The sequence below is a fragment of the Lepisma saccharinum genome, chromosome 9 (assembly GCF_977018435.1).
Source record: "Lepisma saccharinum chromosome 9, izLepSacc3.1, whole genome shotgun sequence".
Lineage (NCBI taxonomy): Eukaryota > Metazoa > Arthropoda > Insecta > Zygentoma > Lepismatidae > Lepisma > Lepisma saccharinum.
The window spans coordinates 83,598,020-83,670,108 of NC_139237.1; the positions used below are offsets into that span (position 1 = coordinate 83,598,020).

The 72,089-nt window shown below is 38.0% G+C and overlaps 4 protein-coding genes across 5 annotated transcripts; 2 read left to right on the top strand and 2 right to left on the bottom strand.

Moving 5' to 3' along the window:
* Nucleotides 1–14,126: 14,126 nt before the first annotated feature.
* LOC145992502 (ubiquitin-conjugating enzyme E2 J2-like) lies at nt 14,127–27,601 on the bottom strand. Its single transcript, XM_083128883.1, has 2 exons — nt 27,592–27,601; nt 14,127–14,760 (listed from the first exon to the last, which is right to left on the bottom strand). Exon 2 carries the CDS (start codon nt 14,748–14,750, stop codon nt 14,127–14,129), a length of 624 nt encoding a protein of 207 aa, XP_082985009.1. The 5' UTR covers nt 14,751–14,760; nt 27,592–27,601.
* Nucleotides 27,602–29,926: 2,325 nt separating this feature from the next.
* LOC145992779 (C3 and PZP-like alpha-2-macroglobulin domain-containing protein 8) lies at nt 29,927–37,016 on the top strand. Its single transcript, XM_083129175.1, has 3 exons — nt 29,927–30,033; nt 33,810–34,184; nt 36,698–37,016. Exons 2-3 carry the CDS (start codon nt 33,821–33,823, stop codon nt 36,757–36,759), a joined length of 426 nt encoding a protein of 141 aa, XP_082985301.1. The 5' UTR covers nt 29,927–30,033; nt 33,810–33,820; the 3' UTR covers nt 36,760–37,016.
* Nucleotides 37,017–38,924: 1,908 nt separating this feature from the next.
* Nucleotides 38,925–50,106, bottom strand: LOC145992780 (uncharacterized). 2 transcript variants are annotated; one of them, XM_083129177.1, is made up of 5 exons: nt 50,023–50,106; nt 46,726–46,794; nt 44,063–44,515; nt 40,719–41,157; nt 38,925–38,985 (listed from the first exon to the last, which is right to left on the bottom strand). In XM_083129177.1, coding segments are annotated over exons 1-4 (960 nt in total). In that variant the 5' UTR covers nt 50,024–50,106; the 3' UTR covers nt 38,925–38,985; nt 40,719–40,720. The 2 variants fall into 2 exon arrangements, with proteins under 2 accessions (XP_082985303.1, XP_082985302.1); XM_083129176.1 differs by having other exon boundaries at nt 40,700–41,157; nt 50,023–50,105.
* Nucleotides 50,107–56,201: 6,095 nt separating this feature from the next.
* On the top strand, nt 56,202–67,723 carry LOC145992198 (uncharacterized). The gene is made up of 5 exons (XM_083128523.1): nt 56,202–56,278; nt 60,726–60,806; nt 62,174–62,608; nt 65,623–66,087; nt 67,509–67,723. Coding segments are annotated over exons 1-4 (981 nt in total). The 5' UTR covers nt 56,202–56,277; the 3' UTR covers nt 66,087; nt 67,509–67,723.
* The last annotated feature ends 4,366 nt before the right edge of the window (nt 67,724–72,089 follow it).

Sequence of the window (72,089 nt, forward strand, 5' to 3'; positions counted from 1 at the left end):
ATGAACCTTCGGGTTTAAGAAGGCTAGAGAGTTATATATACGCACAGTATTAATTGTAAATTGATATAGTAGCTAGATAGAGATTATAAAACTAAGAATAAATATTTAATATGTCGCACAAATAGGTCCACAATAAACTATGTAATCAATATCCACCATCATCCGCTTGTTTTACCCTTATCTAAAGGAAAACACAAGACTGTATAAATACATTCTTGTAACCAGATTTTTTTTTTTCATTTTATCGAACGTTGCAGAGTAAGCATAATTCGAGTAATGTCTCACAAAATTTTGTACATCTATCTATGCCGATGTCATCAGTTTGGCTTAATTTTCATTTACATGAGATATTAGTGTCTACTACATTGGATCGTACAAACGAATATTTCTTGCCCGTAGCATTTCAATATTGAACAGTGTGAGAAGATGAGAATACTGCTTTATGACTGAAAATACATAGGCCTACTGTAAAAGTACTTTTGACATATATTTGAACAAATCATGTCTACTTAGCGTGATGCTTGAACACGAATGATAATATTTGTACTTGAACCGGTCACACGAACCTTTTGTACGTACAAGCAACAAAAACTTTCACACACACATAAAAAACAAATTGTTCTTCCAAATGCAAGTTTCAAGTTGCAGAAGTCTCACAATTATCATATTTCCAAAGAACAACATTTTTATGTCTCCATATCTCTGTTGATAAACCGTTCATTAGTATGATTGATTCAATTAGTTCGTAAAACTATGTTCAATGAATATAATACAATATCTAGTTAACACGGTATCATAAGAAAATGCTCAGCACATAATATTTAACAAACAACTTTAACGATTCATTGTAATCTGAAATTTACATGTAAATTCGCAGTTTAATGTTAGTTTACTTACCTTGCAACAAGCAAAAGAATATTTTTGCTCCTGTTTTCAATAATTGCACAGCACATTGAGAACAAATGTCGTACAGATCAAGGGTACAGATAATCTCAATCTGGCGTGTCCGTGTTGCCAGGTCAAGTCTTGAATCTAAAGCATTTCTGCCTTTGTGATTTTCACCGTTGATATCCTGTTACTCTACATTTAAAAAATGTGCATTTAATAATCTTAATCTGAATTGTCTAAATTCTATATTAACCATTTGCACATATTAATTTTCACAGTATGGTTTATAACTTCATTTATGTAATTCATTTTTCAGTTAATAAAATTGGCGTGCTAGAAATTGTATGATTTTTAAGCGTGATTAACTTACCCTGTAGTGTGACGCATAAAAATTGCCAGGGAAATTGTTCACAGTATTCTATAAATTCGCTTACTCGGTTTTACGTATTCACTTCTGAGGGCCTTCTAATCAAGGGATCCTGGGTTCGATACCCTGTGGAGGCATATGAGAGTAGTTCAGATCCCACTGTAGGTCCAGTCCCGATTAGCTCATATGTGCATAAAGTGGACTTAGCAGAACACATCAAACATACTCATTCGCTTTTGATTCCCAGAGGTTCCGGGTTCGATCCCAGATGGGAGATGTAATATTTCGATGTTGACTGAAAATCGTAAGGACAAATGGGAAATATTTGAAAGCAAATTTTTCGGACTTTGATCTCGAAATCTACAACAAAAGCGGTGTCGATGTGCTGACTACGCGTCAACCAATGCGAAAGCAGCTTGGCATGGCAGTCTTTCCCGTCAAAGGACTCTTTCGCCACGAAGTTTATTATTATTGATATTTAGATGTTCAAGAATTGAAACATTCCAAATTGCAACAATTTTTCCCACTAGCAAGAAGAAGTAAAAATCACATTGATAGCCGCCGTAATGGGTGGATAAAGAAGAACCCGAAAGGCCATTCCTCCCTTTACCAACACAACTGAGATTAAAAATGAATTGTCAATTAACTTACGAGTAAATGGCGCTCCTCCCGGAGGCGTCTACATTTTAGCCAGTTGTATAAAACTAACAATGAACTTCGCGACGAGGGAGTTGCAATGGCGTATTCTCCATATTACCGCGCTTACCCCCGGTAAACGAACGTTTTAAATATATTTTTATACATTTAGCTGTAACATGTTGGTAATTGCTCATTACCAAACTCTTAAAGAAGCTTCCGAACTAGAATTTAAGTAAATTATCAGGGTGTCTACAAGTCATGAAAGTCAAGGAAAAGTAGAAATCAACAAGTAGGTCGCCGGCCTACGTGGCGGAGTGGTTAGCACATCGCGCTACGGTGCCAGTGATCCCGGGTTCGAATCCTGACCTGGACATGGATGTTTATGAGTGTCCATTCATCAATTTAATCATATCACCACTCATCCCCATCTTCGTAAATTAGCCAAAAAGTGGCAATAGAAGCGAAGTAAAATAAAGCAAATCAATCAACAAGTAAGTCAAGAAGTCAATAAAATGTCAAGAAATTATAGTACTTGTGGTCAAGAATTCTTGTTATCACAACGACAGATTGATTGATTTAGTTTATTTTACTTCACTTTTCTGACCCTTTGGCTAATCGCGGCAAAGATGAGAATGAATGGTGGTATCACGGATATTTAGGGACAACACAAGCTCCACATAAGATTATACTGGCTGTGAGTCTAGACGACAGAACCTCGCTACTCTGCCAAATGCAGTCCAGGAATCCAGGATGCATTAATAGATAAAGCAAGTCTAATTCTCTTGTTAAATACAGCTTTAGTTTCATCTTAACTGGCCTCTTGGTATATATTTTTGTAATAAATATTTTTATTTAATCTCTTAATTGCTAATTCAAACTTTACCTAAGAAAGGGTCGAATAAATAAAGGTTAAGAAAAATGAAAATAAAAAAAGTCATGAAAAAGTCAAGAATTTTCGATTTGTTATTTTGGTAGACACCCTGATTATGTAAAGAACATACAACTGGTTTATGTACGCCAATGATCATTCTCCATCGCACCCTTCTGACGACCGGGTTTCCTGTTTAAAAAAGGTGATAAAATGAACTGCAATAATTACCGTGGAATTTCTCTACTCTCAACAACATATAAAATATTAACTAACATTCTTTTAACAAAACTAACCCCATATGCTAATGAAATTATAGGTGACTATCAATGTGGATTTAAACGTAACAGATCAATTTTTTCACATCGGACAGACACTTGAAAAAAAGTGGGAATATAATCAAAATGTCCATCAGCTATTCATTGATTTCAAAAAAGCATATGATTCGGTCAAAAGAGATAAATTATATAATATATTAGTAGAGTTTGGAATACATAAGAAGCTTGTTAGTATGATAAAAATATGCACCAGTGAAACAGAAAGTAAAATTCGTGTGGGTATTAATATGTCTGACAAATTTACAATTCATGATGGGTTAAAACAAGGAGATGCATTATCTCCATTGCTCTTTAGTTTTGCCTTAGAATATGCTGTAAGGAAGGTAAGAGAAACTAAAGAAGGACTAAAATTAAATTGTGTGACTCAGTTGTTAGCATATGCAGATGATGTAGACTTACTGGGGGATGATGTGAATACAATTAAGAATAATGCTAAAATATTTTTCAAAACTGCTAAAGAGATAGGTTTGGAAGTTAACAAAGAGAAAACTAAATATATGCTTACAGGCCGAAACCAAGTGTTAGGTAATAATCAAAATCTAATTATTGATAACATCTCGTTTGAAACAGTTTCCAAATTCAAATACTTAGGAGTAATATTAACAAATGAAAATTATATTAAAGAGGAAATAAAAAGTAGGCTTAATTCAGGAAATGCATGTTTCTTCTCTCTTCATAAAACTTTTGTCTTCTCGTTTAATATCTAAGAAACTAAAAGTTAAAATATACAAAACAGTAATTTTGCCTGTAGTATTACATGGGCGTGAAACGTTGTCCCTTCCATTGAAAGAGGAACATAAATTTAGAATATTTGAAAATAAGATCCTTAGGAAAATCTTTGGACCTAAAAGGGACGAGGAGACAGGTGAGTGGAGATGGTTACATAATTTAGAACTACATAATTTGTATTCATGTCCAGATATTATTAGAATGATTAAATCAAGAAGACTTAGGTGGGCAGGCCATGTTGTACGAATGGAAGAGGAAAGAGGAGTTTACAGGATTCTTGTTGGGAAACCTGATGGTAAGAGACCTGTAGAAAAACCAAGACGAATATGGAGGGACAACGTTGAGATAGACCTAAAGGAAATCGGTAGGGATGGAAAAGAGTATATAGATCTTGCTCAAGATAGGGACAGATGGAAGGCTGTTGTGTTGCTGCAGCCATGAACCTTCGGGTTTAGGAAGGCTAGAGGGTTAGTTATTATTATTATTATTATTATTATTATTATTATTATTATTATTATTATTATTATTATATACGACGGTATGCGCCATATACCCTTAACATTACTCAATAGCGAATTCCTTCAGCTTCAATGCATACCCTCAACTTTCTATTACTGTCTTGTTTCATATTTTTTAATTTTAAGAATACATCCGTTAAACCACTTTTATGACAAATAGGGGTGTATCATCATCATGAATATTCTACCATCAATGACATGTTTTCTACCCAGCCTCAGTGGCGTAGTGGTTAGCATAGCGCGCTATACAATGCCAAGAGTCCCGGGTTCTCTGTAAATGTCCCTTCATCAATTTCATCGTACAATCAGTCATCCTCATCTTCGCGATTAGCCAAAAGTGACAGGGAAGTTAAATTATTTCAGCCATATATTTAATCCATAGTAATTGAAACTATGGTCCCTACCTAAAGTTTCACGAAACTTTGCGTATACCCGTGAAAATTTCGGGACTACAGTTCGTACCTTGTTGGTACCTTGTCACGTAACACTATATTAAGGCTTGAAACAAATAGTAAAGTAAAAACTGTCAATTTGTACGGTTAAAAGATGTTATGACAATAATCTCGCTCTGTCTTTGAGTTATTAAGATTCAACTCGAAAAAGAAAAAAAAATTCTACCAAAGTGTTAATTCCAAGTTGTTCACAATGGTCTGAAACTGCTTTCATACTTTCTAACAATACATTTCCTAACTCTATAGAATTGAAACCACGTTGCATTATTGGTAATATATCCAATTCAAATAATATTGTTAGTTTATTACGTGGTAACGTACTATTTGTTTATGCAACATACAATTATCTTTGTTGTCCTATAAGAAAATTATATATATTTGAGGGAACACCTTACCTGACACTCGTCTTGGGGGTGGAATCCCAGTAGAATGAGATTACTTTCGTAACATCTCTGGCTGTCTTGCATTGGTAGCTTTGGAGCGAGTCATAACTCCCGGAGCAGTCAATCAACAAACGAGCTGCTGGCGTCACCTCTACCCAGCACCTATCGCTATCCCTGTTGTTCGCGCTCTGGGCTGTTGGTAGGCTCACTAACTGGACTCGCGCGGTCAGCTGGAGTTGTTATGAAAATAATCTGACTCCACTTAATTTGTCACATGGACTGAATGTAAAGGTATACGTTAGGATGAAATAGAATAGTTGCAGGTACGTAGAGTACCATAATCAGAATCTGGATATCACTACTTTATTTGTAGTGCTGAGCAATGAATATAGTTGAGATTATGGTAATACGTGATAAACCCTTAACACACCTAGTTTTATTACCGTTTTCACACTTTTTTTAAATAGGTAAATCGATCTAACTAATGTTGAACAGGTTAATGCAGTTCACTAAATGCCATATTTACAGCTTACACCGAACAATTATACTATATTTTTGGTGTATAACAAGATTTTTGTGCTTAAATTGAGATACAAAATTTGAGACTGTGTTGCCCCATTCATTTTACAGTGTAGCCAAATTGAGAAAATATGAGAGAGATGAACATTGATCGTGGTAGAGAAAGTGTGTTCTAGTGTTTGCATATTCTCTTTAGCTTGAAACAATCCGAATCAATGTGCAACGAATTTCAAGTCATTATTGTTTTAATACTAGTCTCTAAAAGGCGCTAGAATTGAGCAAGTATTCATTCATGACAGTTAACTGATTCATGTAATTATGCAAGGGAAAAGTGTATTTCTTCGCCTTTTAAAATAAACAAAAGATGGCCATACAAACTCCATTCTGAAATACGACTCTCTTTCGGTTGTAATCATAATACTTTCTCATTAGTATACTTACCCAGCGTCGAATAACATGGGTACCTGGGGGAAACCCTGGGGGGTAAAGGCGGTTAGGGGCGTGATGCTGATCACATCACCCCCACTCACGACCGGATCAAGAAAGTGTGGGGCGTTACCCCCACACCCCCTATACGCCTTCATGGCGTGGTGCTAAGCACAGGGGAACACTTTACTTTAAAAACTAAATTACCTAAGCGATGTTGCGTTGCGATTACGAAAAGTTACGACAGTTTTACCGAAAAAGAACATTGTACAGAAGAAACAACGGTGAGTGATATTTAATATTTTGTTCATCTTCTGCTTCGATTGAGATTATAGTTGCAGTATCAATTATATCTTGTCATTCATTGAACTGATATAATCTAATAATCACATCTGCGCGTGGCTTTCGTAAACGAAGTTTGAAAAACGATATATGCGCAATTCTGAGATTATCATATAATGAAATATGAAATATGTGTGGCGTTTGTGAAGTAATCACGGCATAAAGCTTAAGAACCTGATATTATAGATTCTAGAACTATAGTTCGTGACAGTAGTGCTTATGTCGAAAGTAATGGACGTCCTAATAAAATTATCTAAAACGATGGTTTTCCCGAAAAAAGAAAAATGACCCCAATTTGGAATTGATTGAGTGATTTGGTTGATTTTACTTTGCTTTTCGCCACTTTTGGCTAATGGTGAAGATGAGGATGAGTGAAGATATGGTGAAATTGATGAAAGGACTAAAAAAAGTACAACCATGCCAGGCAGCCGGGACTCGAACTTGTGCTTCCTGGCGACGTAGCGTGCCGTGCTAACCACTCCGCCACGGTGGTTGGTGGAATGAAGTGACACAAAAACACCCATGTTCGACTCATAATAATAATTACTATTTTTATGTCGATACATCTTAATCTCGGTTGTGCAACTCTTTAAGCTCATTTATCGGAAATAAACCTATAGTTTAAAATGGGAAGCAAACTGCTTGGTTCTTCCACCAGAAATCGAACATAGGACACCCTGATTAGAAATAGACAACATGCGAAATAGGAAACCATGGACTATGGCGGGAAACATTGTTCTACAACAATATGATCCTCAAGAATACCACAACAATATCAAGCTATATCTCATTGTTCTAAGAAATTGTAAAAAAACATTCGACAGGATTTGTCGCTTAGAAACATTTTGTTTATTAAGTTTGTTTAGCAGGTGGACTTATACAAAACAACTGATACAGGGGTCTTCGCGCAAGTTGTGTAATATGCCACAAGTACACACACACACAAAGCTCGTTCGGAAAGGTTCGTTCCCCAAAGGATCACTTCCACCAGAGAATTCCATTTGTTCATGGTCAGTGTTATTTTAATTGTTCGGCATATTCTTCTTGATTTCAATGCTCAGAAAAACTTTTCACCTTTCCAACTGTTTAACATCCATGTTGGGAGATGGTGATAGTGTTTTAGGTAATGTTTTAGCTTCTTGAGAAGCACTGGACCTTTACAATGTCTCTGAGAACATTCTTAATATGAACAAGAAACTTGTCTGGAAAGGCATGGGTGCACAAGACTTTATTTTGCAAGCATTGACTGTAGCATTGTATCTTGTCCATAGGAAGCGCGCATGCTTGCGTTAAGGTATTTTTAAGTGTTTTTTTTCCAACGATAAATAACTTCTTTCGAATACAAACAGTGCTCGTTACTATAAGGAAGGTTCAAATTATTTGTGACATTGATTACCAAAAAAAATCATAAAACAATCGGAACAGTTACATAAAATTTCGGCATGGAGCTGACCTTAGGTGGGTGGTGTGGGAATCAGAATTAAAAATAAAATAAAATATTGGTCGGACATCTTGGAAGTTTCTTGGAAGGGGAATTAACAGTCGATGCAGCAGTACCTTCAACATGCCAATAACTTTTCTTCGGGCTGGGCGGGAGGGAGAGGTGGCGTGGGGGGAGCACTTGTGTTTAGAGATTTACCCCCTCCTAGAAGAATTTCTTCCACGATGGAGGGGGTAGCCAGAGGTGGGCGGAGCGGGATTTCTTCTCGCGAGTGAAATCTGAGTCAGGGATGGGCGGGTGAGGAGCGGCTGGGTCGGAGAGGGTGGCGTGTTGAGTTGCCGCTGCGACTGTTGGTACCCCTGGCTAGGAACCTTCAGGTTGCTAGATGCGGTGGGTGGAGGGATGATACTAGATACTAGATTTCGGGTGGAGGTATTTGACACCCTTTAGGGACCAGGAACGTAGCTAGAGTTGACGAGCTGTATCTTTGCGGGTGAACCCTGCCTAAACCCGGCTGCGCAGTAGCAAGGGGGAGGAGCTAGCGGCTGCGCGTCATTATTCTTGCGTTCTGTGTTTGTTAGCGACCACCCAAAGGGCGAGTAGGTGGCAACTACATAAACGTATCTCTCTCACACTCTGCGCGGAGTAGCCAAGGCCACCCGCAAAGATACAGCTCGTCAACTCTACAGGTTGATTAGTTTGAGGGGGAGGGTTCGATGCATGTTCCTGCTCCTTTCCGGGACACTGTCGCTTTGTCGAGTAGCTCCATTATCTCCGCGTTAGATACATTTTTAATTTAGCGGGGGCGTGTTTTTAATTGTTTGAAGGGCGCGCGTCTTCATAATCTAACGTTAGATGCTTTAAGGGAGTACACGAGCAGTTTTAATTAGAGGTCAACTAAGGTATAATAAATTCAAGCTCCTAGCCCCGCGATAGGTTAAGTTTGAAGCAGTTTTATGTTTTAATCCACGCGAGAACGGCACTCAGCATCTCCCATGCCAGTCTTGCCTCAACCACGAAGCTCTTCATTTCACAGACAGTCAGAAAATCGACAGTATTGCAGCGGAACTATATTCTGCGTGCACGTATGGGTCTACATATGCGAAAAGTTGCTGCACACTTAACCTGTCGCGGGACTTAGTGTGTTAGTAAATGCTAATGAAACGGTTCAGTATAATATGTTAATCAGGTAAATTGTAACCTAGTGCCATCTGTTAGCCTCTTTGTAATTCAATGATAGAGGATTGTAATTTAGTGTCACTTTTGGTGATCTTTTGTAATTTAGCGTTCTAAAGGAAAAAGTATAGAACGTGAACTTCGCGCCATCTTGTTCAATGGATAATTTGTAATATTTAATTAAGGTAATTTATTGTTTAGTCACGCTATGTCATGTAATAGTTTGAAGTCATTAAAGCATTCTATTTAAATTATACAGTTCTGTTGATAATTTCTGAGCCTTACCTTTTGTATTTGGTGCCCTACACCCAGCAAGCCCCTAGTGTATCATGTTTTCCGACTAAAAATGAGTTAGCAGTATGGATAAACTAATGCATCGCTCCCTGGTGTAGCGTGTACGCAATTGGGAGGAAAGTTGAATCTTACAGTTTTTGGCGCCATAACGCGGATTGTTTACATAGTGTACAGTAAGTCAGTAAGGCTCGTTGTACAGAGCATTCCCTGACATTCGCTACGAGACTCGGCGGCAAGTGACCCGGCATCAGCGCTTGTCTTTCCCGGTGAACGGGTCCGCGACAGTCGCTTATATTAAACCTCGTAAAAAAGTTTAGAGTAACAGCAGTTCTGAGTAAAAGTGGAAAGAAAAATGGGGGAATAAAGAATACAAAGACAATCCGCACACCATCCGTGAGTTAAACGAGAGTATTGTACGAAATATCTGCAGAATTACAGTAGACGAACTTGCACGTGTAAATGCCAATTTCCTTGGGAGATGCCAGGAATGTGTTGCAACAGAGGGACATAATTTTCAACACCTTCTGTAGTCAAGGTTAGTACACAATATGAAAACTGTAATTTTAATAACTGACTCTGGCGACTGTCGCGGAGCCGTTCACCGGGAAAGACAAGCCCTGATGCCGGGCAGCTTGCAGCCAAGTCTCGTAGCGAATGTATAAATTGTTTGGTTCTCAAATGTGAGCACCGAGAGAACTGTGCATTAAAAAATTATGTAAGGCACGATACGAAATTAAATAAGGCTCGAGATGGAACTGAGAACTGTTAATTTGTATAAAGATATATATATAAACTATTTAATCTTTTAGTTGTAACAAAGGGGCTTATCTAAAGTGATAACAAATCTGAATATGTTTCCCCCGCTTTTATTTTTTTTTGTATGTCTTCTTTTCTTTTCCCCATTGTTGAAATATTAACTGGTGTTGTAATTTCATTGTCGCTAGTGAGCTTGTGTTTCTAAGATAATGATAAGAATGAAACCAGAGCTCATTTGTAGTAGAAGCCCTGGAAAGGAAGAGTCGTATGGAGAAGGATGTCCCAACCCAGTGTACCGGCCGATGTGGAGCTTCACAACCAACATCTGGTCTCCCCGATGAGCATAAAGTGGACTTAAAACACCAAATCAAACAATAAGAAATTAGAGTTCAACTAAGGTGTAATAAAATTCAAGCTCCTACTGTGTTAGTAAATGCTAATGAAACGGTTCAGTATAATATGTTAATCAGATAAATTGTAACCTAGTGCTATCTGTTGGCCTCTTTGTAATTCAATGATAGAGGATTCTAATTTAGTGTCACTTTTGGTGATTTTTTGTAATTTAACGTTATAAAGGAAAAGGTATAGAACGTGAACTTCGCGCCATCTTTTGGGCAGCTAGTAAATTAAGAACAGTATTGTTCAATGGATAATTTGTAATATTTAATTAAGGTACCGTAATGTGGGGCTATTCTGAACAAGTGGGGTTATTCTGAACAGTGTGTTCTAAAATGTTTTCCTGTTTTATACTTACTGAACTAATCTTGAAAACCACAAGTTAACTTGTTACGTTTCCACGACTACGGGGTGTGAGTGACTCGACACTGTATCTGCAAGCATACACACGCAGTCGCAGGAAAGAAGTTGTTCAGACTTGTTGCCTTCTAACATTTTATGTCTTTACAATAAAAGTTTTCATTGACAAATACCCTGTTCTATTTTTTTCAAAAGTTCCTCAAAAAACACTGTGGTTTCCCCCTTTAGCCTTCTCCAACTGCCAAACGTGAAGGCAAACATGCACAAGTTACAGACATATCAGCATGTTCAGAAAAGCCCCATCAATAAGATGGAATGTTCCAAATAGTCCCTAGGTGAAGTACAACAGAGCATACATACAAATGTGTTTGTGTTCAGAATAGCTCCCAAATGAGTGTAATTCTGAACAGAGGTTTGAGAATTTTTTGTGGACCAACAAACGCACGAGCCTTAACAACTTATTGTACGTCGAAGGTGGAATAATGAGCTACAGAACTAACTAACTAACTAACTCTCTAGCCTTCTTAAACCCGATGGTTCATGACTGCAGCAACACAGGCCTTCCATCTGTCCCTACCTTGAGCAAGATCTATATACTCTTTTCCATCCCTACCGATTTCCTTTAGGTCTATCTCAACGTTGTCCCTCCATCTTCGTCTTGGCCTTCTTACAGGTCTCTTACCATCAGGTTTCCCAACAAGAATCCTGTAAACTCCTCTTTTCTCTCCCATTCGTGCCACATGGCCTGCCTACCTAAGTCTTCTTGATTTAATTATTCTAATAATATCTGGACATGAATACAAAATATGTAGTTCTAAATTATGTAACCTTCTCCACTCACCTGCCTCCTCATCCCTTTTAGGTCTAAATATTTTCCTAACTAACTCTCTAGCCTTATAGAACCCGAAGTTTCAATACTGCAGCAACACAGGCATTCCATCTGTTCCTATCTTGAGCAAGATCATTACCAGCTACAGAACTATTTTTTTTAACTTTCCACTGCTATCAGGTACCACTACAATTCAACGACATTTACTGCAATGCGTTCACAATAGTCCCACATTACAGTAATTTATTGTTCTGTCACGCTATATCATGTAATGGTTTCTTTCTTTCTATCTCGTGCCATACCTTTGAAGCTATCAGCAAAATAATGGTCTATCAATGGGAAACCCAGTATCCGGAATCATCTCCAGCATTTTCCTTCATTACATAGAATCTCCAATTGTTAATGCGATAGGTGCGGATATCAAACTCTACATCAGATATGTAGATGATGTGCTAATTATTGCTAAAAATGAGAACACCATCATGGACGTATTTAAATCGTTAAATGAATCACATCGTCGCATAAAATTCACTTCCGAACCCATGAATAACAATGTAATTTCTTTTCTTGATCTGCAAATTAAGACAACTGACTCAACAATTCAAACATCAGTCCATAGAAAAAAATTAGCGGGGGAAAAATACATCCATGCCAAATCAGAACATTCGCGTATAACAATGGATAACATATTTTTAAATTTTTTCCTGAGAGCACAAAGACTATGTTCTAATAATGAGGATATCAAAAATGAAGAAGAAAGGCTCTTTAATATAGCAAAAGAAAATGGCTTTCACACTAACAGAATAAACCAAATCAAAAAACAAGTTGCAAGAAAACTAAAGGAAAAGAGAAATACAGACAAAGATGAAAAATCTGTTGAAAAGAAATTTGTGTGCATTCCATTCCACAAGGGATTCTCACATAAAATTGCAAAAAATTTTAAAAGTTTTAATTTCAAAATTGTTTTTAAAGCACCAAGAAGTTTGGAATTTACATTTAATGAATTCAAAATGAGAAACTCGCTACCAGATGTGGAAACCACAGGAATATATAATATAAGTTGTTCATGTTCAAAAGATTATGTGGGACAAACAGCAAGGAAAATGGCAATAAGATGGCACGAACATGATTTGGACATTATAAATCTAAACCCAAGAACAGGTTTGTCAACTCATATCATCGAAGAGAAGCATTTGATTAAAAAGAGAAGGGTTTTAAAAAGATTAACGGGAAACACAGAGTTGAATGTCTGGGAAGCCTCGTTCATTGCAGAAGAACACTGGAATAAATTAAATAATGAAAATGGTAACATAGATCCAGTGTGGAGTTTTCTTTTTCACAAATGGAGTAAGCCACCATCTTTAAAATTTAATGTAACAGAAAACATCAAGAGACTTTGTGAAAACAATGATGAATTTGAATTACCTGATGATATTTGGGATTCATAATTTAAAAAATTCTAAAATAAAAATAAAATAGACTGCTTTTTTCACAGTTAAGTTGCTATATTACAACAATGTAACATTGACAACATCCATTATATAACAGATTCTTTTTGTTTAAAAATTACTAACCATTGTTATAACTGTATCTTTAGTCAAAATGAAAATAAATGTCTGATGAAAGGAGCGTGTGTTCTCCTGAAACGTCACAAAGAAAAAACTGTTTTCTTATGCTTGTAATAACCGTAAACTACAGGAAAATAATCATTTACTTTCTGTTACTCCAAACTACATCTTATTATTTATACTAATTAGAAAAATTTCCAGAAATAAATTTCCACAAGGAAAATAAGTGAAATGCGAAGCATTTCCTTTCTGTTACTCCAAACTACATCTTATTATTTATACTAATTACAACAACTTCTAGAAATAAATTTCCACAAAGGAAATAAGTGAAATGCCAAGCATTTCCTTTCTGTTACTCCAAACTACATCTTATTATTTATACTAATTTGAACAACTTCCAGAAATAAATTTCCACAAGGAAAATAAGTGAAATGCCAAGCATTTCCTTTCTGTTACTCCAAACTACATCTTATTATTTATACTAATTAGAACAACTTCCAGAAATAAATTTCCACAAGGAAAATAAGTGAAATGCCAAGCATTTCCTTTCTGTTACTCCAAACTACATCTTATTATTTATACTAATTAGAACAAATTCCAGAAATAAATTTCCACAAGGAAAATAAGTGAAATGCCAAGCATTTCCTTTCTGTTACTCCAAACTACATCTTATTATTTATACTAATTAGAACAACTTCCAGAAATAAATTTCCACAAGGAAAATAAGTGAAATACCAAGCATTTTCTTTCTGTTAGTCCAAACTCCATCTTATTATTTATACTAAGTAGAACAACATTGGGTATATATACAAGGGAACCAGAAATATATTTCTGCAGTTAGATTGTTTGGTTTCGTCTTCGTCTTCTGTGAAGCAAAAATCTATTAATGTTGAATTTTTCTTTGTTTGGAGGAGCTTGTGGAGCGTGTTCTTCTTGGTTGGGTTCGTCTACTGGCTCTTCATTTTGAATCTTTTCCTGAACGACTGGCGTTTTCCCAAACAGCTGTACAAATATTTTGTTCATCATGTTTGTGTTGAAGCTTTGTTTCGCAAGTTGCCTTTTCTGTTCGTCTGAAGTTATTATTGCCTCTGCTGTGGAAGTATCTTCAAAAAATAGAAAATTGAAGAATGTAGTTAAAACTAACCTTGTATTGTATTTTTTTGCTCCTTTTTTCTCCCCTTCTTGCTGAAAGTGGAGACAGATACGCGAGTTTTCTTTAAATCTGCCCTGGGGTGTGACCATGCTTATTTCAGGCTGCTTCTCTGGATAATAAAATCCAAAATCTATTTTGGCCAAATATAGACCACCTTCGAAAGGCGTACCTGCGGGACCTACCATGAGAATATACCATGTCGTCTTGGATTTTGGGTCCTTAGCAACATGAATGCCTTCTAAGGGTTCCATCTCTAGCTCGTCATAATCCTCCTTCAGCCTTTGCACCGTTGGGTAGTCGTCACCCATTGTGAAGAATCTAAGAAGAACATAGCACTATTAAAAATGGTCTTGGCATGTCTTCTAATTAGCATTGTTGCAGCACGCAAGAAGTATGACCATTTCCGAATTCTTAAGGATTTTGGAAAGTGGAGCGAGAATGAGCAGATACTAAAACTTTTCATCTACTCAAATTCATTCGTTTCTAGTCAGAAATTTGAATAACTCGGCAACCGTTGGTGATAGAAATGTCCGGTTACGTTTATTTGGAAGAGGGAATCATAGAATTTTATGATAAGTAAAAGAAAATTGCAGTACTCGCCTCAGTATATCTCAATGTGAGCTCCTTTGTTGGCTTGACAAACATCAAGTCGGTACTCAACCTCAATCCATACATTGCGCAACGTTTGACGTGTCACAGACGTACATGCATTGATAATTTTTTCTCATAGATCGTCCAACCTTTGCACAGGTGTTCGGTAGACAATAGTCTTGACATTTCTCCACAGAAAAAAGCCCAAAGGAGCCAAGTCGGGCGATCTTGGAGGCCATTTAAGAGGACCCCCCTTTCAATCCAATTGTCAGGGAAATGGTTATGAAGGAAGTTCTTGACAACGGGCATAATGCGGTGTGTGTGTGTGGGGGGGGGGTGACGTCTTGCTGGAACATGTACCCATGAAGCCCTTTCAAAGAAGAAAGGCCCAATTACAGAATCTCTTGTCAAAGCACACCACTCATTTAACTTTGGGCTGTCGCGTTCATGTTCAATAACTGCATGTGGATTTTGGGTATATCAAGATTATTGTCTACTGAACACCTGTACAAGGGTTGGACGATCTATGAGAAAGAATTATCAATGCATGTGCGTCTGTGACACGTCAAACGTTGCGTAACGTATGGATTGAGGTTGAGTACCGACTTGATTTTTGTCGAGCCACCAAAGGAGATCACATTGAGATCTACTGAGGCGAGTACTGCAATTTTCTTTTGCTCATCATAAAATTCTATGATTCCCTCTTCCAAATAAACGTAACCGGACATTTCTATCACCAACGGTTGCCGAGTTATTCAAATTTATTACTGGTATATTTTCAACTGTATACAGGGTGATTGGTAATTCGACCTATTCCTGGAAAGGGGCAATACTAGAGCACATTTGCAACAAATTTGACCCTATGCACCGGGGGTCGGAAATCAATGGGTTTCTAGTTATTGTAGTTTGTAGATTTTCGTGATATATTCCGACTTGCGACCAAAAAACTACAAATTGTGAAAAAACTACTGCACCCTGGGCACTGAATCGACATGTTGCTAACAACTGACGAATGAGTGACTACTGGGAAAAAAATTCGTGCCCAAAATCCCATACCCACAGAAAGGAACAGTCATTGGAGCACACGTCATGAAGAAATTTGGAAATTATCGTTTAAATCGAAGAGGATTACTCAAAAAATGGTAATACATTTAGCGTAAAAATGACGGAAAAACTTCCTCGTTTCATAAGCTCTCCAAAAAGATACAAATGTTGTCAACTGGCACACGGGTTGGGGGAAAAATCTGAATAAAAAGCGGAGAAGGCGCGTTGTAGACCTCCATCATCTGACAAGAATTATGTGGACGGACGAATCCAAATTCGACCACGATGGTATTACGAATTTTCATATTGCGCATTTTTGGTCCCCTAAGGGTCATAACCCCAGAAAATCTAAAGAAAAGGCTCACCAGAGAAAATTCTCGCTAAATGGGAATCATCCACAATCATGTGATCGGGCCATTCTATCTGCCACAAAACCTAAACGGCATTACCTACAAAAACCAAGGGAAGAATTGACGACGCTGCTGGAGGATGTGCCGCTCGCCACAAAAAGGAGTATGATTTAACAACACGATGTCTGCCCAGCCCACTATTTCCGGGGTGTGCGACAGTGGCTGAACGACAATTATCCCATGCGATGAATTGGTCGAGGCGGCCCGACCCCCTGCCAGCGAGGAGTCCGGATTTGAGGTCATGCGACTTTCAGTGGATTCCCAAGAAGAGTTGAGAGAGAGAATTGTGACAGCCGCCCAATACATGAGAGATTGAGTGTCAACGCGAGTGACTGTGTCTGAAGTACGCCGCAGGCTGCGTGCTTGCATGCGTAACTGGGGAGGCAATTTGAACAATATTTGTAGTTTTCGTAACAGTTAATTCTGACAACCTGGAATCATGAGAATGGTAAATAATATTATTATTTCACTCATTTTCGTTCCTTTATTTCTCACAACCGACAACTTCTTTTCACTTTACAAAGAGGTCTGCAACGCGCCTTCTCCGCTTTTTATTCAGATTTTTCCACCAACCCGTGTGCCAGTTGACAACATTTGTATCTTTTTGGAGAGCTTATGAAACGAGGAAGTTTTTTCCGTAATTTTTACACTAAGTGTATTACCATTTTTTTGAGTAATCCTCTTCGATTTAAACGATAATTTCCAAATTTCTTCATGACGTGTGCTCCAATGACTGTGGGTATGGGAATTTTGGGCATGAATTTTTTTCCCAGTAGTCACTCATTCGTCAGCTGTTAGCAACATGTCGATTCAGTGCCCAGGGTGCAGTAGTTTTTTCACAATTAGTAGGTTTTTGGTCGCAAGTCTAAATATGTCACGAAAATCTACAAAGTGCAATAACTCGAAACCCATTGATTTCCGACCCCCGGTGCATAGGATCAAATTTGTTGCAAATGTGCTCTAGTATTACCCCTTTCCAGGAATAGGTCGAATTACCAATCATCCTGTATATTTAGTCATTTGAATGAAAATATGGAATTAAATATGGACTTACGATTGTGAAATGGTAATTTTCATGAAGGAAGTGGTTCAGCTAGCTAAATAAAATGCATATTATTAAATAAGCTTATGTGACATTAATTGTAATTGAAAATTAAAATACGATTTTTTTTAAAAAAAAAATCTGTTATCAAGTCAATGCAGTACCACACTTTCTATAAAGTGCTGAAAAGTGAATCTTTAAACATGAATATCCCTAATGACAGATTTATATTGACTGAAACTGAGTTTAATATTGCATGAAGTAATGTGAGTGTATTTAATTGATTAATTTATTTGATTTCATCGCGAAATCTTGACTCCGTATTGTTGACAACAATGTTAAAATAGATGCATTGTATATTGTAACGATTTAAATGAACAGGGAGTACAAATCGAACAGAATACAGATGAACCGAAGGCATTTAAAACAAGATGGGAAAATGTAGTAATACGTAGCATTAGTATGGGATATATGTCATGTCGGAAAATGTTCGAAAGTATGAAGATTATATATGTAAAAATAACAAAAATCTGTGCTGAAAGCTAATGCATGTAAATAATATGAAAAATAGAAATAGCATTTTTGTAGCTCACATACCACATATCGTGAAAAAATAATACAAAATGATAATAGCTTCACATGAAATTATTTAGGTTAAATATAAATTCATTCCATGCTTATTGCATATATTTCCTGCTTGTTATTATTATTGCTTATGGCTCCTCTGAGCTATGTGTGTTGCCTAACTGTATGGCGATGCAATGGCAACTTGACAATAGCAGTTCTGCTATCGCCGCAACTCGGATTTTGATCACTTGTAACATAGAAGCTGTATGCTAGATATTACAAGGATTTTCTGCAGTATGAATCCTCTCCCACTGCTTATTTAAAAATTATTTTCATAGTTAGTATATTTCATGCAATATATACCAGGACTAAATTAATGGCTAGTTAGAGTGCACGGTTTCCCAGAATGCCAATTTCAGGCGCACGCGGGGTGGGAGAAAGAACGGATGAAACATTATCACATGGTCAAGATTCGCAGTTTTATGCTAACCAATGGGAATCATGTGCAACGCTTAATGCATTTGGTAGTAGCAGTTCTGTGGGTGAAATGAAAAAAGTTGATATTTTAATAACCGGTGGTCCTATAGTCCGTAAGGGCCTTGGCCTATCTCCCAACTGCCAGTCTCCCTCCCACAATCCTACCTAGATGTGCAGAGATCTTCAACCAGTAATGGGGTGACGTGTGGTCAGCAGGCCGAACCCCCAGCCCAGACCTGCATCTCGCTTCGATAGATATGAAGTGTTTATCTTTCTGTTTAAAGTATTCTACTATTTATTATTAAGATTTCGAAATTAAATAGATATAAGTTGTTGGCCTTCTATTTCTTGGTTCACACTTGTCAATCAGCAATGTAAATAAATTCAGATAAATTAAAATCATCCTCCAAACCTTTAGTATAGAAAAGAGCTAAGTTTTTATTATATTATTGCCATATTAATTACATTATTATTATTTACTGAATTCGGTGTCATGCTTCTCGCTCCACCTAGGAACAGGTTATAACAATGCAATTTAAACCAGTAAAATAATACTTTTTATTCCTAAAGACACAACTTTTTTTTTTTTTACTATGGACAATGATATTGTTTGATGAAAATTATAACCATTATTTGTTACAGTTTACCAAAAAATTAGATCTTTGGATACAGAAAGCAACAGTGGTCGAAGAGAGGGGGTTACGCCCCAAGCTAGCAAAATTTTTCCAAAACATCCCCCCAGTTTTCTCATTGTCACTATGTTTAAACCATGGGATTATCCCCCCTGCTAAACCTAAGGCTAGGCCGAACATCCCTCCAACTAATATTTTTCACCTTCAGGTATTACATAGAGATGGATAATAATAATTAATATAAAAAACGTTATACGTCTCCTTTGTCAAGTAATGGGCAAGATATTTTTCTTACAAACTTACGCCCCCTCCTTTAGTTCAATTTTGAATTCCATGTTCCTTTGATGAATCAGTCTTAGTTCTAATGCACCTAAAATAATAACTAAACGCAAGGCCACGAAACTAGGCGGCTGGACAGAATTGCGCTGTTGCCACACATGGTAAAAGCAAAGCGAGTGCGGGACAAAAGTCGCTGGTTCCCGCGCACTGTGTGACAACGTCAACCGCGCTCCGTTTCCTAGTTCAAGCGTCAGACCGACCTCTCTCCGGGGCACTTTTGTCTCATCCCTGACCTTTCGAGCAAATACTGTCAGTTCGTATCACGTAGATTACAACATCGCTAACTTCCGCCACCCTTCAAATTTCATTGATTGATTGATTGATTTGGCGTTTTGAGTCCACTTTATGCACAGTAAGGCTAATCGGGAATTGACCTACAGTTTAAAGTGGAATCCGAACCACTATGTGCCTCCACGGGGTATTGAGCCCGGGACCCCTTGATTACAAGACGACGACGCTACCACTGCGCCATCTGGGAGGCCCCCCTTCTAATTTCATGGCTGTACTTTTAATCAATATATTGTCACTGAAATGAAATGACATGTATGAAATAAATGCCATTTCGCCTTTTCTCCGCATCTGGACATAATGCATGCCACTGGTTCACACCATAAGAATCACAGAACTCAACTCGTCTTGTCGCAGGACACTTGTTACCAACATAAGAAAAAACAGTGAATACTGAACTTATTTTAATTAATTTTTAAATTATAACTAATATCAAAGCTGAAATCACTCTTGGAAATATTGATGGCTTAGAAATGAATATTTCACTGTGTTCTTCATTTCATCAAATTCTATCTCATCATTTATCCTCACCGTCGCGAATAACGTAAAGATATGGAAAAGTGACGTAAATATAGCAAGAATGCAGCACAAGCAGAACACATTTTTCTAGTCGGGTAGATAAGATGTAGATTAGTCAGTCTGGAAGTGTTATGCAAAATTAATATTAATAAAAGGAAACTTAAAGCAAAATTAATGCTGGATTTTCAAACAAACAAAACAAGATAAAAACAAACTTGATGCGATTGATATACGTAGTACGTTATCACAGGGTGACCAGGCATTACATTTTTTCATGACAGCCTTTTTTAAGTCTCGTGTCCTAATGTCTGTCCAAAAAGCCCTTTCTTTCAAGAATGTCCAGCGAAATGCCTGATAAATATGCTGATGATCAAACTGACTTTTTTCTTTTTAAATAGCTACACGTTCGACAGGGCTTCTATAGAAATATCAATTAATTAAATTCTACTAAGATAAAGTTAGCCTTTAAATTGATGGAAATTATTAAAATATTTTCAAGAAAGAAACATCCCTTTGAAAACTTTTATTCAGAGAGTACAGTGCAGACTGCAAAGCGAGACCATTCATTGTCATCTATTGAGGCGGCAGGGATGTGGCACACTGCTATTCCTGCTACAATTGCAATTGTAGAGAGTGGGCGTGCCTTCCAGGCACAAATTGTAGCTACCAACTGAACGCCTATTTTTTAATAATGATCACTCTAAAAGAAATGTTAGAATTTTGAAGGTGCAAGCTAAAACTTAAAGAAAGAAATATACAAAAGAAAAAAAACATGTTGATCATTGAAAGCAAGTAGCAAGTTATAAACATAGCCTCCTCATCACACGGAATTATACACTATATCTAATACATGCTCAATGAGCCATACTAATTTCCATTGTTTTCTTCTTCCTAAATATGTACTCAACTTTGAGCTTCTTTTTGTAAACCTCTCATACATTTACAATCACTAGAAGTTATTCTTCCGTTTTTGTACTTCTCTATTTTCTTTCTTGAATTTTTATCCCTCCCACATCTCTTCTAAAAATACACTCATGGATGTGAAATTATGTGCCTGTCAGCAATTGTAGTGTTGCCACATCATTACCTCCTCACAACGGTTGTACAGTTCATCCAACGGTGAAAGTTATAGGCGAATTGTCCACTCCCATTTTCAGTCACTTCTTATATTCAATGTGATGATTTTGTATTGAAATATAACTTTAACTTGGTTTATTTTACTTCGCTTTCCAGCCACTTTTGGCTATGGGCGTCGCCAGAAAGTTTTGTAGGGGGAGGGGTAGACACTTGATACAACTTGAAATAATAAGGTAGGTTCCCCGTGCAATTTGCACCATGCCGTGAGGTGCACATGGGAGGATGTGGGGCTAGGGGCCTACATATTCTATCGATCTGTCATTTTGGAGGCAAGCGATCAGCATCTTTAACCCCCACCCATGCCCACTTAATTGAGGCTGGGTGAGCCCCAGAGCAGATTTATGAGGGGATAAGGCAAGAAAAATTCCTAACTTAAATCACCCATTCCGGGAATCGAACCCCGATCTCCCGTCTGGTAGGCAGTCAGAAAAAATAATAATAATTATTATTATTATCATGGTTATAGTTATTAGTATACAATAATAACTAATATAAACTAAAGAAATAAACTAATTTTATTTCATTTTTTGTTATTACTACTACTCTGATTACGTATTATTATATCCTTGGGGAGGCTCTTCCACTAGATCCACAACTGTTTTTCATTATTTTTTTTACAGTTCATGCAGTTAATGTACAGAAATACATAGTTGTTGTATTTTATTACTAACTTTCATACACAAAAGTTACTGGAATTTTTTTTGGAATTTTGAAAACTAAGAACCAATTATTCTTTGAATACATGATAGAATATGAAAAAATAACGTATTTCCTGTATTTTACAGATTTTTTCGATTTAAGGCAGTGTTTACTTTCGTTCCAATCACTAACTGAACTTCACTTCTGTTATTAACATTAACAATAAAAATAACACAAGCTTTTTGCTGTTTTAAACTTGAAGATGTCAACTTCCAGGGAGCTAGACGGACCGGCTCGACACCCTACCGACGCCCATGCTTTCGGCTAATGACGAAGATGAGGATGAATGATGAAATTGTTGAAGGGACACTCACAAAGAACACCCATGTCCAGGCCGGAATTCGAACCTAGGACCCCTGGCGTCGTAACACGCTGCGCTAACCACTCCGCCACAGAGGTTGGCTTATAACTCCATTAAGCCTTGTTTCCATGATTATGAAAAACTAAATATGCTGACCAAGGCAGTAATTTATTTTATTAAAAACATAAACTAACGTAACGTTTCAACCTTCTAGCAAGGTCTTCTTCAGACTCTGTATCAAGTACAAAAGTAACCAGATACAACAAGAAGGGTAATATATATACACAAACATTACTCCCTCCAGACTATTTAGAAAGTTGTTTGGAACTTTCTAGCAGATGACTTTCACTTTCCAACTTTACTTTCACCTAAAAGGCTAAACACAATTACTTCCATATAGAATGTGGTTGGACTTTTTAATCTCACGCTCTTTTCCCTTCATTTTTCTTCCTTCTCCTCTCCTCTTTTTCTCTTGTCCTTTCCACTCTTTCCAACATCTTCTTCCATTCTTTGTTTAACTTCAGTCCCCCATTCCAGTTCATTGTGTCTTCTTCGCCTTTCTTCTCTATTTCCTTGGCTTCCTTCCATTTTCTCACTAGCATTCTCTTCTCCCTTCCTATTTGCTTAGCCTCATCCCACTCTATGTCATGTCCTGTTTCTCTCGTGAGAAACGTGTTTCTTTCTTAGAAAAGAAATTAAAGAAAGTTATTGACGTGTTAGTAACACAGCAAGAAAGCAGAGCAGTTAAGAACAGTGAACAAGTAGTAGACCTCATAAAAGGACTTAAGTTAAATGAGATGAAGACGACAATGTTTAGCTTAGACGTGAAAAGTATGTTCCCGAGCATCAAGAGGGGACACGTTTTGGACATTATTAAAAAGAGAATGGGACAAGAAATTATAGGAGAATGGGATAGTGAAAGGGTAGTGAAGGCGCTGGAAACCATTTGGAATAACGGTTACAGTATAATGGGAGATAAAATAATGTTAATGAGTGAAGGACTAAATATAGGTTCCAGTCTAAGCCCAGCATTGCTGAATTGGTTATGAATGAATGGGAAAAGAAAGTGATAGAAAAGGGAGGTGACAAAATGATTCTGTTTTGCAGATATGTGGACGACTGTTTTGGCATATGGAAGGGAACGAAGAGGCAGCTTGACATTTTTGCCAAAGAAATTCAAGATGAAGAAAGAGGGATATTATTGGAACTTGAAATAGAAGAAGAAGACAAGTTAAGCTATCTAGATATATTGATGAAAAGGAAAAGAGGACAAGAAATTGAAACCGCTTGGCATCAGAAGAAGTGTGCAGCAGGGGTATTCTGCCACAAAAGAAGTGATGTAAGTGAGGTGACAAAAAAAAATTTTATAAAGAATATGGAGGACAGAATCAAGAAAATATGCATGAAAGAATGTGAAAAAGAAGGCAAAATAAATAGCCTATGGAAACAGCTGGAAAAGAATGGCTATGAGAAGCAGGATAGACTGGACATAAACAGAAGAAGTAAGAAAACGGGCAGGGGAGTATTGGCAGAGAAAGAAAAAGAGGAGAGAAGGTTTGGAATAAGGAGTATGGGGAAGACCACAGAAAAGATATGCAAAGTGCTTAGGAAAGCAGGAATTAAAACTTACAGGAAGGGAGGGAGAAGCATCTTAGGAATAGCGAGGAATGCTAACAAGAAAAAGGAAAACAGAGAAGAGGAAGAAGAAGGGATTATCTACGAAGTAAAATGTAAAGAATGTCAGAGTGTGTACATAGGAGAAACGAAAAAAAGGCTGAAAGACAGGTTGAAACAACATAGGGATGATGTACGACTTAAGAGAGAGAGAAATGCAATATTTAAACACACGAGAGAAACAGGACATGACATAGAGTGGGATGAGGCTAAGCAAATAGGAAGGGAGAAGAGAATGCTAGTGAGAAAATGGAAGGAAGCCAAGGAAATAGAGAAGAAAGGCGAAGAAGACACAATGAACTGGAATGGGGGACTGAAGTTAAACAAAGAATGGAAGAAGATGTTGGAAAGAGTGGAAAGGACAAGAGAAAAAGAGGAGAGGAGAAGGAAGAAAAATGAAGGGAAAAGAGCGTGAGATTAAAAAGTCCAACCACATTCTATATGGAAGTAATTGTGTTTAGCCTTTTAGGTGAAAGTAAAGTTGGAAAGTGAAAGTCATCTGCTAGAAAGTTCCAAACAACTTTCTAAATAGTCTGGAGGGAGTAATGTTTGTGTATATATGTTACCCTTCTTGTTGTATCTGGTTACTTTTGTACTTGATACAGAGTCTGAAGAAGACCTTGCTAGAAGGTTGAAACGTTACGTTAGTTTATGTTTTTAATAAAATAAATTACTGCCTTGGTCAGCATATTTAGTTTTTCAGAGGTTGGCTGTATCGAAACAAACACGTCAGGAAGTAGAGGACAACATCTGCTTCCAGATACAGAATTTCATTTCTTAAAACAACACAGTGTTTAGAATGCAGATAATAATATGCCTGCTATTGTTTTTGTAGTTTGTTGTATTAGGCAACAATGCACGACGAAAGTTAACATATCTCATAAGGAAATTAGTATTCTTGACCCTAAGCTCGGTTACGCTTTGCAGGGAACATGATATACGGCTCCTTTATTTAGACTATATCTATTAATAGGCGAAGTATTTGAGTATTGTTAGAGGGAGATTATTTCCATAACATCTTTGGCTGTTATGCATTTGAAGATTCGAAACGAGTCACAACTCTCGAAGCAGCCAATCAACGAAGCGAGCCACTGACGTCATCTCAACCGAGAACCTATCGCTAAGCCCCCTGCTCAGGTTCTACACGTCTACTAGGCTCGCTAGACAGACTCGCCTAGTCCGTTGGAGATGTTCCGAAAGTAATTGGACTCTACCTCCTTTAACAAGCAAATACGACTTTAACCGTGATAACATAGCACTTCTCCCGTACCAATCCACAAAGATGCCAGAAAGGAACAAAGATTAGACATTCAATAGAACGACAATAGACAATATTTTTTTTAAAAAAATGGACTATTACAGTTAAATAGGTTGCCATTCACAAAATATTATCGTTTCATTCCTTCTTATCTGTTTGCATATTTATTTTTTCTATATATTTTTTTTAAGTTTTTGTTTTTTTAAGTCCACTTCATGAACAGGACTTAATCGGGACTGAACTTACAGTTTAAAATTGGATCCGAACCACTATGTACGTACTTCCACCTATTATGATTGAACCCGGCACCTCTTGATTACAAGGCTACGACGTTACCGCTACGCCAAGTGGGAGTTCCCTTATTTTTCTATTGTTGTTATTTTGCTAAACAAATTACAATCCTGGCAAATACTAAAAAAATATTCACTTTATATGAAAAATAAAATGGATGGTTCGCTTATGGCAAAAATTGACAACACGCAACATCAATGTGGTTTCATTTTTTTTTTCTAAGCACAAGATATAAGTATTTTTGAAATATCCATTGTCAATAAAACATGCATATGCATAAAAGCCTCAGTTCTATAGTACCGTGTGAACGCATTGCAGTAAATGTCGTTGAATTGTAGTGGTACCTGATAGCAGTGTAAAGTTAAAAAAAAGTAGTTCTGTAGTTCATGATGCCACCTTCGACGTACAATAAGTTGTTAGGCTCGTGTGTTGTTTGTTGGTCCAGAAAAAATTCTCGAACCTCTGTTCAGAATTACACTCATTTGGGGGTTATTCTGAACACAAGCACATTTTGTATGTATGCTCTGTTGTGCTTCACCTAGGGACTATTCGGAACATTCCATCTTACTGATGGGGCTTTTCTGAACATGCTGATATGTCTCTGGAAAACATGAAAGCAACTGTTCCTAGGCTTGTATTTTTTTTTATTAGTTCCGTTTTGCGACCACATGGGAATTATTGCACTCAGAGTGAATGAACCATTATGATCCCAAAATAATATAGCACTCTTTTTCCAGGTGGTTTTCAAGATTAGTTCAGTAAGTATAAAACAGGAAAACATTTTAGAACACACTGTTCAGAACAACCCCACTTGTTCAGAATAGCCCCACATTACGGTACTTCATGTTGGCTGCCATTTCATTCTTTCAATTTCTATTCAGAACACACAGGCTCTATTTCTTAATTCATAACTCTTATTGGGTAGTGATTATAAATAACTAGATCGAGACTATGCCATTACGAACAGATATTCAATATTTTGCACATGCAATGCCACAATAATCCAGATATCATTGTCTATAGTCATTCATTTGTTTTAACTTTATATGAAAGACGACACTATTAAATAGTAAACTATCACATATCTTTAACTCGTATTTATCGAATGTTATGTTCAGAGTAAGAATAATTCAAATGTCTCTTTATTTGACTATAATTTATATCCATAACATTGTAACCAATATTGTTTAGTTTCAATATCACACAATAGTGTCATAATTTGGCCATTAACGAGTGTTTCTTGCACGTAGCATTTCATTACTATAGTTGGATATTACATAACAGTCTAAAAGGATGAAAATACTGCTTAACGATTGCAAATATGTACTCTAAATTTACTTTCGAGCGAGTTCTCTGAAATGAACAAAATTACCAGAAGTGAATTCGAATTTGAACAACATATGACTGCACAGCACTGTGCTTAACCACGAGACTTAATTTTTATAGTGACACACATCAATATTTAATTAATTGAATCGATCACACAAATTTGTAACCAACAAAAAGTGTGACAGGAAAAAAAAAACTCAACGGTCGGCCATATTGCTTTCCTTTACACGTTGTTCTTCCAAACGGAAGTTTGACAACTAAAGCACAACGAACCATATTTTTAAAGCTAAGAACAACGTTTTAAATGCCTATCTGTTTGCAAACCGTTGTTAAGAATGTTGCTCGTATTATCGATTTCGTCAGTTTGTAAAAATACTTACTATGAATATTAATATCATGTTCACGTATCATGGTAAACAAAATTCTCAACACGTGATATTTAACACACAACTTCAATTATTCATTGCAACTCTGAAACACGATTTGGAATTTTGTTGCAAAACATGAACTAATTTACATTTAAATTCGCAGTTTAGTATTCGTGTACTTACTGTGAAACTTTCGTCGGTTGTTACGGTTGTTCAATGCCATATTCACTCACTCTGTTTTACACATTCGTTTTTGTTCCGAGAGGTTCCGGGTTCGATCTTCGGTGGGAGGTGTGATATTTCGATTGTTGACCCAAAATCGAGAGAACAATTGGGAGCTACTTGAAAGCAAATTTCGCTGACTTTGGCCTCATCCAAAGAAAAAGCCACTTGGTAGTCTTTGCTAGGTCTGAGCCGTCGGCGATACCGATGTATCAGTGTCGGTAAGTATCGGTTGAAAAGTTTCCGCCGATAACATTGTTTTTGAGTGGCTAGGATCCCGGTCAAGAGCTATCGGTTCAAAGTGGTATAGGCTCAGCCATTCCATTCTTAAATGCACCAATAATTCCCACTAGCCTCAAGAAGTAAAATACACATTGATACAAATGGAATAATGGTCACTGTAATGGGCGGATAAAGGGGAACCAGAGGGCGCTGCCCCCTCCACAAAGACGGCTGAAAGTAAAAATAAATTTTCAATTAACTTACGAGTAAATGCACTCCTCCCGGAAGCATCTAAATGCATAAAACTAACAACACTAACTTCGAGTTGAGGGATTTGCAGTGCATGTTACCGCGTTTACCATCGCTAAACGAACATTTTAAATATATTTTTATCTTTAATATATGTGTTATTTCACATTGTATATTTTGCAATTAATAAAACAAGCTTCTGGATCAGAATTTAAGTATATTATGTAAAGATCTTAAAGATTGGTTTATGTACACCACTGATCGTTCTCCATTGCACTCTCCTGACATCCGGGTTTCCTTGCATATTGTACGCTGGTTGGACGTGGGAAGAGAAGCGAGTGTCTAATTAGAAACACGCGATCTGCTGGTTCCACCGCTGCAAAGAGCGTTGGCGGGAGAGACTACTGCTTGTTACTGCCTGCTTTCTGTGCCGCACTTGGCAGAGGCAGTGTTACTACATGAAGGGAATTTCGTTTGCTGCAGGGAAATCTAGGTCCAATTTTAGTTAAAAAAGGAATTGCCGGTAAAATGTGAATTTGTCTGACTTCTGCATGTCTGATTTAGTTCTGCTTATATAATTAATCAAGATTGAGTGTATAATAAATATATGTAATAAATAAGAATTGTTGTGGTAAACAACGCCACATTTTCAGCATACGACACTGGGGAGTTGTCAGAAAGGAGAAAAGAAAGTTGTCGCCTTCCAGCGATACAAGCTTGTTTATCAGACTGATGACAGTTAGACTTGCAAATTAGATGCCATCGGGCCTCCTCGATGTTGTAACGTTGTCGCCTTGTAATCAAGGGTCCCGGGTTCAATACCTGGTGCAGGCATAAGGCACAGTGGTTCGGATCCCACTTTAAACTGTAGGTCCAGTCCCGATTAGCATTTCTGTGCATAAAGGGAACTGAAAATAACAATTCAGTCAAGTTGTTATCGAGACCATTCACAGTATATTTTACAGCAAAAAATGGTATTATTTGCAAAACGGATTAATAATATCCAAATATTTAGAATAAAAAATTATAGCATTCTTGAGACAAACCTGCAGCATATGTTTCAGCGAAAAAGGTAGGCTCGACCAGGACTCGAACCCGAGTCTCTGGCATACAATGAGTGCCATTGCTATACTAACGGAGTTCAGGGTTGATTTTGCCTCATTTTCGTTCTTGCTGCTTTACTAGTATGGAATTAATGGCCTATCAGTGCTACCACAACGGGATCTGACGTCGACGGTGCTTACTAGCGGATTAAAAATTAAAAATTATGGATACTCGAATTTGAACTCCAATTAAGAATTATCTAAATCCAAAAACGAGTTACATCAAAATTTAGCTCACTTATTTCTACAGTTATCTATGGGAACCAATTTTTTTTTCCAGTATTCGTTCTGTTTTTAATTGTCGTGAGATGTAAGGCGTGACCTGAGAACAATTTTGCAGGCCAACGAGGCTCTGGCGTCCGGACCTGCAGTCAGTATGATCCTCTGTAGGGTCGTGTGCTGTCCCTGTGTTTCGTATTTGTATGTGCTGAGTGCCCCTTTGTAGCCTCAGATTTTAACCTAAGTAAGGGGATATTAGTCCTCCCAGACACTTTTTGATTTTAACCACGGTAAAGCTTGTCTCATTATAATATGATGAGGCAATAACGCATGTTCTGGCGGACCCAAATGTTTTCAATCAATCCATTATACAGGTAAATAACAGTGATATGGGAATATGATTAATTATATCTGGTTTGACTTATCCTTAGTCACCTTATCTCTAGTTACTTTCAATATTTGTCACACCTAAGTTGGGTAATCTTTACGGCGCTTATCAATATAGCAAGTATAAAGTTTGTGTGCCATTTCCCTGCTTGTTGAGATAGATGCTTGAAGCTCTTGCCACATAGTCATTAGTATCGTCAAGACTTTTGGTGGAGTGCGAGAAGTAAGTTTGAATGTACAACAGAATGCATAAGTATTGGAAGTCAAATTGTCTGAAATTTTTTTCACTCATTTTTCACATACTTCGTGCTTTAAGGAATTTACTGATAGTGGTGCAGAAATTGCCAGCATATTTCGTTGCCACTTTGATTTTAAAAAATCGAACCTTGAACATGATGGTAGACAATTTGCCTTGTAACACTTGTGCACCCCACTCTACAATTGGTAACACAGCTAAATGTAAACAGAGAATTATATGTGTATACATATATATTTTTACTTCTGCAAAATATTATAGTACATGAAATGTATGGATGTATTTTGATGCACTAGCTAGCAACCAAGGACAAAATGTCCATTCATAAATGAGTGAGTTGTTTGTGGAGAGATGCAGGCTCCAGAAGTCTGCAGTATTTGTTATTTTAGTTTTACAGCCATTGATGCAAATCTTGGTATACCAGATGCTTCAATTTAGTCGGGACAGACCAGTGGCGTGCCCAGGATTTTCGAAAGGGAGGGGTTATGTGCACATTTTTTAAGTAGTCAGTCCTCATTTTGCCATATTTTCTGCCTTTGACGTTGTTTTCTTTAAATACTGGACCAAAAGGCGGGGTTATAACCCCCACCAACCTCCCCCCCCTTGGGCACGCCACTGGGACAGACCATTCATTTTAATTCCTGTCCCGACCTATTTAGAACCGCAGTCATGATGCAAAAATGTTCCGTTTGCTAATGCACACTCAGACATACTCATCGTATTAGAAATCCAGGAGCGTATATTCTGGGCTAGTTAGACTATCTAGAGACAGAGACTGAAATACATATAGAAAAACTGCTTAGAAATTGTAAATAAAAAAATTCAATTTCAATAACGAGGCCATTGTGATTCTGAAGTCAGCAATCGAATTTCTTAAGGGTTGGCAACCTGATTTCGTAGGAAATGGCAACCTAATTTCTTTGGAGTTGGTAACCTGATTTCTTAGGAGTTGGCAACCTGACTGACTATGTTTTTGTTGAAAGATTATGTTCAGCATAGAAGATGATCCTCACAGACAAAATTGCGTAGTTTGACTGTGGATAACATGAAAATAGATTGTTGCCTAACGATATGGCGAAGAGTTGATTTTAATAGCAAATTTCCAATGGTAAGTTCTGCTATCGCCGTAGGGTTAGGCAACACGCATAACGTCATGCAAGATAGTGCATATATCAGGATATAGGTGCCCCATTTTCATTACCGCTGTCCATACCTAATCAGTATTTTTCAGGAATTTTGAACTATTTTCAGAACCCTTTTGAACCTACTTCAGGATTTTCCGAGCCTAACTTAAGATTTTTAGGACCTATTTTAGGACTTTTAGAACCTATAGCCTATTTTTAGAACCTAAAAATCGAGGTCTCCTTTTCACTACAGTTATGTTTGTTTTACAATGGCAGTGTAATGTCTCTCTCTTTAATTTAAGTGCATCTGCGCGCGTTTGTCTAATTTCATAGATCAAATCAGTGTAATCCCTGTGTGTGTTTAATAAGATTGTGAGACCATTGATATGCCAGCCGAAAAGTTCGTTAGAACAAATAATTTTTATGTATGACACTTATTTCGCAGCTACAGGTAGAGAAACAGTTAGGCAACTTATTCTGAGATTAAGAGAAACAGATCTTTCAAGAATTGCAGAAGAGAAACTTTTGCATGTCAATCAAAATTTCATCATAACATGCCGGGAATGTGTGAATGCAGTTGGCTACCACTTATAACACGGGTTAATACTCGTTATGCAATATAAATATAATTGTCTGCATGCTAAAGATATGTCCATAAAAATAAGCGGCACGTTACTGGTAGAAAATGCCGGCATCCGCACCATGCCTCGCCGTCTGCGGTCACGCGCTATCTCGGCCCAGAGCCAAAACGAACGCACTGTACACGTGGTACAATTCGGATCAAGGAATTTAGAGGGCGTACTATACCTGTACTCTATCCTCTACCCTCCTAATTCTGCATCAATGAGAACAATAACTCTACCTGAATATTTTTTTTGTAAAACCTGTCCACAGGTTAGCACAACAGTAACACTACCTACTTATTTCGTAACATTTGGCGACTGACTACTATTTGCAAGAGCGATGCACCATGTTGCACAATATTGGCGATTACATGCGAACGAGTGATACTATCATCAATAAGGGGAATCCAGAAGGTCCGATCTCCCGAAAGACTTACCAAGTACAAAGATTAAATAATGAAAATATACATTTTAGCATTTGTTGATTTAATTTGGTGTTTTAAGTCAACTTTGTGCACAGTAAGGCTAATCGGGACTGGACCTACAGTGAGATCCCAACCACTATGTGCCGCCACCTGGTATCGAACCCGGGACCCCTTGATTACAAGGCAACGACGCTACCACTGCGCTATATATATAGCATTTAAAGACTAAAATTGGTAAACGCTGTAAGTGCCACAAGAATTCAAACACCGTTTTCGACGTTAAACTGTGAAATGTGCCATGCTTGATAATGTGGTAAACGTGAAATGTGGCTGGTAGCCCTCTAAGTAGTTCAAAGGACTTGTAAAAAGGCACTAGTGTGAACGTTCGTACGGGCTGATGTGCTGAACGAAATGATTTCCTAACACTTTTGCTTTTGGCACTTACAACGTTTACCACTTTTAGTCCTCATTTGTTGTATAATCAGGTGTCATTCACTTTTGGTGGAAGGCAATGATTATTTTGGGATCATACGGCTTTGAATGACAGTACCAGAGAAGATTTTTGCAATATTCACAAAGGATTAACTAGGAACTTTACGTTTCGTCAACTGTATCAAACATCTTTTTTTGTTACTCACTCAGTCAGTTAAATATTCAATATTTTACCTTCATCTTAATTTCCTTGCTGAACAATTGAGGGGTCTAGTGAGAGAGGGAGCTATGCCACAAATCTTGAAAATTTTATTTTTTGCCATTTTCAGTCTTCTCCTACCATCTGTCATCTATCATGTGAACTACAACCATGTGGCATAGCTCCCGCTTGTTCTGCAGCAGATTTTCTGAGGTCTTGAATACGTCCTCATCAGCATTTTGAGTGAGAGAAGGAGCTATGCCACTTACTGATGGTGTCTGCAATAGGAGTGGCAGAGGTTGTGTTGCAGTAACCGGTGCAAGATTTAATAACAGCCCTCAAGTTAAAAGATCTCATGGCAATAATGCCTTATATTCCTCCAGTTTTTCGTGGTGTTTACCAAAAACTAAAATCCACAGAAACGATGGACAGTGAAGATCCTCCAGAAGACATATGAAGTTGTCTTTATGTAGATAATATGTAACCCTGTGAACATGATTTACACTCAGGCAAGAGTATTTAAGCCTTGTTCAAAGTATTTGATGTGCTAGATTGATTTTTCCACATGGGTATACTACAACAATATACCACACATGTTCATAATAAATGGTATTGAAATTTATATTTTTCCTTTTGAATAATTTACCTAACAATATGTTCAGAAAAAAATTACCCTTTGTTATACAAATTATGACTCAACGCAATGCGCGATGTTAACTACGCGTTGATAATTGATTATGTCCTGTTATATTTCTATTCTTATACCGTCTTACCTAATCATGCACTAATACTACAATATTAATTTACATATTATTATGAATAGATACACAAATTATATATTGCATTAATTTCAAGTTTTATATTATTATTATTTCTGAGACATTTGTTTCGGACGCCCCTCCGAAATATGTTTCTAGATGCGTGCCTATTGTCTTTACAGTATATTCAAGCATGTATTTTGAATTCGAAGTGAAGTCAGCCAAGGATGCTATTCTGTTGCTGGCGCCGGACACGAAAACAACAACAAAAGCAATAGAAATAGTAATCGGAGGAGGGACTAACACCTTTTCCGCCATTCGGGATGGGAAGCTGGGAACTCACCTTAACGATGAGAGAACGAAGAACAGGCTCTCGGCCAACGACTTCAGGTCGTTCTGGATAAGGTACAGCTGCGACGTGCTGGAAGTTGGACAGAGGAACGAGACAAAACCGTTCCTTCAATACAAGCCTCTGAGGGCCCAGGTTCATGCTATAGGATTTGCTTCCTGGGGTGAGAACGCAGCACAGTGGAGATTCAAGGATGAATTTGGACTTGGTAAGTATATGTCAATATATATTGATGATACCTGAAAGAGCCGCATACTTATTTATTTGAATACTCGCCTCAACAGAGGTTAAACCTCCAATTACAGAAGGCCGATAAACATGACTGCGTTCCGAAAGTCTTAAAGAAACGTACGAATTCAACGAAGATAACTGGGCCCCTGAACCTGTTGAAACCAGTTATTTTACGGAGTTATGGGACGCTCTAGGCGAAAGCGCAGGCGCATCGTTTTGTTTAAAGAAAGTTTCCACATGGCGTCCAGTGGAAGGCATGTCCTTCTGGCAGAAATAAACTCTACTTCCGATACTGCTACTCATTTTAATCACATTGCAAGAACAGTCAAGGCCCATTCATCTTGTGCATGTTGCTTCATATCGCTCTCTGTCAAAATTATAATACATTTTCTAGTGCAGTTTGAAGCCATCATGCACGTGCGTTGTCTGCAAGCAGCAGACGATTATCACCGAACAAACCAGCCTCCTCGCTGTGCGTTTCGTGCGAGAACGAAGTTCACGCATCGCACGAAAACCAACCTTTGGAACGACATAATGAAACGCACGAAAGCACTTACGGGACGGCCAGTTACCATATCTCGTTTAACGCGTTAGTCATTGACAGTAAGTGTTCGCAAAATACGCGTAACATTTAATTTAACGTTCGCGACATCGTCAAATCATCGCCCTTCATAACCATCTTAGGCTTGGGAAGTAGGAAAAAATCAGCAGGCGATAAGCCCGAAGAATATGGAGGGTGATTGATCACTGTCACTGAATGCTTAGCAAGGTATTGTTGTACGTACAGACAATGCGGTATGAGGCCGAGCATTATCGTATAACAGAAACCATTGGTCAGAATCACAGAGGTCCTTCCTAACCAGCTATCATCCTGTTTCTGAGTCGACCACGCACTTCCTTGTAATACCACTGATTGATTGTTTGGTTTTCAGGAACAAATTCATGGTGGATCAGTCCTTGGGAATAAGAAAATACGATCAGCAGCACCATTGTCTTCGATTTCGCCATCCGTGCTTTTTTTCTTTACGGGCGAAATCTGTCCTTTCCACTGCATACTCTCTCTCTTTGATAATGCTGCATCACCATACGCTGCCCGTATCATCTGTAAAGTTTCGGTAACCGATTTACCCAATTTGAAACAAAACTTTATGCTGTAACGTTGTTCCATCTTGGTGCGCGTATTTTGTACGCCGCCTGCACACGACCTGCATCTGACGCACGCTTCCCTCGATACCGACTGCCTGTAACAGGTTGAAACATGCACTGACGGGAAGTTTAGATATAGCTCTTTGCAGTGTTGCCAGAATTCAGTACCTTTTTATTTGGTTTGGTTCTCTTTTTTTGACAGTTCGGTTTCTTTATGGGCGGACCTTGTATATTGGTTTAGGCACAAAGAACATAAACAGAACCAATACAATTAGCACACATACAAACATTCATACAGGTAATCAATTACTGTACATTGTCACTAATAATCAAATTAGCCCATCGCAATTGTTCACTTGTCTTTCACCATACAAGAACAAAGAGTCGTGCAATAGTTACACCTAGTGAATACATAAAATATATAATATACTAGTAAATAAAATAGCGATACCAAAATGAGTACAATGTATTTGTTGTTATAATTCTGATTCAATCATTTTTAAAGTTTGAATGGCAATGTGTAATCTAAGGTCTCGTTAGATTTCTCGTTGTATATAATCTCGTTATATAGTTATTGATTTTTTAACATTGCTTCATTAGCAATTTCAAAAGGAATAAACTTCTGTTCGATCGAAGAAAATAAATTATCCGAGTTCGAATTAAAAACAGTCCACTGTATAACTAATTTAACTTACCTGATTACATGTATTAATTAAGTAGGTTAATGAACCATTGTGGTTCTTTTGAAACGATTGTAATTTTGTACAGGAAGGCTCGAATATCGGCCATTGGTATTAGTAACTTATGATCCGTATGCCATTTTATTCGTATCAATTCAAATTTCATGTCGGTCCATCCCTACATTATACAGGTAATAGTTTATTCTCCTGACTTGTATTATGTATTCGGTCGTAAATAATTAATAAAATTAAGTGTAAGAATCTGTGGAGTTCAGCACCAAATAAATTAGTATTAATTTTGTTCATATTCACATTGATTTATTTCTTCATCAGGACTAAACACGACTTATAATGAACATACGTAAAAGAAGAAACAAAGATTGTTAAATTATTTAAAATATTGAAGCAGCAACAAATTATAAATACAGATGAAACGCAGTCTGATTCAATAAAAGAGCAAATTTCACAAACGTTTGCGCCGAAGAACATTGTATAAGGCATCAAAAGATATGTTCAAACCATATATTAATGATACTAACTTATTAAGACATTCTTGCAATATTACAACTGCATAGTGTACATTCTGAAGAATGGTATGTAGAAAGGTGTTCCAATTTTTTGTTGTGGAAGGTGTTAAATCAAAATTTATTGTTGTTGTTTGCAGTTCACGAGTTCTCCACAACTGGATATAAATATGAGCGCTTCACTCACGCTCCTCACGTATGAATATTTCTACTTGTGACTCCGAGGTACAGTGATTACAAATACTAATTAAGAAGGATTTAAATTTTTGATTGCAGAATGTCAATTGTTAATTAGGCCTACATATATTTTTATAGTACGTTAATAGAAGCAGAGTAATGTTCAGTTTGATTGTCATCAGCAAATCTTTATATACCTGTAGAATGTACTAATACTTTATAGGCGTATCTTGGAAATACATTTGAAGTTGTATGAATTCAAATACATGAAAGTTTTCACAAGTTTATGTTCAATTATTTTATTTTTGTTTCGTTTAAAACTTTAAAGTATATTATGCTGATATTGCTCAGGTAAAGTTCCGCTTGCTTATAGCACCGTAACATGAAGGCACATTAGGGGATGTGGGAGAAAGGCCCCACACATTCTCGAATAAATATAATAAAACAACAAAAATAGCAATAGTTTTGCCAACTATTATCTTTATTGTCTGCTGTACAAGTTTGCTGTGGTAAATTCAAGTAGGGTTTACGATAATTGTGATATGTTCCATGGGATACTAATATTACCCATAGGGTAACTAATTCATCAAATAAATAAAAACAAATAAATAGACTTCTATTTATTTGTTATTATTAAGGCTAGGATATTGATGACCTTAAAATTGTCAAAAAATGACCTTTAAAAATGTATTTATAACCTAATACATGCAACAAAATGCCCTATAAACTTAGAAAAATGACCTAAAAATTCTGAAAGATTTATAAAACAAATTTATAAACTACCAAGAGAAATTCAAATTACAAATTAACGTTACAGTATCTATCACATGTTCATTGCGTATGGTGGTATAAGTAAGAAAGTTCACTTTTTGTCATCTTTTACACTTTAAGTACTGAGTTGCGGTACACAACGGAAAACATATGCAAATTTTCAAAAGTGAATGATTGTTGGTTGTCGGACAAGAGAACCTTGTACATAGAAAAACTTCTCTCGACTTCCACCGACACAACAGGAGCAGAATTTCTTTGTCTTTTCAAACACAGTCGTTCGGAACTGCGCTGAAGGCAGGCAATGAGACGAGAGTCGGGAACATCTCTCCTTCAAAGGGTTACATTTGCATGTAAAATGCCCCTTCTTTCACCACAATGTAGAAAAAGGCAAAATATGACTTTTTAAAGGGCGAAAAATGACTTAAATAATTTAAAAAGTTTAAAAAATGACCTTTACTCCAAAAAGGTCAAAAAATGCAAAAAAATGCCCTAACAAAGATATCCCAATATATTCACCTACGTGTAAAACACGTTCCTATCTACTTATGCAATGTTTCTGCCTTACCAAAAAAAAAAAAGATACATTTGCATCAAAATCCTAGCCTTAGTTATTATATATTGTAAACAAATGTGTAGATACCGTAAAATAGCATTACACTAATACCTGATACTTACAGATACATTATATCGATTGTTGGCCAACAGAAATAATTTGAGATGGTTAGATAAATATCTATACTCTGTCTCTGGAATCTGTGCAGCATCGCCCCGCATAACGGCGAAAAAGGGGAGTAAGTGAGTGCGGGCGGAGCAAATCAGTCGCGTTCCCCCCTCCATTCATTCCCTTTCCCCTCTCACATGTTCTCGACTAACATCTTGTACTTGATTTCGTTCGCTTGCTCCTCAGACTGCTGGGACAGAGTATAGGCAAGCAAATCGGAAATCAGTGTTCTTTGGTGTCCGTTCGGATATGGTGGCACATTCCAAAAACACATTTCCTGTAATTCTTTTGAAATTAAGAATACTTATCAATCGAACCTTCGCCTCCCTTGTTGGACGGGCACCATATAGGTTCAGTGCTCGACGATATTATTAATTTGTGCAATAATTTCGGAACTGTTATCCTGTTAAGAAGTTACTATCTTGTTTATACATACACACACACACACATATATATATATATATATATATATATATATATATATATATAATATTATATTGTGTACGATCGTTACAAATACGACAATTTTAATTTTATATGCATTTATTTTAAATATTATTTTTACATTTTGTTCTTAAAATAAACATATAAATTACAAATGTTGAGAAGAGCTTTAGAATTTACGGATGCTGCAAATTCACGTATGGTATGCTCCCTTTTATAGTTGATGGGTGACGACTGGTGTACTTAGTTGTGGGGATGAAATCCAAGAGAGTAATTCTATTCTTCTTCGTGACGAGGTTGTCCAAAGCGTGACTTCTGCAAAGTTTCCAAAATTGAAAAATCAGTCTAATGGAAAATAAACTCATCAGCGTCGTGACAACATCTCTAATTTTCCCACTCATATGTTTTTAGCTGGATTCAGGCCATAAACCAGTGGCTCCCAAAGTGTGCGCCGCGCAGAGGCGTCTCCTAAGCGCATGCGTCAATTGTGGGAAAAAGGACAGCTTGCTCTGCGACGACATTAATGAGCCTTTCTACATTCTAATTTCTTCATATAGGAGAAGTATTTATTTTACACGAGAGCGCTCAACTAAGATTATATTACATTTCATGGATCTGAAGTGGCGCATGCGTCAATTGTGGGAAAAGAATTAATACTTTATTTCACTTCAGATCCAAGAAATGACATATAACCTTAGTTGAGCGCTCTCGTGTAAAATAAATACTTCTCCTATATGAAGAAATTAGAATGTAGAAATGCTCATTAATGTTGTCGCAGAGAAACTGTAATTTTTCCCACAATTGACGCATGCGTTCAGGAGACGCCTCTGGCGCCGCGGCGCCCTGACTTACAGGGGTGCCGCGAAATCTTCTAATATTTTCAGAAAAATGATATACGTAATTGTTCCAAATGTTAATTTAATACTTTTTACCCACAAAATGTTTCTGAATTTGAAATATGTGTTTATTTTTTAACTTAAAGGCATGCAAGCTAATCACACTAACTGAGCGTTGCAAGTATTAGATAGGCCTACATTCTGACTTGGGGGCCGCGGAAATGTCTTGAAACACTAAGGGCGTCGTGAAACAAAAAACGTTTGGGAAGCCCTGCCATAAAGTGTTAAATTTTATTTGTCTTTATCTTGGAAGTCCACAGTCATTTAAGAGTTTGATACTCACAAAGTGGCAGTCAAAATTACAATTACTTAAATCAAGGGAACCAGGGTTCGAGGCACATAGTGGTTCTGATCCCACTTTAAACTGTAGGTCCAGTCCCGATTAGCCTTACTGTGCATAAAGTGGACTTGAAACACCAACTCAACCAACCAGCAATTACTTAAATTACTTATTTAGGTAATTTGCTGACTGTAGATTATTATGTTTACTCTGATTTTATAAGTTACTGTTAATGCAAAACTATTATTTGATTCATTTTATTTCGATTTCCTGTAAATCTTGAATAATAATAAGATGAAATTGATGCAAGAGCAAGTACTAGTACGTACACACATGGACAGCATACACAGAGGATTATACTAGATATGAGTCTAGACGTCAGGGCCTCGTTAGTCTGCAACAATGCAGTCCAGTGTGCATTTGAGTGTCTTTAGAAAGGTGTATTTACACCCCAGAATTTGTGGATGAATGATTAGGAAAGGTCAGGGATCCGGGTTCAATTCCCACCATGGCCAGGGGTGTTTTTTATGAGTGTCCATTAATTTAATTACATCATTACTCATCCTCATCGTCGCGCTTAGCCAAAAGTGGCAGGAAAGTGACGTTAACAAAAATCAATCAAAACCCAGTAATTGTTTGAGTACATTTTAGAAGATTAAAGAGGGGGTCCTTGGTTTGACATCCAGTGGAGGCACATAGTGCTGGGTCGGATCCCTCTTCAAACAGTGAGCCCAATCGTGATTAACCTGCCTGTGCATAAAAGAGCACTTAACACATAAACTAAATTATATATATATATATATATATATATATGAGGGTTGAACTAAAGTAAAGGGCCTGCGAAAGAACTTACGGTGTTGACTTGCGTGTACCTCTAGCAGAGCCAGTTGGCAGCCGTGCCAGGTCCACTGGAGAACGAAGCAAAATAAATGGTCATCGGGTCAGGATCAGTCCACGTCAATAGCGGAAGATTCGGGTCTTGAAGGTTCCCAATGACGATTGTCCCGTCGAACACTCGAATGAAGAAACTCCTGTATTCCTCCGCGGAAAGCAGATTAGGGATCTCCTGCTCGTAGACAGGTGCACCTCCGAATTCCCTTCGGATTCTCGTTATCTCGTCTTCGGCGGAGGCGAGCCAGATCTCGTATCCGGGGGTGGTGGCATTTATTGCGTGTGCGAATGGGGACAGAAAGATTCTGGCGTCTGCAGCTGTTCTGACGGAGAAATCCACCTGTACCTCGGTCCCAAGGAAAGTGTTGACTATGAAAGGATAGCTGACGTTAAATGGTGCGGTAGTGACCGAATAGCAAGCTGAAAAATGAAACACAGCCTATGAAGTACAGCCATGGATGTCGTCAGGAATTTTGGAGGCGTGATCCGGTAAGTGATACAAAAACATTAAAAATTAGTAATTAAAATTAAGGATTGGTATTTCTAATAACAATTATAATATCCATGGGAATACGTTACAGTGTGTCTCGGGGAATTTGTGGAGTAAGGCCGCGCTAAAGGGTAGAGAAAGGGAGAAAACGAGTGGGCGGAGCAAAACATTGCGCGCTGCTGCAAAAGGCTGGTATATGCAGTCCCTACTTGTGCAGAAACTTTTTTTTGACTCGAGATGACTCAACAAATGAGCGCGTGAGAGGGGAAGTGAGTTTATGGAGAGGAAGACGTGGCTGCAGCTACCAGCTGTTTGCACTGCTTTGCTCCGCCCACTCGCTTTCTCCCCTTCTCTACCGTTAAGCGCTACCTTGATCCACACCCAGTCAACACACTAACGTTGCCACAACGTTGTATGAATGTTGTATTTATGATGAATGTTGTATGTAGGGGAACAACGTTGTGATAACGTTGCCACAACGTTGTATGCTTGTTGTATTTATGATGAATGTTGTATGTAGGGGAACAACGTTGTGATAACGTTGCATCAACGTTACAAAAAACATTCCACTGAATACGCTTTAGTTTGGATGATCACCACCATGAGCGCCACAAGCGTCAGATCGGAGTGTTTTGTTTAATCTGAATTTGTGTGTGCACTGACCACCAAACCTTATATTTCCTACAGCGTACACTAGATGGCAGTGCGACTCAAATGCAAAACAAACATAACTTTTAGTAACACAAATAAGGATACTTTCGATTGTAATTAGTGAAAAAATGTGTTTTATTATCCTTCGAAAGATGTGTGAATATTGAAGTTGTAAGGAAGATCAGAAAATGAAATGTGTTGAATACAAGTGAAACTCCCATGATAAATATATTTATTCCAGACTATATAATCAGGAGCTAAGTACTGCAAAAAGAAACGGATTACCAGGTGTAGTTAGAGATTGGTTAATTCATCACAATCTCCAGACTAACAATTGCCTATTATGGTGGAGCAGGAAAAGTTTGTATAATATGTAAAGAGAAACTGTGACGTTACAAACATGAGTTTTTCCTGTTACGCATATGTATTATATACAAAAATGGCTTGGCATGCGAAATAACCATATTTTCAATATGCATTGTTATATTCATAAATTACACAGGCAGCAAGATAATGTTGCAAAAAAGTTGTGGCAACGTTAACCCCTGACATACCTGACGTTGCTACATAATGTTCAGTTGCAGCAACGTTGAAAAAAATGACCCTTAAACGTTGACACAACGTTGTATCAACATACATTCAACGTTGTAACAACGTTAGGTATGTTAGGGGCTAACGTTGCCACAACGTTGTGGTAACATTACTTTGTTGACTGGGCAGATTGCCGATACAGAGTGTACTTGGGATCAGAGTTGACAAATTTAGCTCTTTCCTCACATTCCGGATTTTGAATCTACGCGTAATCTACGCGTCGTAAAGTAACTGTTTATTACATTACTTTTATTGTTAAGGTTACATACTTTTAAAAGTACTTACAGTTAGAAATCTAAAAGAAATGGCTGTTACTTATACACCCAACGGCAAGGAAGAGTAGTCGAATTGTCCACCCCCATTTTAATTCGGTCTGAATTACACAATGTGATGACAATGAATTGAAATAAAGACGTTAATAAGCAGAGAACAATGCCTGCTTCGAACCAACATAGTTTCATTCCTTAAAACAACACAGGATGTAGATTAAAAATGTAATAAAAATAGCGGTGGACAATTTGCCTACCATTATCTTTGCCGTTGACTGTACTAGTTACTTTCAAACAGTTTTCCGGGAGGGGCTATTTGAACATCACGGTGGAAATGTCATGGGCACCAAATTATAATACTAATAAAGACAATAATAACATTTTGCTCCTTGACTGGGATTAGTAATTAAATTGAAGTGTACCGGTATATTTCGACAAGACTGAACAAGCACGTCACCACCATTCCACAAAATTTTAACTGACGAACCGTTTAAATAGCTGTAATAAGTTGAAATTCGTTTCAACACTAGTAACTAACATTACACCAACTCTGCCGCTCTATACGTGTTGAGTTTTAATGAAATCGAATACCATTGTACATTACTAGGTAGCAATTATCAAAACGGACGATATTTAAATTTGTTAAAATTATTTTGACTGTTAATTATAAAGAAGACTAAATCAGTGGTCATTATTACGAAAGAAGCAAGAAAAAGTATGTTCTGTGTTGAAATTTTCGGCGGCGGGGGGGCTTTTATATTTTCGGAGGAGGTCTCCGCTGGATTACCCCGAACTTTGGAGTTTCCTAGGGTCGAAAGCTACCTCCAAGGGTGAAGGGACTGCTAACGGACCTTCTTCTGCCTTCTTGGAATAACATTTCGTCAGAGTCATCTGTCGGTAGTCGGATGAACTAGTAGGACTCGCAAGACACGGATTTAGCACGTTATTTTCCAGAATTTTTACGATTTTTGAAAATTTATCAATGTTTGGAATGACATTTTGTTGCAATGGGCAACGCATTCTGAATAAAACAAAAACAAATTTACTCAGGGAGGATGCAAGAAAGGCTTGTAAGATTCAATTTTTGCATTAACTTAGAATCAGGCTCTATACGTCGATTCAAATATTGAGATTTTTGACAGCTTATATATTTTAAAATATAAAAGTGATGAAAAAGTTACAATACTCAATGTTAAGATTCATCCCTTCTAATCTATTTACCACAAAGTTGATTCAAATGCGTCAGGTAGTTTTCGAGAAATCGTGTTCTGAAGGAACCCCATTTTTTGTGCTTTCCGCGCTGCTCATGATAGAGAGTACTTACTTGATGGCTTTATGTAGCAATAGTTCCACATAGCAGCTCCGGATGCACCTCTGTAGGAGAACTCCACCTGGCTGATGGATAATGGTTCGTTATCCTGGTACCACACAATTGGTTCCACTTGTCCCTGGATACCGACGTACAGCAAGTTCTCCTCCATCCTGATCCAGAAGGATTGTCCTGGAGAGGCAAGGTATCCGGTGTTATCGGATTCGGCGACTGGCGTCGTGGTGACCCCTTGGCGTCTGATGGTGCTGAACCCTGCAGTGGTGGTGTCGTCGATGATGACCACGTAGGACAAAGCGTGGAAGGCATCGTAGAGGTATATCGTTGCGTCGCTTGCAGCCGTAACTGCGAATTCCAGGTTTGCTCCAGGTTTACCGCTTCCAGTACTCTGCAGAGGAAACCAGCTAGTGTAATTGTAGCCGGCCGTCATAAGTGATGATGGAGAACATACTGAAAGAGTAAGTGGACTAGATTATGACTATGGGATATGACAGGAAGATTTAAAGATCTACAGTTTGCAGATGATGTATGCCTATTAGCCCACATATTTACAGATATTCAGAGTATATTACAGGATCTAAATAAGGCAACAAAACAAAATAAATTAGGATCCACAATAAGGTTGAAACTAAATTGAAAGTTGGAGATGAGGACATCTAAGAAGGTAAAAGATTTGTCTGTTTAGGTAGCATCATTTCCACGTCAGGTGGGTCAGAAAAAAGATGTGGATGCCAGAATAATGAAAGCAAGAACAGCTTTCTCAATCGACATGGATATCCAACCAAATATCCATCTAAACAAAATCAGATTATTTAATACAAACATAATTGTTTTACTATATGGATATGAAACACGGAAAGAAAATCAAAGTATAAGATGTGTCGCCCCTGTCAACACATGCTTTTTCAAGCAAAAAACTATTCAATCTGTATTGTATTAATCTATGTTGGAATCTTTTCTTTAAAAATGTGTTATTGTTAATGTTACAATAGGTAATGAATTGTTTAACTTAAATCAGGAAAAAATGTTGAAACTATAGAAATATTAAAACAACTATGTAGTAACCATGGTAAATTGTAAACAAAATTATGATATAAAAGAGCTAGACTTTTGTAAGCCTACGGAACATTCTCCTGGTTGCCGAAAGGCTGATGGTTCAGGGGACGTTGGGTAATATCTTGCTTCAATCTTCGGATTGGCTGGTGTACTTGTACTTCATTTGGCAGATATTCCACAAACCCAAGTCTGAATAAGGCGTTCTCCTGCATCATCAAAAAGACCAGGGTTATAAACTTCGGTAGAACTAATAGGTTTAGGCCTACAAGTTGTATCGGGTGAATTGTCTGTTTGAAAAAGTGTTTGTATAACATCAGAAGTTTAAATAAATCTTCGAGTAAAAAGGTCTTAATAATCTTTCAAACCTACATAGGTGATAATTAAAAATAAATCCTACACCACAGACCTCGCAAGGACTTGGTCCTACTAACCCTTAGAAGCCTTTGAGAAGTCCGATAAAAGGGTTATAACCAGACTAACCTAAAGCCCTAAAGGCAGAAGGTGCGTGTCAAAGAAATAAGCTTCAAGTATACATATGTTTGAGATTTACTCTAGGAATTAGATGGCCAGAAGTAATACCCAACCAGTAGTTGCAGAAAGAAATCAGATACAGAAAATGGAAATGGATAGGATACACCTTGATACAAAGCTACGAAAACATAGTATAGAAAGGCCTTCGACGGGAACCCACAAGGTGCAAGGAGAAGAGTAAAACCCAGAAAAACCTGGTGGATTACAGTACAAGGAGAGGCAATGAAACAAGAAAAAAGCTGGATCGAGATCAAAGAGATGGCAAGAAACAGAATCCGCTGGCGCGCATTCTTCAAGAGAGGTGAACAGGACAGTAAGTAAGTAAAGGTTATGAAGAACTAGAGTGAATGAAATTAAAGGCTTGTTTCTTGTAGATTTTTCAATGCTATACTGGAAAAAAATGATATTTAAACCATTCTAAATATCATAATGAGAATTCTTATTATTGATATGTTAAAAAATTGTCTGGATAGCTCCAGGATACTTCTTTGGGTTGCACACTCAATCTTTCCTCCCATCCTCCTATCTGTCTCTTTGTAGCTCCATCTACTCCTCTATTTCTTTGTATTTCTCTTCCCATTCCATTCCTCTTTGTATGTATCTTCCCTATTCTTCTTTGTATTTCTCTCCTTCTCTACATTCCTCTTTGTATGTATCTTCCCCATTTCTCTTTGTATTTCACTCTTTCTCTGCATTCTCACTTTTATCTCTCTCTTTCTCTCCCCATTCCTCTTGTATCTCTCTTATTTTCTCTTTGTACGATATCTCTCTTTTTCTTTCTTCTTTATACCTCTCTGTCTTTCTCCCCCTTTGTCTCTCTCTCCCCCTTTTATTTCTCTTCGTATCTCTCTCTGCCTTTCTTTCCCTCTCTTTAATTTTCTCTTTGATTACTCTCTCTCTCTCCTTCTCTGTCTCCTATTTTTCTCTCCATTTCTATTTGTATAATATATATTCTTCTGTTTCTTTGTATCTCTCTCCCCTTGTCTCTGTATTTCTATTTCCTTCTGTTTCTCTCTCTCTTTCTCTCTCAGTATAAATAATAATAATAATAAAGAATGCAATATATTACTTACCTTGATATCCCCTTGCACAAGAAATGCAGAGTACAGCGGACAGGAAGAGCAAGCCAAGTTTTGACGCCACTGAAATTAATAATAATAAATACGTTATTGCATTTTCTAGTAAAATTTATTGTCATCTATCTGTCTGTACACAGCATTAGAAATGCATTAAAATATTGTTGATCAACTTTTGATGCATCAATTAACACGGATGTGTAATTTTTGAATCTTTGAAATGATCGTGGATTTTATTGCATCACATAAAACATCTGATGAAAGAACTCTTTGATGCATTTCTGTATATTTTCATGCACGAAAAGTGCACCATTAGAAGTTTATGTACTATAATGTGCTTGTGGCGATTGACACCTTGTGGATTCTGTTTGTGACAGTCACATTAACGCATAGCAGTTGTTTATGTCTCTGGAACCAAGGAAAAAAACTTAAACTAACTAACTCTCTAGCCTTCTTAAACCCGAAGGCTCATGGCTGCAGCAACACAGGCCTTTCATGTTTCCCTATCTTGAGCAAGATCTATATACTCTTTTCCATCCCTACCGATTTCCCTTAGGTCCATCTCAATGTCAATATAAAGACGGTGATTTTCTAGCTGACCCAAGCGATATTCTAAATAGATGGAAGAACTACTTTAATGACCTTTTAAATGTCCATGTAGGAGATAAATCAGAAGTGAATAAAGTACACACAGCAGAACCTTTAGTTCCAGAACCTAACTTGACTGAAGTTAAAGATGCTATTAAAAGGCTAAAGAATAACAAAGCACCTGGCATTGATTTAATACCAGCTGAGTTAATTAAATATGGTGGAAATTCCTTAATATGTCAAATTCATAAATTAATTTGTTTAATATGGAATAAAGAGGAAATCCCTCAACAGTGGAAAGAATCCATAATTGTTCCTGTGTTTAAAAAAGGTGATAAAATGAACTGCAATAATTACCGTGGAATTACTCTACTCTCAACAACATATAAAATATTATCTAACATTCTTTTAACAAGACTAACCCCATATGCTAATGAAATTATAGGTGATTATCAATGTGGATTTAAACGCAACAGATCAACTACTGATCAAATTTTTCACATCAGACAGACACTTGAGAAAAAGTGGGAATATAATCAAAATGTCCATCAGCTATTCATTGATTTTAAAAAAGCATGTGATTCAGTCAAAAGAGATAAATTATATAATATATTAGTAGAGTTTGGAATACCTAAGAAGCTTGTTAGCATGATAAAAGTATGCACCAGTGAAACAGAAAGTAAAATTCGTGTGGGTATTAATATGTCTGACAAATTTACAATTCATGATGGGTTAAAACAAGGAGATGCATTATCTCCATTGCTCTTTAATTTTGCTTTAGAATATGCTGTTAGGAAGGTAAACGAAACTAAAGAAGGACTAAAATTAAATGGTGTGACTCAGTTGTTAGCATATGCAGATGATGTAGACTTACTGGGGGATGATGTGAATACAATTAAGAATAATGCTAAAATATTTTTCAAAACTGCTAAAGAGATAGGTTTGGAAGTTAACAAAGAGAAAACTAAATATATGCTTACAGGCCGAAACCAAGTGTTAGGTAATAATCAAAATCTAATTATTGATAACAACTTGTTTGAACCAGTTTCCAAATTCAAATACTTAGGAGTAATATTAACAAATGAAAATTATATTAAAGAGGAAATAAAAAGTAGGCTTAATTCAGGAAATGCATGTTACTTCTCTCTTCATAAACTTTTGTCTTCTCGTTTAATATCTAAGAAGCTAAAAGTTAAAATATACAAAACCGTAATTTTGCCTGTAGTATTATATGGATGTGAAACTTGGTCCCTTACATTGAAAGAGGAACATAAATTGAGAGTATTTGAAAATAGGATCCTTAGAAAAATCTTTGGACCTAAAAGGGATGAGGAGACAGGTGAGTGGAGAAGGTTACATAATTTAGAACTACATAATTTGTATTCATGTCCAGATATTATTAGAATAATTAAATCAAGAAGACTTAGGTGGGCAGGCCATGTGGCACGAATGGGAGAGGAAAGAGGAGTTTACAGGATTCTTGTTGGGAAACCTGATGGTAAGAGACCTGTAGGAAGGCCAAGACGAAGATGGAGAAAAAAAAAACTTAGTGAACTGAAATACACTAGGTTCCAGCAGACTGTGTTGGTTTTCAATTTTGATTTAACAATAGCTACTGTTACATATTATGTAGTGTGCTTTAATCTTAGTGAGCATTCAGACCGAAGCGACAGTAGACTGACGTGCAACTTGTCGTCTCGGAAGTTGCATTTTACTTCTGAAGGTTTGTTTTCAAGAAACATATGTCTACTAACAATTTCTTGAACTTATAAAAGTATGTATGTCAATCTTTAAGACAAGTTCGACAACTACAGATGTTACAATTTGCTATTTTTAATTAGAAAAACTTTTAAATGGCACATGTTTGACTTAACTCAAAGGTCAAATACAATCTTCAACAACTAAGGATTCTTATTTGATAATGATATTAATATTTGTACACACTGATCAAACGTGGCTCGCAGAAAGGAGCGGCTTAAGGCCTGGGCGACCTTGGGGAGCGCCAAACCCTTATTTCTGGTTATATAAGAGTAGCTATTTGTTTTTAAAAGGGGTTGGATTTGTGTACACAAGCCCGCCCGCTTCATGACATAAGTATATTGCAAAGTGATGTAGCAATTTAAACTAAGAGATTATTTTTGGTTTCATATCACTATGTAGGTATTAAATACATACCTACAATTAACTTATTCTTCAGAAATAACACAAAGTATTTAAAAAATAATACTATTTTTCCTAATTAAAAAAGTAAATATCTAACACGGTCAAGGTTTTTATTGGGGACAGGTGGAAAGCAGAGGGACCAGGGTAGAAGGTTAGGGGTGGCAGGATGGAGAGTAGGGGGGCGGGGGGGCAAAATCAACTTCTTCTAGGTCATCGTAACATCTGGTCTCCCCGATGTCGCAGTAGTAGCGTCGTCGCCTTGTAATCAAGGGTTCCCGGGTTCGATACCCGGTGGAGGCACATTGCACAGTCCGAATTACCCTTACTGTGCATAAAACGGACTTAAAACACCAACTCAATAAATTAATCGTAACATATGCGAAAATGAAAAATCATTATTAAACTGGAAAGTTAGATTAATGAAATAAAGTAGTGTTAGGTCCTAAATAACAGTAATAGGTTTGTGTTATTTGAAAGTTGTAGTTAAAAAGAGTATTTTGTAACATCCGTGACAGATACAAGAACTCATAGGCCGTTACTTACTGTCTCTACGAGATCTGGCACTCAAATACCCCCAAAGACGAACTGGACACAAGCGATGCTGCAACGTCACATATATACATCAAGTCATTGTCTTTTTTTTTCTTTTTTTGAGAATTTAAAGATAACAAACAAACGAATGATATCTCTGGGAAGACTTGGAGATAAAATTATGCACGCCCCTAATGAATAGAGACACCTTTACCGTTCAGCATAAAGTTACCTAATACTCAAAGACACTACGTAATAACTACAATATGAAAAGGAAAAGTTGCCAATTTAACATGTTTACACCTTGTTTTTCAAGATTTGCTATCTAATCACAAACTTCACCTTCTCACGGTGACATGATCTTCAAAACAATCGGAAGGTTGTCTGAAGTGACTCTCAATTGTTGGTCATTGTCATGATACTTTTAACATTGCGATTTTTACAATTCATTTTTCCAATGAAACGCACGACTGTGACGTTCAAGGATACTTATCAAATGAAAATTCCTATCAGAATTTTTAACCTATAGCTATATATATTTACAGTTGAGAGTAAAGGGTTTAAAGAAGTGATGAAGTGAACATTGTTGTGCATTTTAATCCTTGTAAAATATCCTTGGAAGGTACTTACATGTTTATGTGCGTTGTTATAAAATTATGTCAATTTTTGATACATTATGGCAGATAAACATTGTAAATCCGGATTCAATCAATGTACCTTAAAACAAGACACTCTAAACTGTTGTTAATTCATCTTCATTAACGTCATACCTTTGGAAATTTCCATCATCTTAACCTTGCCAATCACGTACAGATTAAGTAAATCATGACACTTGTGCATATGCCTGTTCCAAGAAAGAGCATATGCTTAATATATTGTTTATATCTTATACAGTGTGTCTCAAAAGTTTTAGGACCACATTTTAAACTAGGCACCCAATTTACACAAGACGTTGATGGGTTGCGTGTGGAGTTAGGCTCAGTTTCAGAGTTGCCACATGCATAATAGATATTTATCAAATACGCGAAATAAATAAATGTAAGTATTATTGTATAAAACTAGAAGAAAATATCAGTATTACATTTGTTGCAAATGTGAAATACTTTCTGAAAGAAAGAAAATTGATTTTCTAGTACTTCATTGCTGATGAGTCTACACAAAGAAAATAGGGGAGAGGAAACGAAAGGGGACAAAAGAAAGGAGAACAGAGAAAGGGAAAGAGGAAAAGTAAAGGAGGGAAGAAAATAGAAAACAGAAGTGGATAGGAGAAGTAATGAGGAGAAAGGAAAAATATTTGTGGAGAGATGAGGAAAATGGAGCAAGAGGAGATACGAGGATGAGAACGAGATGAGAGAAGAGGAGTTTTGAGAGGAGAGGAGAGGAGAGGAAGAGACGAGAAGAGGGGAGTGGAGAGTAGAGTAAAAGAGAGAAGGGGAAGAACGAAATGAAGGAGAAGAATGCAGTGGAATCGGAAGACAGGAGAGGTGATAAGAGGGGTGGAGAAGAGTGGAATGGAGACAAGATGCGAGAAAAGTAGGGAAGGCGATATGAGATAAAAACAGATGAGAAGGAAAGGAAAGAAGAAGGAGGACGAGAAGATAAGAACAGAAGGGACTGGAGACGAGAGGAGAGAAGAGGTAGTTGCAGAAAATATAGTCTCAGCGTCAGGAATTGATGCATTGATCAAATTATCGACATGAAACATTCAATAACATTTTGAAATGTATTGGAGAATGCCTTTTGGCTGAGTACAGATCAAGAAAAAAAAATCCACGTAAGATCTTTGATTTTACCTACGATTATATCACTAAAAGCATGAATGTAATTTTAATATTTATAAGAATTATCCAATTCTTCTCCACTTCTCGGTTCGTTGAAATGCAGATTTTGTAATTTAATATTTCCCCTCCCCCCATCGTAAATTCCAAACTGAATCATTCCGTTTCACAGGGCGTGGACAATGAACACAGTGTGATATGTCTAAAACTTACGAAAATTTTCTGCCACCGGAGGGGTTTGAACCTACGACCATCAGCTTGTAAATCCTTAACGGTAACCACTACCCCACAAGCTTTCGCTCCTGAGAGCAGGTAGAAGGAGCTACCCAGTGTGAAATGTAGATGCAACTCTCCTCCTACATGTAATGTGCAAAGAATACTTGTTTGTAACAAAGAAAACGAAGGTACGCGTAGTACGAATCTGCGAAAACATTTAATGGAGAATTGCACACGATAAAAACTTTTCAGTCGATATTTGTGGAGCTATCTTTGCATTGAACTCGAGTGGGAAAATGGGTAAAATTAGTATGTTCTGAATTGCCACAAATATAAATAGTTATTTCATTAATATTTGTCAATGTCTTTGAAGCAGTACACAATTATCGTTAGAGTATCATAATTCACGATCTTATGCGTCAAAATATCCCTTTGAACGTGTGTCAATTCATTTTATATATATATAAATTCCAGATGCAGAACAATGTGACCACTTTACTTTGCTATAAAAAAATGTCACCATGCTCTTCATTAATAAAAAGAGAATTAAGAATTGTAGACTTATCAACCATGAAATACTAGAAAACCAATTTTCTTTTTCTTTCAGAAAGATCCAAGGGTACCGGGTTCGAATCCCGCTCGGGCTTGGTAGTTTGTGAATGTCCATTCATCAATTTCATCACTCATCCCCATCTTCGCAAATTAGCCAAGAGGCACAAAACGCGAAGTAAAATAAACTAAATCAATCAATCAATCTTTCAGATAGAATTGTGTAATTTGCGATATAATAGTGATATTTTTATAATTTTATACAATAATTCTTGTTTTTATTTATTTCGCGTATTTCATAAATATCTATTGTGCATGTGGCAACCCTGAAATCGAGCCTAACTCTACACGCAACCCACCAACGCCTTGTGTAAATTGGGTTGCCTAGTTTAAAATGTCGTTGTCCTAAAACTTTTGAGAGACACTGTACATCTGCTAAGATAACTTCAGATGCTCCATTCAACGTCCACACTGTAATTCATAATTTAAATTCTTTAATTTATGATTATATCGAGTTTTGAACACAGCGGGAGTTTCCACTATCAAAAGAGTAAAGTTTCCTGTGCATTGAAGAAATTATCGTTTTTAGACTCACTTGATGTACTTTGCTTGTACGTGTGTATGTGTAAGGGCAAAAATATGTATGTGTGTGTGTGCCCGTATCTATAGGTTAGATTACCATTCTTATATGTATTTTTTTCTTTGTATTTTTTATATATTTTTATATTTTTTTTCTTTCTTTCTTTTTTCAATATTTCAATATTCCACATTCAAATTTTTTGTAAACATCGTCAAGTGGAAGAAAAGGCTCCACAGTCGTAACTTTGCCATGTAAAAGAAGACGAAATAAATAAATAAATGAACAAATAGGCTAATTGAGACCGGGCATACAGTTTAAAGTACGATTCGTACTCCACACAGTACCTCCACCTCTTGATTTCAAGGCCACTTTATCACATCTTTCTTATGTGTCATGAAGGCACATACTTAGGGTTGAGATAAGGCTCCACATATTCTCGACCTCCGGCATAGTGGAGGTGGTGTCATAAGCACAGCGTTCTGGCCGCCTTAATACCACAGGACACATTGGGTAGAGGGTGGGAAAGACCCAGAGCCACATATGGTAGGGACAACTTCGGAGTAAAATCCAAACTAAGGTTTACCCAGCTGGGAAATCGAGCCAAAATATCTGTGTGGACGTCAGACGCCTAACGAACTGGGCGACCGAAAACTAATACATTTTCTATTTCTAATTTGGTTTGTGTAATATTGCTTTTCTAAGCGCGCCGATCAACATGAACGATGAGCTGATGAAATATTTAGAATGTCATTTTAATGGCGCCCACGGACCACAGAAACGTATAGAGGGCATCAAAATAAACAACTTTTCTCAGTAACAATTTTCTCGTTGGTGCATCAGTCTTTCAAAAATGCCCGTTTTGCCGCCTGAATGCTGGCAACTCAACACAACATTTGATCGTATTTGTGATGTCATTTCCTGTCGTGAAGCGGTGAGTGCTATAGGTTGGCAAGAAACACATATTCTTTGAAAAATGACATAGCTACAACCAGCCCCATAATATATGGTAAAACAAAGCAGGAAGACTCTTTAAATAACCCAACAGGAAATGGACCAACGATACGAAAAATTGTAGAAAAACAACGTATTCGAAAGGAAGTGGTAATATCGGATTTTGACTCTCAACCTACATGTCAAATATTTTCAAATCTCGTTACCAAGTTGACATCTACAGTTTTGTCTATCGACTTCGTCAATATGATAATGGTTGTCTGTGACACACTGAACAGTTGACAAAATAGATATGAAAGAACTCAAACTTCCAAAGGTAAGTAACACATAATATAATGTATATTCAGGGCATTATGAGGCAAGTGACAAAAATAGTTGAAAATGCAGCGATAAGTAGTAGTAATACAAGCTCTCCTACGACTGTGTTTATCTACTCACCGGATACACATGTAATAGTCTGCAACTGTGAGCATGGCAGTATATTCGCTACTGATTCATCATTAAGTTGTTCCTGTGGTTGTACGTGTTTTAGCCATAACGTAACACGTGAACCTTGGATACTTCCATTATCATCACCACAATACCACAACGCATGTATCAAGACACAAACCTGTAGATATCAACCTTGCAACGAGATTTGCAAATATTTGACATGTAGCTGGGAGTAAACAGCCACATGTAAGCTGTAAGTCCAATAAATTCTGTTGTTGATATTTGACATGTAGGCTGAGACAAAATCCGATATTACGACTTCATTTTGAATACGCTTTGTACCATTTTTGATATCGTTGGTTCACTTCCCCCTTCCCCTGGGATGACTGCTGCACTTCTGACGCTGGTAGGCCGTATTACCCTGGATGTTCGGTATACTGGACGCGTTCCTATCCTCGTTTTACAACTAATAATGTGGTTGGCGGTCTGTCATTTTTTCACAAAATTTGTGTGTTCCTTGCAACACTGCCGTGCGCCGTTTCATCGCAGGAAATGACGTCGCAGATCCGATCAAATGTTGTGTTGGGTTGCCAGCATTCAGGCGACTAAAAGGGCTTTTTCTGAACGACTGTAGCACCGAAATGACGCACCAACGAGAAAAATGTTACTGAGAAAAGTTGTCTATTTTGATGTCCTCTACACGTTTCTGTGTAGAGGACCTGTATAATGAGACAACAACATATCAATACCTTACCCAGAATTCGAACATAAAGACATCTAGATAGTAACCATTCCGTCCTTCAGAGTGCGACACAAAATGATAATAATAATGTTTGTGCTCCAAAAGCAAATGAGCCAGCCTCCGAGAGTAACGAGATGCGTAATCAGAGGTTTCAGGTTCTAAACTTGGATAATGCAAAGTGTGTATCCCGCATTCATCCTCCTAGTCACTATTAACGCGAGAGACAGAAAAAAAACTACTTTAAGAACCAAAAAAGAAAGAAAAGCAAATCAGTAGTACCAAGGGAGTATATTTAAGCATGCACAGGAAGCCGTACAATGCTTTGCCGATGACGTGGTGGTGACGTCGCCTTGCAATGGAATTGTCCCGGGTTCACAGTGGAGGTACACACAGTGGTTCGGATCTCACATTAAACTGTAAGTCCAGTCCCGACTAGCCTCTCCGTGCATGAAGTGAACTTTAAAAAACTGAAACGAGTCATATACTGATCTCCAATGTGTATTACGTGTGTGTTTGCAAGGATCCATTTTTGCGGAAAAGGTCAAATATTAATGCATCCGAGGCAGATCACGTGATATTTATTTTGAGCGAAATAGGTCACCAATTGCATAAAGCGTCCGCACTTGTGCATTCCACTTAAACATATCATGCATAGAAGGAGTGTCAAAAAATTGTTACCTTGAGATAAGAGTAGAGATCTTGAACTTTCTGGGAAAAATTATCTTCAAAAGAGTCTTAATTTACGTAAAGACGAATGAGAAAACAATCACTCGATCTTGAATCTTAAGATCTTGAGAATAGTATCACCCATTATATCACATTTCTTTAAGAATAATTAGATAAGAAAAAGTACGTGACTTTGTAGGTCAGGACATTGTATTAAAATTAGACAAGACATGATTAAGCTATTCATCATTTTTATTGTCATTTCTAATAGGTTTGAATGGTATAAATTGAACCGACGCTCTCTGACGATTCAGTCGCTAGCTGGTTTTTTCTAATTCAAGGAGGGACTGACAAGTAAGTTGCTTTCTGCAAAATACTCTTTGTCAACGTGTACTGTTACATTCCGAACGACTTAACTATGTAAGACGTGTGCTGAGAATAATTATATTGCAAACATAAAAGTTTTAGGTCCACGTTATAAGTCTTCAAATAATTAATCTGATACTGAAATGCAGACGAGGAGAGACAGTGATAGATTAATTGAATAAGTTAATTACGCGTCTTCCAGAAATTTCTGGCTTTGAATAAGTCAGCTCTCAATGAAAAGTCAGTCGAGTAAGCCTACTCTCGCCGACTGGTCAACCGAATAAACTGAATCTCGCTGACTGGTCAACCGAATAAGCCTACTCTCGCCAACTGGTCAACCGAATAAGTTGACTCTCGCCGATTAGTCAACCGAATAAACTGACTCTCGCCAACTGGTCAACCGAATAAACTGACTCTCGCTGACTGGTCAACCGAATAAACTTAGTCTCGCCATCTGGTCAACCGAATAAGTTGACTCTCGCCGATTAGTCAACCGAATAAACTGACCCTCGCCAACTGGTCAACCGAATAAACTGACTCTCGCTGACTGGTCAACCGAATAAGCCTACTCTCGCCAACTGGTCAACCGAATAAGTTGACTCTCGCCGATTAGTCAACCGAATAAACTGACTCTTGCCAACTGGTCAACCGAATAAACTGACTCTCGCCATCTGTTCAACCGAATAAGTTGACTCTCGCCGATTAGTCAACCGAATAAACTGACTCTCGCCAACTGGTCAACCGAATAAGCTTAGTCTCGCCATCTGGTCAACCGAATAAGTTGACTCTTGCCGATTAGTCAACCGAATAAACTGACTCTCGCCAACTGGTCAACCGAATAAGCTTAGTCTCGCCATCTGGTCAACCGAATAAGTTGACTCTTGCCGATTAGTCAACCGAATAAACTGACTCTCGCCTACTGGTCAACCGAATAAGCTTAGTCTCGCCATCTGGTCAACCGAATAAGTTGACTCTCGCCGATTAGTCAACCGAATAAACTGACTCTCGCCAACTGGTCAACCGAATAAGCTTAGTCTCGCCATCTGGTCAACCGAATAAGTTGACTCTCGCCGATTAGTCAACCGAATAAACTGACTCTCGCCAACTGGTCAACCGAATAAACTGACTCTCGCTGACTGGTCAACCGAATAAGCCTACTCTCGCCAACTGGTCAACCGAATAAGTTGACTCTCGCCGATTAGTCAACCGAATAAACTGACTCTCGCCAACTGGTCAACCGAATAAGCTTAGTCTCGCCATCTGGTCAACCGAATAAGTTGACTCTCGCCGATTAGTCAACCGAATAAACTGACTCTCGCCAACTGGTCAACCGAATAAACTGACTCTCGCTGACTGGTCAACCGAATAAGCCTACTCTCGCCAACTGGTCAACCGAATACGTTGACTCTCGCCGATTAGTTAACCGAATAAACTGACTCTCGCCAACTGGTCAACCGAATAAGCTTAGTCTCGCCATCTGGTGAACCGAATAAGTTGACTCTCGCCGATTAGTCAACCGAATAAACTGACTCTCGCCAACTGGTCAACCGAATAAACTGACTCTCGCTGACTGGTCAACCGAATAAGCCTACTCTCGCCAACTGGTCAACCGAATAAGTTGACTCTCGCCGATTAGTCAACCGAATAAACTGACTCTTGCCAACTGGTCAACCGAATAAACTGACTCTCGCCATCTGTTCAACCGAATAAGTTGACTCTCGCCGATTAGTCAACCGAATAAACTGACTCTCGCCAACTGGTCAACCGAATAAGCTTAGTCTCGCCATCTGGTCAACCGAATAAGTTGACTCTTGCCGATTAGTCAACCGAATAAACTGACTCTCGCCGACTGGTGAACCGAATAAGCTGACTCTCGCTGACTGGTCAACCGAATAAGCTTAGTCTCGCCATCTGGTCAACCGAATAAGTTGACTCTTGCCGATTAGTCAACCGAATAAACTGACTCTCGCCGACTGGTGAACCGAATAAGCTGACTCTCGCTGACTGGTCAACCGAATAAGCTTAGTCTCGCCATCTGGTCAACCGAATAAGTTGACTCTTGCCGATTAGTCAACCGAATAAACTGACTCTCGCTGACTGGTCAACCGAATAAACTGACTCTCGCTGACTGGTCAACCGAATAAACTTAGTCTCGCCATCTGGTCAACCGAATAAGTTGACTCTCGCCGATTAGGCAACCGAATAAACTGACACTCGCCAACTGGTCAACCGAATAAACTGACACTCGCTGACTGGTCAACCGAATAAGCCTACTCTCGCCAACTGGTCAACCGAATAAGTTGACTCTCGCCGATTAGTCAACCGAATAAACTGACTCTTGCCAACTGGTCAACCGAATAAACTGACTCTCGCCATCTGTTCAACCGAATAAGTTGACTCTCGTCGATTAGTCAACCGAATAAACTGACTCTCGCCAACTGGTCAACCGAATAAGCTTAGTCTCGCCATCTGGTCAACCGAATAAGTTGACTCTTGCCGATTAGTCAACCGAATAAAGTGACTCTCGCCAACTGGTCAACCGAAGAAGCTTAGTCTCGCCATCTGGTCAACCGAATAAGTTGACTGTTGCCGATTAGTCAACCGAATAAACTGACTCTCGCCGACTGGTGAACCGAATAAGCTGACTCTCGCTGACTGGTCAACCGAATAAACTGACTCTCGCCATCTGTTCAACCGAATAAGTTGACTCTCGCCGATTAGTCAACCGAATAAACTGACTCTCGCCAACTGGTCAACCGAATAAACTGACTCTCGCTGACTGGTCAACCGAATAAGCCTACTCTCGCCAACTGGTCAACCGAATAAGTTGACTCTCGCCGATTAGTCAACCAAATAAACTGACTCTTGCCAACTGTTCAACCGAATAAACTGACTCTCGCCATCTGTTCAACCGAATAAGTTGACTCTCGCCGATTAGTCAACCGAATAAATTGACTCTCGCCAACTGGTCAACCGAATAAGCTTAGTCTCGCCATCTGGTCAACCGAATAAGTTGACTCTTGCCGATTAGTCAACCGAATAAACTGACTCTCGCCGACTGGTAAACCGAATAAGCTGACTCTCGCTGACTGGTCAACCGAATAAACTTAGTCTCGCCATCTGGTCAACCGAATAAGTTGACTCTTGCCGATTAGTCAACCGAATAAACTGACTCTCGCCGACTGGTGAACCGAATAAGCTGACTCTCGCTGACTGGTCAACCGAATAAGCTTAGTCTCGCCATCTGGTCAACCGAATAAGTTGACTCTTGCCGATTAGTCAACCGAATAAACTGACTCTCGCCAACTGGTCAACCGAATAAACTGACTCTCGCTGACTGGTCAACCGAATAAACTTAGTCTCGCCATCTGGTCAACCGAATAAGTTGACTCTCGCCGATTAGTCAACCGAATAAACTGACTTTCGCCAACTGGTCAACCGAATAAACTGACTCTCGCTGACTGGTCAACCGAATAAGCCTACTCTCGCCAACTGGTCAACCGAATAAGTTGACTCTCGCCGATTAGTCAACCGAATAAACTGACTCTTGCCAACTGGTCAACCGAATAAACTGACTCTCGCCATCTGTTCAACCAAATAAGTTGACTCTCGCCGATTAGTCAACCGAATAAACTGACTCTCGCCAACTGGTCAACCGAATAAGCTTAGTCTCGCCATCTGGTCAACCGAATAAGTTGACTCTTGCCGATTAGTCAACCGAATAAACTGACTCTCGCCGACTGGTGAACCGAATAAGCTGACTCTCGCCGATTAGTCAACCGAATACGCTGACTCTAATTGATAGACTAATTGAATACTCTCGCAGTGATCTGGGAACCATGAGGCAATAGAATGAATAAATACATTTTAAGATCAAGACCAGTTCTAGCTCACATTAAACTTTTAAGTACTTTCTCTAGCTTCAGAAAAGCCGGCTCCCGTGGCGGAGTGGTTAGCACATCGCGTTACAACGCCCTGGGTCCAGAGTTCGAATCCCGGCCTGGGCATGGATGTTTGTGAGTGTCCATTCGTCTGTTTCGTCATGTCATCACTCATTTCCATCTTCGCAAATTAGCCAAAAGTGGCACAAAAAGTGAAGTAAAATATAAAAGCAAATCAATCATTCTATCTAGCTTCAGAAACCTTGCAAATTATCTCTATCTAAATTTACTCAATTGTGTTTTTTAGTTTTCAATCTAGTTTTACGAATTTCTGGTAATTGTTTCATTGTAACATATAAATATGATGGATAGTGCGGTTCACTAAAACTTCTTTATGTTTTCGTATACAAAACTTCAACAGTACAATTGTTAACACATTTATCTTCGACAATGTTCTTATAACTTGTACATTTGCCACTTAATTTTAATGAAAATCTTATGTAAATTATGATACTCCTTATATCCTACTTATTTATTTTTTGTTCATTTTGCAGTGATGTACAAATTTGCATTTTTGCTGTTCAGCGCTTTTGCGTTCCTAACAGCAGAGGCAACGAATTCTACAATCAGTACACGTAAGTGTAATTCGTAAAGAGCATTATTGTAGTTGTAATTGTTGTTTTTAGGTTATAATCCAGTCAATAACATACCAATTTGTAGATACATTAGAGGTATAGAATTCGATATTGGGCACAGATTTGCCAGTAGTTCAATTCTAATACATCAGAATTCATGCTCTAGACTACAGCGAATCTTAACGATAATTACGTAATTAAGCAAGGCGAATCGGTAGTAATTGAAGAAAATGTTCTTGATATGAACTACCTCCTATTATTTTTTAATTTGCCCATTAGAGCTAGGAACATTTTGCGTTGTCGAGCAGTACAATCAATAAGAATTTTAATATTAGGTAAATTATGGATAGATTATGGAAAGATTACTCATGTATAACTTTTTTAGCCTATATATTTTTCAAGATTCAAATTTTCCTGTTTTTTTAAACAGTCCTGCTATGTTTTGTAGTTGGAGAATACTATTGTTATTACACAAGGTTAGTATATGCTTACAAGGATCCCAAATATAACACTAGACACAATTCCCTCATTTCAGTAAATAGTAACAATAGTGGTGAACTGATAAAAACACTGAACTGCATTTTGCAGACGAACGAGGCTCTGGCGACTGGCACTATGGCCAGTATAATTTTGTGTATGTTGTCCTGATTTTTTTTTTGTCCTTGTGTGTGCTGAGTACCTCTTTACAGCCTCAGCTTTTAACGAAAGTCAGAATATTTTCATATTTTAGAAACACGACACTGCAATTATGATATTTTAGTTATGGTATAAAGTGACGGGTGCAAAATAGCCTAAGTGCTGACGCACCCAAAATTTCATATTCAATTTCAAATTCTAATTCTAATTTTAATGATGATTAGTTATGAATTAATTGTAGAAATTAGACATGTTGGTGTATCTGGCTATCGTTGTGCTCAGCATGAAGTAACAATAAACAATTATTTCTATTAGAGGTATATTACGAGATCTTGTTTATAACAATAACTTGAAATGTAAATACGTCGCCCTCATTATATGTATTATTCTACATCTTACATATTTTATCCGTGTAATTTTCTAGGCTGTTCGAAAAAAAACACTTTAGTAAAAAATAAAATGTAATTTTACAGCAGACATTTTTTATGTTTATTATTTTAATAACAAACATTACAGACGTGCTATACATTTTGGATCATCACTATTTAGAATCATTACATCATGACAAATGTAAAATCATACTTATAATAGTTTCCTTAATTGATCTAGTGTGACTTAGGTGAAAGCAACAAAAATATTGTGACGTGCCTTAACACCTTAGTTATGTACTTTTTACTTGACTTAGTGCTGGATTTGGATTATTATTAATTATTATTATTTGGATTTTGCAGGAGCCTGCGCTCAACAAACGACAGGTTACGCATTCCCTGTTTTCGATACACTGCCAACAATAACATATGGAATTCATGTGGATTTCACGGTACGCACTGCATCAGATGCTCTTCTGCTACTGACGGTAGATGGGGACACGAGTCTGCCCCTGTATGAAATCCACATTGGTTCGGCTTCGGACACCATTTCTAGTATCAGGGATAACCAGGCAGGCGTCGATGTGGTCAGGGTTTCCACCCCCGATTATTTAGATGCAAACGCCTTCAGGTCGTTCTGGCTGAGGTACATGGGAGGCGTCATCGAGGTTGGTCAGAATGGGCAGACCATCCCGTTCCTGCATTATACCACCCCAACCGCTTACGACTTCAATCGTGTTGGATTCTCATCATGGGTTGGCACCTCTGCCGACTGGATCATCTATGCTAATGGAGTATGTAAGTATGCTAAAGGCAAAATAGAATGAGGGTTTGGGTCGAAGTGTTAACTAGTATCATATGCATACTCGCGAACTATAGTGGAGAGTCATTTGTTTTCTCCTCTCGCTTTGCCTTCGATTGTGCCCGATTGACCCCCTGGTGCCATAATTACGAATTTACTTTTATTTCTAGTATAATTTTCATATGATTTCATTTTTATTATATTGACTTAAAAGTTTAATCTAGGTGTAATCCATACAGTGAACTATTTTTATTCGAACTTGGACAATTCGAATTTTCGATCGTTCATTTGGGTAATTCGAACTCAGCTATCCACAGACTGCTGATAGGAAGATAAAATTTCTGTTTGCTTTTTACGCAGACTTAACCCTCTCCTAAATAATGTGGAATTCACCACCCCTTTTGTGAACACGTGTTCGTCCTTGAACTCTCTTGAAGGGAAGCAAGATGAATCCAATCTAAGTATTTGCTTGACACACACACAGGACATGTACTACATAGGGAAAAATCAAAGCATTCCATAACGACTGTATCAATATAGTATTGACTAAGTTCATATTCCTTCTGGTATTCCGGACTTTGAGTTTGAATGCAAAGGAATGCCAGACGTTGACTCACCGAAGGGCGGTTTATGACTGAGGGTGAAGTGTTGTTGGATCTTGATGTACAAGAATCAAATTAAAACCTTAAAATTCCAATAAAAATTGAAGGGCAGATTGTATACAGCTCAAAAATTAAATGAGAAATCAACTGTTATTTACAAAACGAGTTTAAGGCTGCAACACTGATCAAGTGAGCTCCAAAACGCCCTTCTTGTCATTTTAAAGATGTCGGCTTTTGGATACACTTTCAGCAGTGAAGAGGAGTGGTTCTTGCTCTCTGTCAGCGTAAAACTCTGAGAAATGTATCGGCAAATGAAAATCCAATATCTCTGTGCATGCTTACCACACCATCAACTATACTAATGGAGGAGAAAGTTCGACCTCAGTTTGCAATAATAAGTTATGTCAGAGTTTCGTTGAAAAACGCAACGGCTGATGACGTTTTATAGTGCCTACTATTTTGCTTGATAGAACCTATTTTAGGTTTATGCGCCTAAATCAAGCCTTTTTATAGGTTTTTATATATTTTTAAAGGTTTTACAAGAGGCATTTGCTTTGTTTGGTCACGACAAAATTCAATGACGAACGTGTTTGAAAGTTGATTTCCCTTCCTCCAACTCCGGTGAATTTTCAAAGCTCTAAATGAAGCAAAATGTCTGGTGCCACTGTTACCTGTGCAATCCGAAGTGGTCTGATTTGTGTGGTCTTGCTCACTTTCGCGTCACTTCGGTGCTTTGTGGCATTGAAGTTTGCATCACTGACTATGATTATTTTCAGCATATAAGATGATCCTCACAGACAAAATTGCGGAGTTTGACTGTGGATTAAATGAAAAACGATTGTTTTCCAACTATACGGCGAAGAGAGGATTTTCATAGCAAATTTCCAATGGTAAATTCTGCCATCGCCATAGGGTTAGGCAACACATATAACGTTATGCATATTTCAGGATAGAGGTGTCCCATAGGTGCCAGTGACTATACCTAATCAGTATTTTTCAGGAATTTGGAACCATGTTAAGTTTTTTTTTAACCTACTTGAGGATTTTTGGAGCCTAACATAAGATTTTTAGGACCTATTTTAGGATTTTTAGAACCTATTATAGGGTTTTTCGAACTTATTTTAGGATTTTTAGAGCTTAATTTAGGATTTAGAACCTAAAAATCGGAGGTCTACTGATAAGTGACTGCACGTGTACCTCAAAGACTTTTTCATCTTAAGGTATACAGCCAATAACTGAAAGTTGAAAATAGTATATGTAGATCAGCAATAGGTCTGTGCTAAAATGCATCAAACTGCTCCGGTACCCCTCTCTACACCCTCGATTTCAGGCACATTTCAAATATTTTCGTGAAAATGTTTAGTTCGTCATAACAAAGAGTGTTTGCAAATAGCGCGGAAGTTAATTTTTTAGATGTACGTGCTACGAAACTTACGTTTTTTTTTTTAAATTAAAATTCCTTGCGTAACGTCAAAAAGGTTTTTCAGAGCTTCTATGATGGCGGATGATGGATTCATGTCACAGTCGCACGTCTGAATTTCTTCTTTTTCTTCTTATGATTGACTTGTGCAATGGGAACATTTGCGATTGCGATATGTTATTTGTGTGATATATTGGCGGATTGGGCATTTCAGACATTGAATTTCATTTATGCGACTTCAGAAATTGGAATTAATTATTTCTTTTTGGCAACTGCAGGCCGTAAAGGGGAGGGTTGTATTTTCTAAATGACTTGTGGGATGGGATAATTTGCGACTTCTTATTTTTATGATGGGAAGGGAGTGGAGGGCAGTATTCTGTGGAAAAGGACAACAGGGACTTTCAACGTAGGAGTTACTTCATTTTTGGACTTACAAATTTAACTTCGACCCCCAATTCAGTGCCTGGCCTTGGTAAAAAGAGGTAAGTTACCTTCTTAGGTTTAATTTTAGCCTTCAATTTTTGGTATCTTCACGTGTCAATGCGGAAAACAGTGAGAAATAGTGTTGGGGGCAGGTGACTCCGACCAATTTCTAACATGCCTTTAAAAGGTACTCTATAGATAAATGCGGGTAGCCGGAGCGTAGCGGAGGGGGGGCCGCGGTAGCGGTAGGAGGCGGTAAATCAATTACCCCAGGCACGGAGCCCGGAATCGGTGGGAAATTTGGACACAACAATTTCAAACGACAAAATCTCAACGTTAAACGGCTGTACAGTCGTAAATACTTCTTTCCGCGCTCCAATTTTTTTATTCACAATTAGGATCACATAATCTTCGAGGGTGTAGAATAGGGTACCGGACCCCATCAAACTTGTGCAACTCTACATAAAGAAATCTATACTAGATAAGAAACAAAAATTAAGTTAAGGTTTTGATTTGACTCTCCCTTGTAATATAATTTGTTAATTGTGACGTCCTCTCTTTACAGCCGATTCCTTTCAAACCGCAAACTACGCCTACACCCATTATGAAGTGCTTCAACCAGAAAGCGGAAACGTCCAACTCCAGTTCGGGCTGAGAGCTTCATCGGACGCCGTTGTGTTGCTGTCCAGAACAGCCTTTCCGAGCGTAGGCACCCCTGTCTACGAGATCCTTATCAGTAGCACCAGCAGAGGCCTAGCAGCCAAGCACACCGCAGTACGAAGACTCGCCCAAGCAGGACCTGAGTTGGGAGCCGTCCTGACGCCAGATCTCCTCCACCCGACGACCTTCGTTTGTTTCTGGTTGGACGTCTCCACCACCGGTCTTATCCAGTTGGGAGTAGTTGGAGAGACCGTGCCTGCATTCCAGTACCAAGATACTGAGCCACCAATACATCCGGCTTATTACTCCTTCTCTAGCGATTACACCTTGACTGCCGACTGGCGCGCCCCTTGTGGATGTGTTCCGTAAAGTAAGTAATTCCTCATAGATGAAACCAGGATTGTTAATGGTCCAGGCATTTTAAATAAATTCAGTTCCGGTCCAAGAGAGAAAATCAGCAAGCGTAAATGGGTTCTGGACCGTAATGAACCTTTTTATCTATAAAGTACTTCAATTCGATCCAGCAACCTCTTTTCCGGATGAATTTAAATACGGTACAGGAAATTTTTCTCAGGATCAGTTTATTATAAATACGGTCAAGGAATCATTTTTCAATGAAACAATACGCGACTTTGACCGAATTTAAATTTTGTGAGGAAAAAGGTTTCGGCCCTTTTGCGGAACCCAATAGAACCAATTAGAATTTATGAGTTCTTGGATCATTTACAACCCTGGATAAAACAGTATTAGTAAACTTTTTAAAAAGTAAGTTGTACTCTGTCTCTGTAATCTGTGACGGAAGGCCGCTTTTAACTGGGAATCAAAGATTTAGAAATGTGTTCGAGTGTATTCGGCTGACATCTTTTACTTTCGTGCCTCCAGAAGCCGAACGCTGCTCGCAGGGGAAACAGCACATCTTGCTTATTATAAGCGGATTGTATCGTCGCACTGTTTTTCTAAATTATCAGGCAAATAGGTAAATTTTAACGGTAGAATACCGTTGCCTACAGTGTTATGCGATAGTTCCTTCATAAACAAGTTTTTCTAGATCAGAACATCTAAAAATACGTGACTATATAGTGTCATTGGGAGACGAAGGATAATATCAATCTTGGAAGTGATGAATATTGATGAATAATTTACCTCTGTTGCCAGGGATACTAGAGAGGGTATAGTGGGGAAATCCCTCCCCCGTTGATTTCACCCTGCGCACACACTTTCAACGCCACTTTGGAAACCCATTCTGAAAGGATTGACTGGTGAAATAACGGTATAAGAACGTCAGTTTCCGTTACAATACAATAACCGTAAAAATGACCATAACCGTTTATAAAGTATTAACGCCCATTACATATTTACTCTAATTACAATAATTTGAATGATTCAGTTTCAAAATATATATTTATGGTGAATGCAACTGTAATTTGCAATCATTATCTTCATTTGCGCACTACAAAATATTCAAATTTAAATAAAAAACGGGTTTTTCCCGTTTTTCTAAATTAATGGACAGACTGTTAAAATTTTAACACTAAAATATTGCACATTTTACCGAAACTTCTGAGAGTGTACGTCACGAAACACACAGCACTGGCGCCACTGCAATGTATGAATTCGAAATCATCCATATTGTATACTATCTTTGGTTTTTCATAGGTTTATCGTAACTCTTTTACATATTTATGTGAATTTTGATCATGTTTTTTTAAAGAAGTTAATAAAGTAAGTTCCCACATTTATTACAAAATATTATTTGAGATATTAAATTTGTGGTTTCTTATTCTTTGACAGAAACGTACTACTGCGGCAATATGCAAAGTTCCTTACCCACGATGGCGACTAACTTCTACTCTCAATATCATCTGGCGAAAGAATAACTGAAGAAGATTATACAATGTACACATTTTTAAGCTTAGTATATTGTAATTATTTATTAACACGTAACTGATGCGTTGTCCGCATTAATAAACTATTGCAAATAAATTCTACCGTTTTTTCTCTCTGTATCTGTGGATATTTTAAGGAACCCGTATTGTGTAATGTATGTCGTAGAATGCTGAAAGGATCATGTCTGTCAATAATGGGTCTGTACTGTTAAGACATTTCCTGTTTTTAGATCCTAAAGTTGTGTCAGTCTGGATACTGTTCTCCCACCTGTTCCGTTGTCTACTTAACTCTAGGTCAGTGAACCCACCTTAGTGAACCCTCGGCCCGGTAAATTCATCTTTTTCGAAGTCGATTCCCCGATTTTAACAATTTTGCTCGTAAATATATTTCTATTAATATGTACCTTTTAAATATAATATTGATAAATAAATTGTCATGATCATAGAGAGTGTTAGATCAATTATGTTTAGGATCGTTGACAAATATAAAATTTGATTTAAATTAGTTGACAATCTCTGGATATAACGTAATATTTTGGTTTCCTCTGGACAATATCATTAATTTGATACGTGCTGATTTTCATGGTCATGTTCCATTCCGAACACCGAAAAATACCAATTGATCAGAAAATTCCTCTTCAATATAGGGGGAGGAAGGGTAAAATGGCCACTCTAATGTTTGATGAATTCCTATCATTCCTTTTTAATCAGCAAAGTTATAGAAACATAGACCAATAGTAAGTATAATAACTTTACTTCCAATTTCTATTTTTTTTAAAAAAACTCTTGTTGTTTAGAAATGCACACGTTACTTTTTTAAAAAAGTGCCCGCCTAGGTTTGTTAAAGTGGCCAGCCCCTTCCCATTTTACCTGCATAGGTAAATGAACAAATCACATTGCTTCAAAGTGTGTATTTAATCAACACAAGCTGAAGTAATACACGTTAAGAATAAGTATTATATTTTTTAAGTATTATCTTAAGTATGAAATCTTTACAAGATAAAGTAAATAGTAATTCGTAATCAATAGTCTATCAATAAAGGATTATGCGTAGGCCTATTTGCTAAATTCGCACTCAAACTCATCATCTTCTTCGTCACAACCGGCGCACTCTTCATGTGCCCACTTCTTTCATTTTAAACATCTAATCCATCCTTCATTGCCTTTCGAGTCTGTCTGTTTCGTGGCCACTTTGCCCGGAATGACGTCATTACAAAAACTGGGGTCTAACGTCTACACTACATGAATTAGCGTTTTCAAACACACGTCATTTAAAAGGTTATTTCACGCTGATCAAACAGCACAAGAGCATATAATTATAACACTTACTATTATTTAGCTATAATCAACAATTTGTACCACTTAGCTAAAATCAGGCTTGCGAAAAAACAATAAAATGAGTTCACATCTAGAAAAGTGCAGCCTCCCGCTTCAAAGTCACAGACAACACTGACAGCATCCGTGGCGACTGTTTCGCCCGGCTCCCGCGTGGTGGAAGCACTATACAGCGAAGAAAACTCACATGGCCACTTTGCCCGCACTGGCCACTTTACCCTTCCTTCCCCTATTTGTTAATAAAAATTGTTGCCCAAATTAAATTGACTGTGATGCCCGTCTGTCAACCTCCAAATTTGGAGCCGGGAAGCAACATGCCTCCCAGTTAGAACCATCACCGCCACTGTCGCAAAAGCATTTCCTGTTTTCGCAGTCGGACTGGAAACCCGAACGAAAGGCCATATTTCTAGGTGTTTGCCAGCTCTGGCTGCAATTCGCCTCATCTTCCCGGCTCTAATTCGAGAGCGATCGCGCGTTTGTACTTCAAATTTGGAGGCCGCACCTTTGATTTTGACGAGAAGAAATTTCCTCTCTTGGTCGGTGAACCCCGAACGAAAGTCCATCTTTCCCGGTAGTTGTCAGCTCGGGCTGCAAGTTGCAAACTTCAGGTGAACCTCTCACGTCCCGGTATGATTGACGCCAGAGTCCATGGCAAAATAAGGACTGACTACAAAAGAAAGTATACCCCTCCCTCCCGTTTCAAAATTCCAATGCACGCCACTGGTTCCCGCCAATAAGTTATCTGTCGTCCGTAGGCTGTTGTTGACAATATGTTTCGTGTTAACATGGCTACTGACCATGCTGCCGAGCCCCTTTGAGTCCCTACTTACGCAGAGGACTTGTTTTCTTTTGCTTGCTCCAGACTCCTGGGACAGAGAGTGGAAGGAAGCACTCTCGAGATGGCTGCCAACGTCTTCGACAAGCAACAGACCACCAGATGTGAGCGGACTATAAACTGAACCCAACTCCAACTGGTTGCTGGGAAACAGCGACTCAGCGACCAGTTGAATTTTCTTCGACTGACATCGGGTATTTTCGAGTCACAAGATACCGAACGTTGTTCGCGGGACGAAACAAATGAGCATTGGGTACACCACATGTTGCCAAACGTACCGTAAGGCGAGAAAGAGTCTTCTTGAGCAACGGTATTGTCAGCACGACAAATCAACGGGGGGTTAATGGCACAACTGCACACGCGGTCCTGAACGATGAACTTTCCGGAAGGACCAGCCGCAGATCGGAATGCAGGCGGACACACAGTCATATAAAGAAACTGGCAAAAACAGAAGTACACTTGGCAACGTTGCTTCGGGAGAGCGATGTGATCCCTTCAGCTTTTACTTCTCAACTCAGTTTGTTGACACCCATCGGAACACACCCCCGAAAATGATTGGAGGACAGAAATAGCCTTCAAGGTCAGCCGCCAGTTTGAGTGCAGTATTTTTTTCTGCTCACAACCGTACTACCAGGCGCACTTCCTGAGTTAGTTGCACGTTTCAACCTGTTCCTTCGCGTGCACGTTATAAAACATCGCTCACTGGCCCAGTACCTATTAGCCTATCTGTGCATAAAGTGGATTCAAACGAATAATCACTCATCCTCTTCGTCACGATTAGCCAAAAATGGCAGAAAAGCGACGCTAAGTAAATTACAAATAAAGTCTCGAAAAAGACGAGACAGTTAATCTCGTATCGAGAAGTCTCGAAACATCTCTCCTCGTTTTTTAAGAGGTAGTGTCTGTTAACTCGTCTGACAACCATGCGAGAGACCCAGGTTCGATCCCGGCAGCGGAGAATCGACATTTTTTTCTCCGACCTGTTCAAGGGGATAGCTGTTGCTTTAATTTAGCTGATTCCAAGCAGAGTTAAAGGCCCAGGAATTTTAAATAAATTCAATTCCGGTCCAGGAGACAAATTCAGCAGGCGTAAATAGGTTCTGAACCGTAATGAACCCTTTTATCTGTAAGGTATTTCAATTCGGTCCAGGAACCTTTTTCCGGAAGAATTTAAATACGGTCCAGGAACCTTTTTTCTGAATCAATTTAAATAGGGTCCATGAACCTTTTTTCCAGATCAATTTAAATACAGTCCAGGAACTTTTTTTCCGAATCAGTTTAAATAGGGTCCAAGTTCCGTATTGAGATGAAACAATACGCAACTTGGATGGAATTTTAAATTGTGCGAGAAAAGAAGTTTCCTGTTCTATTGAAGAATTCAATAGAATATATAGGTTCTTCAACTTTCAACAACTCTGCTCCTCATTACGGACCTGACGAAAAACAATTATCCACTTGTGAGCATGAAAGGCTAATCCAGGTGAGGCGGGCTCGAGAATCTAAGGAACAATACCGTGCATAACGGTAGTAATGGGCGAAACGCAAACGCTGCAGTTGTGTTACCCCTCTCCATGTAGCCCCATTCTCCTGCGCGTGTTTCTTCCCTTGGCTGAAACCTCTGGAGTCACTACTTGCGCAGCCACTTGCTTTCATTCGCTTGCTTGTTGCCTTCGTTGAGAAGAACGTTTGAATGGCCATCCTATCGTGCTGGAATTTAAATCTTAGGGCAGCTAAGAGAAGAACGAAATTCTCTAGGGACACGACAGGGGTGGCGTCAGCACCGAAATAGTTTGGCAATCAACAGCCCAATTTGCTCTGAATTTCCTTGTAATTTCCCTTCATGTAGCAACACTGCCCGTCCCTGTTGTGAGCTGGGAGAGCACAGCAGCATCACGTTACTTCATCCACGGCTTCTATTCGCTGTTGTTCCTGGGTCCGACGCCGGTGCAACGTGTGACGGGTTTGTTTGAACTCAATGTGAAGCCACACTAATATGGTCGGTCCATTGCGTTATGTAATACTTCGACAAGGGAGGTTTTTGAACGTGGCCCAATTGAGAACAACCACAGTGTAACATTTCAATGTAAAACGTACTCGCGGACATTTCTAGAAGGCAACTTTTAATCGGTCAAGCCTGGTCCAGGAATTGTAAATAAATTCAATCCCGGACTGGGAGAGAAAATCAGCAAACGTAAATGAGTTCGAGACAGTGTAGAATCTTTTCATATTTAAAGCATTTCGATTGGGAACCTTTTTCCAGGATTAATTTCAATTCGGTCCAGGAACCTTTTCCCAGAAGAATTTAAATTTGGTCCA

Coding starts and splice junctions, on each gene's coding strand:
- LOC145992779 (XM_083129175.1), top strand. CDS start 33,821: ATGTATTTTGAATTCGAAGTGAAGTCAGCCAAGGATGCTATTCTGTTG. Junction 34,185..36,697: donor CAAGGATGAATTTGGACTTG/GTAAGTATATGT, acceptor TGTTGTTTGCAG/TTCACGAGTTCTCCACAACT.
- LOC145992502 (XM_083128883.1), bottom strand. CDS start 14,750: ATGGGTGACGACTACCCAACGGTGCAAAGGCTGAAGGAGGATTATGAC.
- LOC145992198 (XM_083128523.1), top strand. Junction 60,807..62,173: donor GAATTCTACAATCAGTACAC/GTAAGTGTAATT, acceptor TGGATTTTGCAG/GAGCCTGCGCTCAACAAACG. Junction 62,609..65,622: donor CATCTATGCTAATGGAGTAT/GTAAGTATGCTA, acceptor CTCTCTTTACAG/CCGATTCCTTTCAAACCGCA.
- LOC145992780 (XM_083129177.1), bottom strand. Junction 44,516..46,725: donor TTGTGCAAGGGGATATCAAG/GTAAGTAATATA, acceptor TTACTCTTTCAG/TATGTTCTCCATCATCACTT. Junction 41,158..44,062: donor TTGCTACATAAAGCCATCAA/GTAAGTACTCTC, acceptor TTCATTTTTCAG/CTTGCTATTCGGTCACTACC.